Source organism: Onychostruthus taczanowskii, unplaced genomic scaffold (genome assembly GCF_017590055.1).
Source record: "Onychostruthus taczanowskii isolate IOZ18803 unplaced genomic scaffold, ASM1759005v1 scaffold107, whole genome shotgun sequence".
NCBI lineage: Eukaryota > Metazoa > Chordata > Aves > Passeriformes > Passeridae > Onychostruthus > Onychostruthus taczanowskii.
In genome coordinates this window covers 625,597-694,877 of record NW_024497297.1, presented here as the reverse complement: position 1 = coordinate 694,877, position 69,281 = coordinate 625,597, and the positions used below count along the sequence as shown (strand labels likewise).

At 51.1% G+C, this 69,281-nt stretch overlaps 4 protein-coding genes across 6 annotated transcripts in view; 2 read left to right on the top strand and 2 right to left on the bottom strand.

Moving 5' to 3' along the window:
* The window catches only part of ECSCR (endothelial cell surface expressed chemotaxis and apoptosis regulator), an 18,854-nt gene extending 14,700 nt beyond the window's left edge, over nucleotides 1–4,154 (bottom strand). For all 3 annotated transcript variants that reach the window (XM_041418710.1, XM_041418702.1, XM_041418726.1), the window contains exon 1: nucleotides 4,022–4,154. In XM_041418710.1, coding sequence (XP_041274644.1) covers nucleotides 4,022–4,073 — 52 coding nt within the window. In that variant the 5' untranslated portion in view covers nucleotides 4,074–4,154. The remainder of the gene's footprint in view (nucleotides 1–4,021) is intronic.
* A 2,734-nt stretch (nucleotides 4,155–6,888) lies between these two features.
* SMIM33 (small integral membrane protein 33) lies at nucleotides 6,889–7,272 on the top strand. The gene has a single exon (XM_041418738.1). It carries the CDS (start codon nucleotides 6,889–6,891, stop codon nucleotides 7,270–7,272), a length of 384 nt encoding a protein of 127 aa, XP_041274672.1.
* A 7,146-nt stretch (nucleotides 7,273–14,418) lies between these two features.
* On the top strand, nucleotides 14,419–25,462 carry PCDH12 (protocadherin 12). The gene is made up of 4 exons (XM_041417833.1): nucleotides 14,419–17,459; nucleotides 17,882–17,976; nucleotides 19,093–19,268; nucleotides 23,946–25,462. Exons 1-4 carry the CDS (start codon nucleotides 14,556–14,558, stop codon nucleotides 24,308–24,310), a joined length of 3,540 nt encoding a protein of 1,179 aa, XP_041273767.1. The 5' UTR covers nucleotides 14,419–14,555; the 3' UTR covers nucleotides 24,311–25,462.
* A 135-nt stretch (nucleotides 25,463–25,597) lies between these two features.
* On the bottom strand, nucleotides 25,598–43,898 carry DELE1 (DAP3 binding cell death enhancer 1). The gene is made up of 11 exons (XM_041417844.1): nucleotides 43,739–43,898; nucleotides 43,558–43,654; nucleotides 43,332–43,452; nucleotides 42,868–43,011; nucleotides 36,564–36,619; nucleotides 34,723–34,816; nucleotides 33,865–34,007; nucleotides 32,881–33,039; nucleotides 31,950–32,042; nucleotides 28,477–28,633; nucleotides 25,598–27,586 (listed from the first exon to the last, which is right to left on the bottom strand). The coding sequence occupies exons 1-11, from the start codon at nucleotides 43,840–43,842 to the stop codon at nucleotides 27,330–27,332; spliced, it is 1,425 nt and encodes a 474-aa protein (XP_041273778.1). The 5' UTR covers nucleotides 43,843–43,898; the 3' UTR covers nucleotides 25,598–27,329.
* Nucleotides 43,899–69,281: the final 25,383 nt, after the last annotated feature.

The following is a 69,281-nucleotide window of genomic DNA, read 5'->3' as shown; positions in this document are numbered from 1 at the left end:
TTGTGGAGGAGAGAGAGGAAAAGTGTTGTTCTGCAGGGTGGATAACTGACAGCCCAAATCAGGGCCAGATCCACAGAAGTGTTCAAGTGCCTAATACCCAAATGGCATGGGGGGGGGGGGGGTTGGCAACTGGCTGCCAAGATGTTCTGAATTATAATGACTCAGTCAAAGTGTTATGGAAAGTTTAGAGAGCCGGGAATTAATCCCGGATCTCATCAGCAATTAAAATTAATCGTTGCCTTCCTCTGCCTGTCCTCAAGGGCTGGGCCTGGGCATCCTCTCCAAGCACCACATTCCCTGCTCCTCTCTGGTGAGCCAGTCTGGAAGCAGATCTTAGTGGGAGGCAATTAAAACCCGCTTGGATGTAGAAACAACCCGGGAGACAAACAATGTGGGGAAGTTGTGAGCACAGAGAGGCTCTGCTGCACCCCTGTGCTGCCCAGGGCTGGTTTTTCCATGTGAAGGGGTTGTTCCTGGAAGGAAAAGCAGCCTGGTTTTAATCCTGGCTGCACCACCCCTGCTCCACCAGGTTGCTGCTCCATCACCCTCCCAGCTGCTCACTGGTTCAATTTTTCTCCTGTCCTGCTTACTTTAGAGATCTGGGTTTGCTCCTGGTGGTGTGGGTCCTGTCCTCCTGGCCATGCTGCTCCTCAGGTTTGGAGCTGGGTCTGGGATTTTGGAGGGCAAATCACTCCATGCCCAGTGCAATTGAAAAATGGGGGCACCACCAATCCAACCTTGATGGGACCCAGAGCCCAGCCTGTGCTTTTTGCCTACCTACAGTTTTAAAATAATATTACTTATTAGCAGAGCTCAAAGCACTTTACAGAGGAGACTTGCCAAGTTTCTTCCTAAACTGATTATTCTTTCCAGTGATTCTGGGATTCCCCAGGTTTATTTGAGTGCTGCTCTGTGGTGTTTATGAACCACCAAGCAGAAATGTGATCTGCTGGGGCTGGTTCACTAGACAAGGTGTGAAAGTGGCTGGGTTGGTGGCTAAGGGACTTCTCAGAATTCCTGTTCTTTCTACCTGCTTTTCTTGAGTGTCCTGGCTTGAGTACCAGGGGAGCACTTGAAGAATAACCCTGCCTGGAAGAGGTTCCAGTCTCACAGCAGCAACAGCTACAGGCCAGGTAAAGCATCTTGGCCTGACAATTCATCTGAGTCCAGATTTTGGGTGAATGACCCACATTTCCTAACTCTTCATGTATCCCCCACATCTCATATCCCCACAGTGTGGGCAGCAGGGCAGGGGGGATTCTGCCCCTCTGCCCTGCTTGGGTGAGACCCCACCTGCAGAGCTGCCCTCCCTCAGCTTAAGGACATTCCCCCTTGTCCTGCCCCTCCATCCCTTGTCCCCAGTCCCTCTCCAGCTCTCCTGGAGCCCCTTTAGGCCCTGGCAGGGGCTCTGAGCTCTCCCTTGAGCCTTCTCCTCTCCAGGTGAGCACCCCCAGCTCTCCCAGCCTGGCTCCATGGCAGAGGGGCTCCATCCCTCTGACCATCCTGGTGCCTGCTCTGGACTCACATGGGAGCTTCTCCTCTGTTGAGGTGGTTGGGTCATGCTGGGTGGGCTCCTCCGGGAACTGGGGCCAGGAGAGCTCCCAGCTGGGACTTTGCTGGTGCTGCAGAAGCCCCAGCTCCCTTCTCCAGCCTGGCTTCCCAGCAGGAACATTCCTGGCTTTGGGACACCAGCACCACCTTCTGCAAGGACACCTGTTGTTGACTCACCTATTGTAAATGGGACAGAATTCCTGGAAACTGCTGCTTCAGATCTGCAGAGTCACCGAGGGGTTTCATGTTACCGAAGTTTGTTGTGTGAGCAAACATTTCTCCAAACCACCTCCTGCTTTCTCTTCCTTGTTCACCGCCTCAGGGCTGGGCTGGCCTCGCCCTTGGCCGAGAAATCTGCTTTAGGATGCCCTGGTGTGAGGATGCAAGTCTGGAATCCGGGTGCCGGTCCTTTAACTGCACCCCATCTTTTTGATTATATCGAAAATATATCTCAAAACACATCTGCTTTTGAAATACCACATTTCTCGTGGCATTATCCATCCACAGGCTGTGGCACAGATAAGGAGAGCAGTGGATGGAACAACAACAGTGGGAAATCCTGCTGGGTTTTCATCAGCTTTGAGGAGGCATTTTTTCAGTGGAAATCTTTTGTCTGGAAAACGCCTTCCCATTGTAATTGAAAGGGTCTATAGGAAGAGGTTTGTTTGGACAAATTTTCTGCTAAGTGTTTCTAGGACAAGGAAAACCAAATTGGAAATGTGCCAGACCTTCCCAATTCAGCAATTTCAAAATAACAGTTTGAACTTCCCTTATTTGAACCTCCCTTCAGAAATAACCATGAGAATGGAGAAATTTAATTTAGGAAATGATAAAATAACAAAATACTGAATTTGCACCAAGCAAAAGCAAGAAAGGCCTGTGTGGGACCAGGCAGGTGTTAGTGTTCAGCCTAAGTTGATTCTGTGTCTCCTCAAGGTTACATCCATCTCCCCCAGGGCAGGGAGCCTTGTTCCAGAGCGCCTAATTCCCTTTTCCAGCTGCTGGTGTGCCAGCAAACCAGTGGCACCATGAAGCCTGACTGCCTTTCTCCTAAGCTGCTGCTTTGCCTTGTGCAGAAGCTTCCCCCAGGGGCTGCACCACCTTTGGCACTTGCTGTAAAATTGAAAATTAAATTAAAAAGCCATGTTGGGGCTGTTGGATCAGCGCAGAAGAGGGAGGCAGGACATTCCAGGGAAGGCCAGTTTGGTGGGAGAGGTGTGACGGTGCTGTGACCATGGAGCGGGACGGTCCCTGCCCCTGATTTTAGACAGGTGGCTTTGAGAGGACAGTGATGCTGTCGAGACTGAAGGATGGAGGGTGGCATCCCTTCCACCTGTACTGCAGCACTAGGTGCTCCTGGAAGCTGGAATTCTGGGATTCTGGGCAGTGCCTCTGGGATTCCCACTCCGTGGACCTTGGCATGGTACAGCCCAGCCAGGGAAGGAGCCTGACCCCCTCTGTGCCATTGCTGCCCCATAAAAGCCCTTCTGAGCAGTTTTAAAAGGAAAAGCAGCATTCTGGGTGGGCATTAAGGAGTGTCACAGGGTGGCCAAGGCACTCAAAGGCCCTTGGTGTGATCCTGGCTCTTGATCCCAGGCACAAATCCCCCCTCAGCAGTGTTAGCCTCTAATAAAGAGAGAAAATTTCCAATCTGTGTGCTCTTATTTCTTGGAATTATACAGCTACAAACTGAATTGGTTTCTATATTCTACAGAATGAGATGATCTTTCCTTTCCAACACAAACCATTCTATGATTCTCTGCCTTTTAAAAATCCCATTATTACCAGCACAGTGGCTGTAACCCGAGGCAGCTTCTATGGTTTAATGATAAAACCTCGAAGTTGGAGACACATTATTTTATATTCCTTTGAATCTATTCCAGCTCCCAGCTACTACAGCTGTCAGCAAAGGAAGAGGGGCCTGACAATGCAGGGAAAAGCAACCTGTCATCCTTTGGAGCAGGAAACCAGCTCCTTCATCCCACACCTCGGCTCAGATGGGAAAGAGAAGCTAAAGAATAATTACCCCAAAGCAGCAGAATTATTACAGCAAGGACAAGATGTGCTCTGCATGAGCCTTGCATGGGGCTTTGTATTGATACTAATGAGAGCAAAAAGTGCAAATAAAAAGTATTTTTGAGGAAAACAATGTCCTGTACATTGAAACATTCCTCCTTGACTATTTCTTGACAAAAGTCACTTGCTCCAAACACCTCGGCAGAAGCACTCCTTTCATTAACCTGCAAACAAATCTTTGTATTCCAGCAGTGCCAAATAAACCCTGTAAACGTGACAAAACCACGTTTTCCCAGCAGCCCGACTGCTGCCACCCCTGAGCTGCAAGGCTGAGCTGTCCCGTGGCAGCTCCCAGCCTCTGCCCCGTTGCTTTTGGAGCCCCCCGCGGACCCGGGCCCCCCAAATCTCCCCGTCCGGCAGCGCCTGGTGCTCGCCGGGGTGCGGAGCAGCTCACCTGGGAGCAGCAGGAGGAGCCAGAGCAGGGGATGGAGGGACGCGAGCGGCATCTCCGCGCTGCTTTGCGGCTCGCGGAGCCTCTGGCCATCCCGGGAGGGACCGCGAGCAGCGATTCGGCTGCCTGGGCTGACTCTCACACAGCTTCCTGTTAAAGAATAGGAGGAAACGGGCTCAATCCACAGGGGAACTGTGTTTTTCAGCCCATTATGGCCGGGGAGGATGTGAGACATCGCTCACCGGCGGCAGAGGAAACCTCGCCGGGCTTTGCCGGGGTTCGGTCCCGCTCGGAGCGATGCCCTGCTCTGGGCCTCAGCGCCTTCCTTACGGTGCCGGGGTTTTTTGGGAGGTGTTTTGTGTGTGGTGCGATGTGCCCCAGGTCCCATCCCCCCCACATCAGCCTCCCTGGGGTAAGAGCTGCTGGAGGAGCCTCCCCAGCACCTGAGGGGAGGTTTCTTACATATCCATGAGGAATTTAGGATAACTGCTCCTTGTGGGGCCAAGGTGGCTCAGCAGCTGGGCCTGCCTGTACCCTGTGCCTACCTGGGCAGCTCCAGCGAGTCTGGGCAGGGGGACGTGCCAGCTTTGGCATGGTGGCTTTGGGATGGTGGCTTTGGGGGGCTCCTCTTCTGGCAGCACAGCCTCCCTCCCTGCAGGACACACAGCACATGCTAGTCTTGGACCTACTTCATTCCCAGTTCCTGGAGAAGGGCAGGAACTGGAAAACTGGGCTGGTTTTGCCCCCATCCAGACCAAGGGGCTCAGGCATTTTGTTTCTTGGCCCTGACCTTGTGTTGTGCTGCTCTGTGTAGGTCCTGCCTGTCACAGTGTGAACCCCAGAGGTTCTGGTTTATCCTGTGCTGGGTGTCAGTGGTGTTTGCAGGAGGAGAAGCATTTCAGTGTCCTCACCTAGGAAAGGCTCCTGTGTCCTTCTTGGGGGGTCTGTGTGGGTGTTCAGGATGCACAGCCAGAGGATTCTGTCTGCTGGTCTGAGGGGTTTGTCCAGGCGCCTCCCACAGCCCCCAAAAGCCACAGAGCCTCAGCCAAAGGCCAAGGAGATTCTCCTTCACTGCATAGAGAGCATCAAGGGTGTCCTGTGCTGCCAGCAGGATCCTTGCTCCTACAGCTGGCAGACAGCAGCAGCACTGGTGGGAATCATCCCCCATGCATGGCACAGCTCCTCACATTCCATGGGTGTCTTCCAACCCCTCCAAGCCCCCAGGAAAACCACCAGGCCCAAGGCTGGTGGCCTCCACAGCAGCCTTGCTGGGAGAAACCCCCTTCCAGCAGCCCCCCCCCCCCCATCCTTTTGTCCCTTGCACAGATGTGACGCTCAGAGATTATGCTGTAGATTAAGGTTTTACTGGATCCTGAAATGAGTGCAAATACCCAGAAGCTCACACGCAGTTGAATCTCTTCTGGATGCTCTGCTGGACGAGAAAAGGCATTTCCCATCTTGTCCTCCCCAAGTGCAGGAAGGACAGAGCCCAAATATTCACCCCAGCCTGTCTGCTGAGAGCCTGCAGGTAAGAGCAGTGGTGTTTTGGGGTGGAAGGATGGGAAGATTTGTTTTGTAACAGCTGAAACTGTGAGAGATCCATATGTTCTGCTCTGCGATGTGCTCAATGTCACTGCTGGGCAGAGAGTGTGACACACGGCACCCCTGGGCCAGGGGGATGTACCTGTGTGCAGGGTGGGGACACGTGTGAGGGGAGGGATGTGCCAGCCCTGACCTGGCTCTGGCTCCTGCCTGTGACCCCCAGCAGCTCACACAATCCTTTAGGTTGGAAAAGCCTCCAAAATCATTGAGTCCAACAATTGAACTGGGGGCCCAAAGCATCCAGAGCTCCCCATGGACTCACCCCACAGCCGTGCTGGCAAATGGGTAAATTCTGCAGCAGTGGGACCCCCATCATCCCCGGGGGCTGTGCCATGCCTGGGGACAGGGCCCTTCCAGCCTGGAGCACAGCGTGGGTGTGCCGGGCTGTGCAAACAGCTCACAGGCCGAAGGGGATTTTTTACACCCATTCCTTCACCACATTCAATTTTCACGCCCCGCCGGTGGCAGCCAGGAGGCTTCCTGCAGCCGAAGGGGGAAGGGAGGGTGCTTCTCCCCGGACAAAAGGGCCCTTGTCCCGCCGCGGGGGACAGGAGGGTCGCAGGGCGGCAGCGCTGATGTGGCAGCGGCCGGGACGGGAGCGGCGCTGCCCGCGGGATGAGCGGGCGCTCCGCGTGTGCCCCGGGGAGTCCCGGCGGCGGCGGGGCCGGGCCGTGACGTGGCAACTTCCGAGGTGAGTCCGGCTGCACCTTCACCGGAGAACCAGCCCGCGGCTCGTCCTGCTCGCCCCGCCGGCAGCTTCCCAGCCCCGCCGCCGGAGATGATGATTCCCAGGCAGCAAGGACACCCAGGTACCCCGTGGGGCTGGCAGGGCTCTCCTTCCTTCTTTTGCCATTGTTGCCTGCTCCCACCCGTGCTGGCTCCACGGGATCTTGTCTCTTGCGAAAGACGACTGATGGGGTTGGGTCCCCCTGGGAGGTTCCCGTGGGGTTTGTTCCTGGATCAGGTCCGTGGGGCTGGGGGTGGAGAGAGGAGGGCAGAGGGCTCCCCACAAGAGCCAGGTGTAGTGTCCAAAGGCGCCCAGGACAGGAGGATGCAGGGATTGCCTCATCCTGCAAGCCCCAGACTTCACCACCAAAACTTCCCCCGTGCTGCGAGCCCGAGGGAGGGGACGCTCACGGGGTTGTCCCATTCCCTGGCAGCTGCACGTGCAGGCAGGAGCTGCGGGTTCGAGGGCAGAGATGAGGATAGGGACGGGCTCAGCTCGGTGGTCATCGCCTGTGTCCCGTGCCAGGTCACCCCGCTGAGCCATGAACGCCTCGGTGCCCGGCAGCCAGCTGAGACAGCCCGAGCTCCAGGACATGGCTGCCTTCACCCCCGTCTCCATCGTCAAGAGCGTGACCAAGAAATCGGACGCGCTGCCGGTGATCTCGGTGATCGTCGTGCTCTTCGTGCTGCTGGCCGTGTTCATCGTGCTGGTGGTGCACTACGGCCCCCAGCTGCGCACGGTGCAGGTCACGCTGCACCACGAGCCCATGGCCCAGCACATGGACAGCGTGCTCCTCACGGACTGGAGGCGCCTGGATGCCCACGGGAAGATGGGCTCGGCTAGAGTGACCTGCCACTGCTCCTGCAACCACCACCTTCCCCACGGGAGTGCTGAGCCCAATGTCATCGAGATCACCTACCTGTGACACAGCCTGGGGCCACCTGGGCAGGGCTCGAGGGACGTGTCCCACCGGAAAAGCTGGGATGGGATGTTTGGGTATCCCGGGACTCGCTGCTGCCCAGACACAGAGGCTGCACCGCCCCAGACCCGTGTCTGGCCCCAGGAATGCTCAGCCAGGAGGTTCAAGACCCATCTCCAGCCCCCAAAAGTACAGCTCAGGGGTGTCACTGTCCCCAGGCAAGAGCTGGGTCCCAGCCTGGGCTCTGGGGCTGGCTCAGCCTATGTGGGACAGCTTTAGCATCTCTTCTGGTTTTACCTGTCCTGGTTTTACCTGTCCCACACTGCCTGGGAGCGGCCAGCAGAGCTGCCTTGGTCCTTGCCCCAGCTGGGGAGCTCTGCGGCTGTGCTCGTTCCCCTGGCAGTAGCTGGAAGTTGCATCATCTGGAATTGTTTTCCAGTGAAAGATGTTTCCACACTCACGGTGTCCTCATTAGATGTTTATATGACACAGAGGAGCTTCCAGCCCCTCTTTGCCTCATGCCACAGCCCCTTTTCCCACACTGGGGGTTTGGAACATGATCCTGCCCCTGCCAGCCCCCCCAGCCCCTCGGGCAAACAGCCAGAGGAGAGGAGGGCAGAGGATGCAGCTCCTGATTCCGTGCTGGGTGGAGCCAGTGACACGTGTCCTGTCCCCACTGGAAGTGGGTGAGAGAAGAGCGGTGACACAGCAGAGGCAAGAGGTGATAATGGCACATCACAGCTGGCTGGATATCTGGATGTGCTGGCACCAGAGGGGAAGCTCATGTGACTCTGGGCAGAGCCTGCAGCATCTCTGTGCAAAGGGATGGGGAGACCTGAGGTCACCCTCACTGTGGTCATCTCTCTGTCCCCATCCCTGAGTGCTGTCCCAAGGGGGGAGCGATGGTGGGGTTGGCACTGTCACCCTCAGTGGGGTGGTGTTGAGGTGGCTCTGTCACCCTGTGGAGAACCTTGTTGAGGTGGCACAGAGGGATCAGGAGAGGTGAAACCGAAGCCCTGCAGGCTCCTGGGGCTGTCAGAGCACGGTCCCTGTTCAGCCCTGGGGTCTCTGCTGCTGCAGGCACTGGGATCTCTGCAGTCTCAGTTTCTCCTCCCGTGGTGGGTGCAGGACCTCAGTGTCTGCAGTGCCTGGGGAGGGAGCAGCCTCTGAGATTCCCTCGAGGATTCATTCTGCTGGACAGCCCCAGAAATCAGGATACAGATTCCACCTCTCCCATGCTGGAAAAGCCAGGTTTGTGTCTGCCCTCAGATCCCTGGCACAGATCCCTGTGGGCACAGATGGACAAGAGATGGCTTTACCTGTTCCTCCAGGTGCTGGAGGTATTCCCAACATGCCAGATGCTTCAGGATCCCTCCTCTCACTTATTTCCATCTCTTTTCTTGCTTTAAAGCTGGACTTGCTGGAAACCTTTTGTCTCCGCAACAAATATAATTTATATTACTTTTTGGGAGGGTTGTTTTTTGTTTTGAATTTGTTCCTATTTGTTTTCCAGGGCTGATAGGGCATTATCAGCTCTCTCACACCTTGTTAGAGGAGATAAGGACTGTCATTTCCATTGAAAATCTTGGAGTCTTCCTCCACTTTCCATGTCAAAAGAGGACTTTTTTTGCAATGTGTATCCCTAACAGCACCCCTGAGGAGATAATCACCTCTAGGGACTTCTCCTAATTAAGAAATCCTTTCTGGAGGTGGGCAGGCCCTGGCACAGGGTGCCCAGAGCAGCTGTGGCTGCCTCTGGATCCCTGGCAGTGCCCAAGGCCAGGCTGGACAGGGCTGGGAGCAGCCTGGGACAGTGGAAGGTGTCCCTGCCCATGGCATGGGGTGGCACTGGATGGGATTGAAGGTCCTTTCCAACCAAAACCATTCCATGATCTCTTTAAATGACATCTGTAGATTGTGGTCACCCCCACCAAGAGCTGGAGAAAGCCCCTTGTGACCATCACAAGATCTGCACTGTGACACCCAGAGAGGCTGCACCCTCCTCCTGGGGACATCAGCCAGTGTCACCTGCCCTGGCTGAGGCAGCAGGGTTGTCCCCAGCTTTGGTGGCTGTGCCATTCCTGCTCAGGGAGCAGCTCCATCCAGCACAAAGCCTTTAATTAGAGGAACAGGAACTTTTCTGGCAGCTCCCTCTGAAGGACACCCACAGCAGGGAAACGTCATGTTTAGAGAGAAAAGATTAAACACGTCTAAATATTAATAAAGAGAAAGACAAAATGGGTAATTATTGCTGGCACTTATTGATTTGCAGCTGCTGGGGACTCGTAAAGGTCTGATTGATGTCACAGCGTGCCAGGGCCCGGATCCATCACTTACCCTGTGCAGCACAGGGAGCGCACCCTGGGCTGTTGTTCAGGTGTTTTGGGCTGTCAAACTAAAATCAAATCAAGGTGGCAGTGGAAGGTGGTGCTGCTGGGTGCCCCCTGCCCCCATCCTGTCAGCAGCCCCCTGCACTCTGGGAAGATCCAGCCCTGAAGCCCCAGCCTTGGGGAGTTCTTTCATTTGCAAACAGAAATGTAGATACAAGCTTTTGGAGCACAGGAAAGAAATTACTGTAAGACTTAGAATAGCAAATTAAATCATACAAGCGAGCGACAATATGCTGCCAGCTTTCTCCTCCAGAAGGACATCAAGGGTTAGATCTCAACTCATTGCTTTCTCCCACACAATAAAACATCATTTTTACAGCTTCTCCTCGTTTCTCTTTGGCCAGCTCTCCCTCTCTCTGCTCACAGAATTGCTTTTTGTAGCACCAGGCTTTATAAAACACATCAGGGTCCTGGAGCAGCAGAGCCGTGCATGACATTACCATAACATTATTCCTGTCTATTCAAACACCCAGCCTGGCCCAATTTACTTCACTTACAACTTTCTTCCCCTCCTTAATAATAATTCTTTTATGAGCACGGAGCAACAATAACTCTCCTTATCGTCTCCTCAGTGCAGGGCAGCTCCTGGAGCCCGGCAGGCAGGAGCTGCTTTGCTCAAAACCAGGTTTTTGCCTGGAGAAGCTTTCAGGAGCTGCTACATCGGTAATTAACTCTGTCCTCATCAGGGATCACTCGCATCCCCTTTTATTTCCTCCCCTAATTAAGGTGTTGCCCTGCAGGAGGGGAGGCACCTCTACAACCCCCCCAGAGGAGGGTTTGGGGGGGGGGGTACAGCAGAGTTTGGGGGAGACTGCTGTGATGCTGCAGTGTTGCCTAAAATCGTGTAAAACTCAGGGAAACGCCCTAAAATCGTGTGAAAGCGAGGGAAACGCCCTGAAACTCTGCAGAACCAGGGGAAACACCCTAAAATCGTGTGAAACCGAGGGAAGCACCCGAAAACCGTGCCCGACAGAGGGGAGGCAGCTGCAGCATCGCCCAAGCCTCCCTGCAGGGCTGGGGGCGGCGGAGCCCCCCGGGACCGTCCGCCGGGGGAAGGGTGGTGGCAGCCCCGCTGTGGGGGGAGTCTGGGGGGCTCAGCACCCCCAGCCCCTCGGGCGGCGCCGGGGACAGGCGGGGACAGCGGCGGAGCCCAGCGCGGAGCAGCAGTGGGCTCTCGTGGTGGAGGGATCCAACTGCACAGCGCAGGCACCGCCGGGACTGCGCCTTCCCCGGCCTCGGAGGCACCGGGAGCTCCGGGCGGGCAGCGCTGGAGGAGCCCGCAAGGACTCCCGGGTGCTTGGTGATGGTGGTGGAGGATGAGCAGCCCGGGCCAGGCTGGAGCGGGTGGCACGGCGAGGTCACCTTCAGCCGGCGTCACCTGCTGGTTGTATGGGGACGAGCTCAGGGAGAGATGGGCCACCCCAAGGGAAGGTCCCTCCATCTCTTGCAGAGCTCCGTACCTGGTGTGAGAGGGGGATTCACGCCTTTCCTCCAGAGAAAGGGCCCCCAGGAGCCCCGCAGGTCCCTGCAGGCAGCTGGGGACGGGGAAGGCTCTGGGCTCCCTTGTGCAGCTGCACCTCACGCATCTCATGCTCAGGGAGGGATTGTTGGCCCACTGAAAAGGGAGTGACACTTCTAGAGGAGCAAAGGCTGTCTTTGAAAGGCTGAAAATTCATGGAATCACAGAATATCCACAGTTGGAATGGACCCACAAGTATCATCCTGTCCAGCTCCTGGCACTGCACAGACACCCCAACAATCCCACCTGAGGCATGCCTGGGAGCGGTGCCCAAACCCTCCTGGAGCTCTGGAGGCCTTAGACACTGGAAAGGGCTTCAAGTTCTGCCTGGAGCTTCCTCTTGTCCAGGCGAACATCCCCAGCTCTCAGCCTGTCTTCATCAGAGAAAATTATTAGATGTGAAAAAGCCTCTTCACTCTCATTTCGAGCTGCCCTCCGCTCCCTGCTGTGTTGTGGCACAGCTCCTGGTCCCAGGCTAGCACTGTGTCAGCCCAAAATGACAAAGTTTGAAGACCTCCAGCTGTGCAGTGGAGCTTGAAATAACCTGGTGGTGCTGCTCTCTGCCAGGTGATGGACAGGGAGAGTGGTGCCTCCAGCACAGCTCCGCACCCCTGGGAGCTCAGAGTGTGCCTGTGCCCTGCCATGGAGCCTGGAGAGCAGCTGAGCTGCAGAGACCCAGGTTGGCATTCCTGAAAATGGCATTTCCAGCCGCTCTGGGCACTGACAGCATTGGGCAGGAGCTGAAGGAAGCATTGCACACAGTGAATGCATGAAGTGCTGTAAGAATTCAGTGTAGCTGAGGCTCTTCCTGAGATTTAAATGAAAGGGTTCAGGTGCAGTCTGAACCTTAGAGGGGGTATTTTGTGTTTGTAGCCACCACAGCGTCCATGGAGGTCCTGAAGCACATCGGGAGCCTGCTGGGGTGTGAACAGGAAACAGGAGGAGACACGTTTTGTTTTTAGCACCAGATCTCATTTCCGTGCCTGTGCTTCTGGCAAGTCTCAGCTCGACCCCGTTTTTCTTTCCTATTTTCTTGCAGCTTTACTCTGTCCATCTCCCTCCACAGCACTGATTTGCAGCTCAGCCATGCTTTTGCAGCATCCTCCTGCCAGCTAGGAATGTTCTGATGGCTGGGGGTCACAGGCCTGGTCTGTAGGGGTTTATTCCTGAAGAATCATCAATAATTCATGCAGGAGCTCCTCCAGCTCCTCCTGGGCAGGCCAGACCTGTCACTAGTGCTGGGATCTGTACAGCCAGGCTGGGGACAGTGCTCAGGGGGCTCACAGCCTGGTGACAGTGACTTCTCCTCCCAGCCTTTCCCTGAACAAACTGGTACTTAAAATCCCACCTGGTCCCTGTCTTTGGGGAGGAAAATTAGTGGTTTGGAGGTTTGGAATCCTCCCAACTGAGGGGTGGGATGGCAGCAAGTAGGGTCTGGCAGGTGGGTGCTGCCAGGGAGTCAGGGGGAATTCACCTCTTGTGGTGGCAGTGATGGGTTAAACACGGGACACTCAGGGAGAGTGGCTTGTTCTGCAGTGAGATTGGGAGGTGATGGGGAAGGAAACCCCAGGCAGGGCTCCTCGGGGAACCCCCACAGTCCTGGGGCATCATATTTATTTCCTTTCCCTTCCAGCATGGTTCTTCTGTTCTGCTCCATTCCTGAAAAGGAAAAGCATTAAAAAAAACCACGAGGTGGAGAGATAACAGTCCCAGCAGAAGGAAGTGGCCTTCCCACCTCCCCTCCCAAAATCGGGCATGGGCTACTAGACATCCGCTTCTCCACCCGGAGCTCCGTGTGGGCAGCGGGAGCGAGCGGGAGTGAGAGGGAGCATCCCTCCGGGAGAGCCCCGGGCTGTGCAGGAGGAAGTGCGAGCACAAAGCAGGGAAATGACTTGGCAAAGGTCACCTGGAGCTGGGGCTGAGCCCAGGAATAGCACCGGGCTTTGGCCACCCCTCCAGCACCATCCCTTCCTCCTGCTGTGTTCAGGGCACAGCTCGTGGCACCGGCGTGGCTTTGGTTTTGCTGCTCTTTGGGACATCAAAATTCACCACGGCAAAGAAAAGTGAGGACAGCAGAGCCTCACCTGGGAAATCCAGAGCGGTGAGGGGTGCTGGGAGGGATGGGAATAGGCTGGGGGGACAGGGATGTCCATCAAGGCTGGAAAAGCAGGAGGAGAGGGCGAGGTGGGCACAGGACACCAGAGGCTGCTGGATGCTGCCTAGAAGGTGTGGAGACACAAAGATGATGTTGCTGGTGGGGCTCCAACCACACCTTGAGGATGATCCATAACAGCCAAGGAAATTTCCAGACGTACTTCCCTGTCCTGAATGCCTTCTGTCACCTTGAGACCAAAGCAAACCCAGCCTGGGGTCTGGGGGCTCTACAGGCTCAGGAGGAATGCATGGAACACCTTCAGGCTGTGCTACCTGTGCGTGCACAGCTGGCCAGCTGTGGTGATACCGGTGCAACAGCTGGGCAGCCTGAAGGTGGGGGCTCGGGGTGAGGTGCTGAAATAAGGCCAAGAAGGGATTTGATGGTGCAGGAGTGACGCCAGGGAAATCAGTACTGAGCCAAGCTGGGATGGAGCACATGCCAAGAGAGGGAGCAGCCAGGACAGACGGATGCAGGGATGGGGAGAGGCCTGAATGGACACAAGCTGTGTCTGCTAGTGCCTCCGTCCTTCCCTCGTGCCCTCCCGGCTGTGTTTGATGTGGCCATGCTCCTGCTGATTCATCAGCTCATTCTGGTGTGTCCATCTGGAACGGGTGACATCATCACCTTTGTACTGGGAAAGGTGACTTGGGCACATTACCCTCCAAAGGCAGGGTAAGGAGCAGGGATTGCACTTGGATTTAGACAAAATGAGAATATGTCAAAGTCTGAGATGTAAAAGCATGGGGAACAAGGCTTTGGGTCAATGAAGGAGCAGGAGTCCATCACCTCTTCCTGAAGCACAAGAGGTTTGTGGTGGTTCAGGGCCTGCAGGAATCCCACCTTCTGGGCAGTTGTGCTCTGCAGGTGACAGTGGTGACGGTCCCCCCAGGCTGGGATCGGAGGGCATTTCCACACCCTCTCGTGTGTGGAAATCCCTCTCACAGCCGGCCCGTGCCGCCCCACGAGCCCCCACCCCGCCCCGGCATTGTACCAGCCCGGTCCTCCCTTTTCCTGTAGGTGGGGTTTCCATAGGATGTCGGCCGCTCCATCCCCAGCCCGGCCAGCCGGCCGGTGGCTGCTTCGGGGACGGTCCCTCCGCTCCGGGCTGTCCCGGCCCGGGGAGCCCCGGTGATGGCAGTGTGGGGGATAGCCATCAGCCCTGGTCGTGATTTCCCCTCCTTTCCAAGCTCTGGCTGGAGCCCACGGCCCTTGGAGATGGGAGAGGATGCCGAGGCCCTGCGGTGGCCCTGAGGACTCTCCGGGGATGCGGTGGCCGGCGGGACAGCCCATGGCAGCGCGGCGGGGCCGCGGGGGCTCTGCCAGCAGCGTGCTGGGGCTGAGCCGCTCGGCGCTGCGGCTGCCGGCGCTGTGGTGGTGGTACCTGTTCCTGAGCGCCGATGCCCAGGAGGTGGCCACGTTCACGGTGCAGTACCGAGTGCTGGAGGAGGTGCCCCCGGGCACTGTCATAGGGAGCCTGGCCGAGCACTTCGAGGGCGGTGAGAGCGGTGAGGCGGCCGAGACCTTCCAGCTGATGGAGACCCCCGGGAGGTTCCCGCTGCATGTGGGCAGTGGGGATGGGGTGCTCAGCACGGCTGGGCGGGTGGACAGGGAGCAGCTGTGCCGCCACAGTGATCCCTGCTGGGTGTCCTTTGACGTGCTGGCCGCCCAGAACCCGGCCCTGATCCACGTGGAGGTTCAGGTGATGGACATCAACGACAACGCGCCGCGGTTCCCCACGCCCGAGCTGGAGCTGGAGATCTCAGAGAGCGCATCCCTGCGGACACGGATCCCGCTGGATAGAGCCCTGGATGCTGATGCTGGCCCCAACGCCCGCTGCTCCTACGCCCTCTCCCCCAGCGAGCACTTTGCTCTGGAGGTTGTCTCCAGCTCCGATGGGACGAGACATGCGGAGCTCGTCGTGGTTAAGGAGGTGGACCGGGAGCTGCACTCCTCCTTTGACCTTGTGCTGACAGCCACTGATCATGGGGAGCCACCAAAATCAGGTACTGCTGTGATTAAAGTCATTGTCCTTGACTCCAATGACAACAGCCCCGTGTTTGCAGAGAGCTCCCTGACGGTGGAAGTTCGGGAGGACGCCCAGCCCGGGACCCTCCTTGTGACAGTCACAGCCACTGACCCCGACCAGGGTCCCAACGGGGAGATCGAGTACAGCCTGAGCAGGCACGCGCCCCCTGAGGTGCTGAGCACCTTCAGCATTGATGCCCGCACAGGCAGCATCCTCCTGAGGCTCCCTTTGGACTACGAGGAGACCCATGCGTACGAGCTGGATGTGCAGGCGCGGGACCTGGGTGCCAACCCCATCCCGGCGCACTGCAAGGTCCTGGTCAAGGTCCTGGACGTTAATGACAACGCTCCCGACGTCCACGTCACCTGGGCCGCGCGGGAGCCTGTGCTGTCCGAGGCCCTCCCCAAGGACAGCTTTGTGGCCCTGGTGACAGCCAGCGACCCTGACTCGGGAAGCAACGGGCAAGTGCTCTGCTCCCTCAGCCAGGGCTACGAGCACTTCAGGCTGAAGAGGACCAACAGCCACAGCTTCGCGCTGCTGACCAACGCCTCGCTGGACCGCGAGCGGCACGCTGAGTACAACCTGACGCTGGTGGTGCGGGACATGGGGGACCTGTCCCTGGCCGTGCTGAAACACCTCACCATCTGCATCAGCGACGTCAATGACAACGCCCCAGCCTTTGAGAAGGCTGCCTGTGAGGCTGCTGTTGCTGAGAACGGTGAAGCACCTGCCTTCCTGCTCACTGTCCGTGCCACCGACCCCGACCTGGGCACCAATGGGAAAGTCACCTACAGGATCCTGGACCCCTCTGCTTTGGGGCTGATCTCAGTTGACCCCATCACTGGAGATGTTTTTGCCCTCCAAGCTTTTGATTATGAGCAGGTGAGGAGCCTGGAGTTCCTGGTGACAGCAGAGGATGGAGGACATCCCAAGCTGGCATCCAACATCTCCATCAGGCTGGCTGTGCTTGACCGGAACGACAATGCACCCATCATCACCACGCCAGCACTGGTGGGAGGGGTGGCCACGATCTCTGTCCTGGTCAATGTGGACACCGGGTGCTGCTGGGTGGTCCCCGGGAATGGGAGCACCCAGGGGGCTACGGCAGTGACCAATTCCACACTCGTGTCATGCCCTGTCAACCCCTTCCTCTTCACCATCATGGCCAGGGACGTGGACTCTGGCATCAACGGGGCTCTCCGGTATGATCTGGTGGGTGGGGATGATGCCGGGCTCTTCATCCTGGACCCCCTCCTGGGGCAGGTGTCCCTCAACGCCAGCAATGCCAGCAGCCTGGCCGGCAGCCAGCGGGAGCTGCTGGTCCAGGTGAGTGACCAGGGGGACACCCCCCTGCACACTCTGGCCCGGCTCCGCTTGCTGTTCCGGCGGCACGGGGCCTTCTCCAAGATGTCAGCGCGGGATCCCGGCTGGCCCAGTCTCTCCGTGGTGCTGCTGATCTGCCTGGCCGCTCTCTTGGGCGGGTGCGTGCTGCTGCTGGCGCTGACCCTGTCCCTGCGCAAGAAGGACAAGAAGGAAGGCATGGCCTACAACTGCCGGGAGGCAGAGGACGCCCGCAGGCAGCAGCAGCTCAAGAAGCCGCACAGGCAGATCCAGAAGGCCGACATCCACCTGGTGCCGCTGCTCCGCGGCCGCCCCCGGGAGCCCGAGCCCCCCCGGGCCTGCCAGGAGGAGCAGCCCGACACAGCCACCCCTGCGGCCGGGGGATCCCCGCAGGCTCCCCTCCACCTCACCCCCACTCTCTACAGGACCCTGAGGAATCAGAGGACACAAAAAGGCTCGGAGGAGCAGCAGGGCACCTTCGAGCTGCCCGTCCTGCAGCGCCGGCCCTGCCAGCCCCACAGACCCAAACACCCGGTGAAGGAGGCTGCGGGCTCCCCGGAGGCACCGCTGCACGGCAAGAGCTTGGTGAAGCCACCCATGGGAGAGCCCCGAGTGCCAGCCGAGCAGCCCCTGGGTACGGGGGGATCCGGGCAGCCGCAGCCGCACCAGCAGATCCTCAGGAGCCTGGTCCGGCTGTCGCTGGTGGCCCTGGCGGAGCAGAGCCCGACCGGGGAGTTCGCCATGGAGTCGCCCCCAGTGCAGGTAGGAGCTGCTCCGGGCGTTCCCGGAGTTTGGGCGCCCCCAGTCCTTCCTTGCCCGGGCCCTGCCCACCCTGGCGTGGTGGGAATGTGCAGCCTGAGGGTCTTTGCTTGGTCTCTTCCCTCAGGCCTGGGTAGGCTGAACAGCTCCGCCACCCAGCAGGGTCACCCCAGCAGGACAGGCAGGAGCGGGGCTGTCACAGGGGAAGGGGACAATCCCAGGGACAGGGAGCAGCAGGAGGGGTGCAGGGGAAGCTCGGGCCCAGGTGGGCTGCCCAGCGCTTGTTTTTCCCCGATGTGGGGATGCTGAGCCATCTGCAGGAGGAGGAAACGCTATAAAAAGGCCGGGGGGCTCGGAGGGACGTCCTGACAGGAAGCAGCTTGAGTGGCCAGCCCGGGGCTCAACAGGCTTTTCCTGCCTTGCAGCAAATCTCCCAGCTGCTCACCCTGCTGCACCAGGGCCAGTTCCAGCCCAAAACAAACTACAGGGGAAACAAGTACACGGCCAAGAACGGCAGCAGGTAAGGCTGGCTCCCAGCACTTCCCTTCCCCACTCCCCCTTCCCTTGCTCCAGCCCCACCAGTCCAAAACCTCCGAGGGCAGAGACACACAAAGAAAAGCCTCATCTCCTGAGATTGGAGGTTCTCCCTTCAGGGGCAGGTTGTGCTCCTCTGGTCCTGGCTCCCAGTGGTATCCAGCTGCTCTTTGCCTCCTTCCTGGGGTACCTTTGGCAGGTCCCTCCATACTCATCTGAGCTCCTCCGTGGCCATGAACCATCCCTTGCCAAGAACTGCGATGGTTCTGGGTGCTCAGGAGCACAGAGGAGCCCAGCTCTGGAGGCAGCAGCACAAGGATGAATGTTCTCATGGCTCTGGACACTTTCTTAGTGTCTGCCAGCATGAGTTTGGGACACCTGACCCTGTGCCAGGAGGGAGATGAGTGAGGAACTGCAGCAGGGCTGGAGGCACTGAGATATCCCAGCTGTGTGCCAAAGATATCCCCGAACTTCATGGTGATCCTGTTAAATTATGCTGTGTGCTCTGGGTGCACACTCCTGAGGATGCTGAGTCTTTATCACTGCCTTGCCATGTCCCCCTGTGCCCACCTGGCCAGGTCATGGGCAGACACAGCTTTCTCCACCTTTCTCACCTGCAGCTGCAGAGGATGGAGAGGGAGGGAGAGCAGCTCCAGGGTATCTGGGGTGCTCCTCACCTGGTCCTGCAGGGGGAAGCTCCTCTGAATTAATGGGGAAGAGCCAGCAGGTCCCTGTTTGCTCAGGATATGCCCCTAGGTCCCTGGAAATGTTCCAGACCAGGCTGGATGGGGCTTGGAGCAACCTGGGATTATGGAGGGTGTCCCTGCCCATGGCAGGGGATGGAATGAGATGAGCTTTAAGGTCCCTTCTAACCCTGTGGTTCTGTGATTTTGCTGCAGAAGGATAAAAACCCTTTCAGGCAAGAAATGTGGAGCAACCCCCCAAACCTCATTAACTGAGGGGCACTCAAAATGCCTTTGGTTCTATGAGTGGTGCACGGGGAGGGTGCCCAGAGCCCCTCTCCAGGGCATTTTGGGGAGATAGAGACCCTTCCAAGGGCTTCTTGAGGCTGAAGTGACCTGGGTGTTGTGGCCCCTGGCAGGGCTGCAGGGCTGGACACGGGGCTGGACACGGGACTGGACACGGACTGCCTGAGCACCAAGGACAGCGGGCACGGCGAGAGCGAGGCTGGGGACCGCGACTCCGACAGCGCCTTCGAGCTCTCCGTGCAGCAGCTCGTGGGAGAGGAGCTGGAGACCCTCCTGGAGCCTCAGGCAGGCGAGGTGACCTCGCTGCTGGGATGGGGTGGGGCTGGGGGGCTCCAGCAGTGACACCTCCTCAGGTAACCCACACCAACCCCATCCAGGAGGTTCTGCTGGCCTGCAGCAGCCAGGGCACATCACACCTCCCAGAGTGGCTCTGGCAGGGGCAGTACTTGGGGCAGCATGGACCATCCCAGGCTTTTGGTAGCAGGCCAAGGGACTTGCTGAGCTTCACACTGAATTTTTCTGTGTGTTTATGACTGCTCTTCCCTCCCATGGATGTGTCTGCTGAGGTTTAGGGTTTAGTGATGCGTGAGCTTGGCCTCTCATTGCTGGGGGTGAGGGCCAGTAGCACATTGCAGCTGCTGAACTGCTTCCCATGCTGGCCTGAGCCCTCCCTTCGTGGTCTCCTGGTCCATGCAGAGTGAGAAAGGTGGACATGTGTCCTTGTCAACCCCCTCAAGATGTAGTCTACCCTCAGAGCCCCACTGGGTCCTCCTTCCTCTTCATCTCCTGTGACCAACTTGCTGTGAATTTTATATTTTTTGAGAAGTGTGACCACAACTCTGTGCAGTGTTTAGGGTCCACTGGGGGTACAAGGAGGTTTTCTGGTGTATTCCTCATTCCTGTCCTGCCCAAGCTCCACGTTGAGTCCTTTTTATTCTAACTCCCAAATCCCTCCTCTGCGTAGAGGGAGAGCCATCAACACATGACAGGTTGTTGTTCCCTGTGACAATTATCTGACAGTTGGTGACACAGAAATTCACCAGCCATGTTTTGCTCGTGGCACTCAGCATTATCGGGTCCTTCAGCAACCCTCTGCTTTTGGGTGTTTTAGTGGAGTCAACACCAACATTGTCCCCTTGCCATATCATTTATTATTGTGTTGAGCAGATACTCTGGGACTCTGCTTATGACCTCCCTTGGTGAGGAAGATTAATTATTCCTACCCTCACTTCCCAGCTTTTAACACATATTAGTCCCTACAGAACCTGGCTGTAAATTCAGCACAGCTCAGGTCCCCTGCAAGCCTGGCTGGTGCTGTTCCATCAGCTCAGGTGACCCCTGCCTTCACAGAATTGAATTCTGGAACGGTTTGTGTTGAAAGGGACCTTAAAGCCCATCCAGTGCCAGCTCTGCCATGGCAGGGACACTTTCCACTGTCCCAGGCTGCTCCAAGCCCTGTCCAGCCTGGCCTTGGGCACTGCCAGGGATCCAGGGGCAGCCCCAGCTGCTCTGGGCACCCTGTGCCAGGGCCTGCCCACCCTCCCAGGGAACAATTCCTTCCCAATATCCATCCAGCCGTGCCCTCTGGCTCTGGGAAGCTATTTCCTTGTCTTGGCACCCCAGACCCTTGTCCAAAGTCATCCAGGACTCTCCATGCAACCCTTCCAGATTTCCAGAACGCAATTCCCCATGTGACAACGTCAAGTGGTTCCTTTGGGAGCAGCAGTTCCATGGTTCTCTCTGCTGAGCCTTGCACAGAAGGATTTCTCTGAATCTGCCTGGGCTGGATTCACCTTCACATGCTTAAAAACTCCTGTCACCATTTCCACCTCCCCTCCCTTTGATCCCGCATTCATTTGAAGCAGTAGTTAATGAACAGCAGCTAATAAACCAGGCAATTTCATAACTGAGTTCCTCTGGCACTCTGGGGTGAATACCATCTGGGCCTGACATTTTCTACATGTTCCTTTTATTGATTTGTTCTAAAAATCTCCTCTCTTGGCATTTCAATTTGAAAGAGTTGGGCTGACTCATGTCCTGTAGCAGAAATTTCATTGTGGAGCCTCTGTGCTCCTCCATAGAAGAGAAACTCATTGAACTTTGCTGCTGGGGTGGTTTGAATTCCAGAGCTCGGCATTTTTGGTGCTCTTCCTTTGGGACAGAACCTGCTGCTTCTCCCCCTTTGCCTCCCTGCTCTTTTATTCCAGTAAGGAGCAAATGAAGGAAAGGCTGAGACCTAAAAGTTTCCTTGGATTCCAAGGTCCTGCAGCCAAGAGCAGGGAGCAAAGAGGAGCCCAGCTCCATCCCAGGTGCACTGACATGCCCTGATCCCAGAAGAGACTGGAGGAGCTGCCAGCAGCTCTGGATCCAGTCCTGCCCACACAAGGATAGAAAATCAGAGCTATGGTGATCGATGAAGTGCCATTCCCGTGATCCTTGGATCTGTCCAAGGATCCTTTTGGCCAAAGTCCTGGAATTCCACAGGATCATTAGGGGTGGAAAAGCCCTCCCAGACCATTGTTCCCCAGCACTGCCATGTCACCAGTGACCCGTGTCCCCACTGCCACATCCCCATTCCCGGGATGATGATTCCACCACTTCCTGGGCAGCCTGCTCCCTGCCAGCAGGGAATGCTGAGGCTGTGTGGATTCCTGCTGATCTGTGTGGATTCCAGAGGCTGATCTGTTCCAGAGCTGCCAAACCTTCCCCAGGAGCCCAGAGCTGCCCGCAGAGGCGGCCGAGCACAGCTCCCGGAGCTGCCGGGCTCCTTCCTCCCTCTCCCAGACACAAACAGAGCCGTGGACTTGCATCCTGAGAGGGAGGAAGGAAGCACTGCTGGTGCTCAGGAGCATCCTAACAGCTGGCTGAGGCTGGCTGGGCCTTTGTGCTGTTCCCAGTGGGGGACTGCAATCCCGGGCAGCTCTGGGATTGTTGATGTTGTGGGATGAACTCGCAGCACCGTCTGTTAGCTCTGATCTCCCAGCAGCCCAGCACAGCATTCCCAGCAGCAGATGAGAGATAGAACTTTATGGATGATAAAAACAACCCCTGCTCCCCAAACACCATTAAAACAAGGCAGTAAAGAGTTATTGGTCAAATTAAACATACCTAATTATGAGGTTTTCATGGCCATGGGACCGTCAGCCCAGCTCTCCCTGCAGAGAGCAGACCAGTTGTGCCTTGCCCCAGAGCTGAGGCAGCCAAATACTCAGGGAATGGGGTGGCTTCTTGCAGACTGGGGAGAAAACTGCTTATTTTACAGCAAAACCTGCAGCACACTTGGGTGATGTCTCAAGGAACAGTCACTGCAACTCAAATACTGAGATTGCAGAAAGAAACCCTGGATGTGAAGCAACACAAAAGAATTTTGGGGCTCCAGATGAAACAAAAATCTAAGGCATATACCTGCCCTTCTCTCCTTACCAGGCTGGAGTCCCAGCTCTCACCCCCAGCCCATGCCAGGGCAGTTGTTTTCCAGAAAAGAAGGAGCAATTGATTGGCTGGCTGAGGAAGGAGCCTTGTCTCAGTCACTGACTGCAGATCCCAGGTCCCAGTTGTGGCAGGGTATTGCCCACCCTCTGGAATTAGCAGGATAAGAGCATTGGAATGGGGACCCTCCTTTCAGATGCCACTTTTTAGTCAGAGCCACACAATTATTATTACTACAGTGACACCAGCCTTTGCCACTCTGGGACTACTGGGTTTTGTTACCAGTGAGGTTTTGCTGCTCCCAATACCTTTCCTAAACTGGCTTGTTGCTCTGAACTTCCCTGATGTTCTGGGATGTGCTTTGGGAAGGAACAATGAGGGGCTGGAATGCAGCCTCTGTGCACCACAGCACGGACTCTTGTTTACCAGAGACCTCAAAAAACAAGAATCCTTGTTCCCCTTCCTGCTGTCTGACGAGGAAGCTATTCCAGGCTCTCCCTGCTATGGGGTCCTTCCTTTATTTTCCAGGAGATGTTTATTCATGGACATCTATAATCACTTCTTCTCTTGCCAACACTATTTTAAGCATAAAGATTTCCTCTGCTGGCGCATATCTCCTCAAAATAATGACAGGTTGCAGTCAGATCCCTGGAGAGCACTTGCTTCCTTAGGAGCAGCAACCCCCAGCTCTTGGGGTCTCCATTGTGTCAGCCTGGATCACTCCTAGTTTCATCTCCAGAGTTTTCCCTGTTGGTGTCGTTTCAGCTCCCTCTCCCACAGATAGATAATCAGATTTGTGTGTAATTCCCCTAATCAGACCCAGTAACAATCCACCCTGGCTGTGCCTCCCTGCCAGCAGGGAATACCCTGAGTCCTCTGTGTGATTCCAGTTGCCCATTGTGGGCCACAATCAAATTACTGCTGCACTAACGAGCCTGCCCCAGCCCCCAGCCCAGGCTGCCCCTGCTCCTCAGCTGTTTCCAATAGAGGAACAACTACTTTAGAGCTCAATTGTTCGGTCCCAGTCTCCAACCAGCCAGCTGTGCATTTTATAATCCAGAATTTCATTCTGGTATTATTGTTTTCACAGTGACCCATTTCTTTTCGGTCTCAATCTGCCTCCTTAGCAGCAAATTCCCACCCTGGAGTGACCCTGAAGGGAAGTCCACTATCTTTGTGTCCAAAACTTCCCCCTGGAAAGCTTTTCATTGTCTGCTCCCCTTCAGCCAGTCCTACACCCTCCCTCTCTCAGGCTTTGCTAACAATTTAGAGAAGTGCCAATTGAGACTGCAACAAATGAGAATGCACAGTGATTCTAATGGCTATTATATTAAAAACAAAACAAAACCAAACCCCCAATAATTTCAAACCAGTTCTATTTTGTTTGGCTTTTTAAAGCTGCTGGTTTGCGTGGTGTCACTGGTGATCTGTTTACAATCATGCCTCTTAGCTGATTTTAGATATTTTCATTTATCAATATTTTTATCAATTTATTCCCCCTGCCCCCCCCTTTCTCTGCTGTGCTGTCCCTCCCCAGAGCTGGCCCTCAAGAGGCTGACAGCTGCAGACCCAGCGTGGGTGGCCCGGCTGTCCCTGCCCCTCACCAGCAGCTACAAGGACAACGTCTTCTGTCCCGACTCGCCGTGCTCCCCCGAGGATGAGGAAGCTGCAAGGCAGGAGAAACCCAGGACCTTTGAGACCTTTGGCAAAGGTGCTGGGGCTGAGCCTGGTGGCAGTGGGACGAGGCTGGCCAGCACCTTCCTGTCAGAGATGAGCACCCTGTTTGAGATGATCCTGTCCCAGAAGGCGCAGGTGCACAGCGAGGCGGGCGCGGGGCTGCTGCGGCAGCTGTCGGCCCGCAGGCACAGCCTCGGCCTGGGGGACGCTGCTCCAGGGCTGTAGCAGCTCGGTGGCTGTGGCAGGGAGAGAACGGTCAGAGATTTGGGGTGCCCAAGCCTATCCCCAGCCCCAGCAGGGTCACTGTATGACCCATGCCTAGACAGGTGTATTTCTTCCTTTGCCTCACCCCATCGAATTTCTCCACATCTGATTTCACCTTTCACCTGTCTGTCCTTGCCTTCCTCCTCTCCCACCCTGCTCTCCCAGTGCTCTGCCAGCCTCCCATCCCACCCAGCAGCAGGAGGGCCCTTTCCTCCCAGGACAGGCCCAGGCAAGGGGGCTGTGAGAACCACAGCACAGTAAGATACATCCGTGTGATCACAGACTGTGAAAATACCTGTCACGGACACTGCTGCAGCTGGGCTCCAGGGTTTCAGTGATTTAAATAAAACTGGTTTTTTTCTAACACTATCCTCTCCGTCAGCAGTGGAGCTGACATAATATATGTGCAGAAAGCCTGAAGTGGCAACTGGGGAAGGGGAGATGAGCCTGTTGTTTCCCACAGGTCCTTCCAGCTTCTGTGGTTCTGCCACTGGGAAGTTGGCATTTTGTAAAAGCCCCCAAAATCAGCACTGGCATCTCTCCTATGGCTGCTCCAAGTGCCCACCACTTCCTTCTCCATAAGGACTGGATGTGGCACTCAGTGGTCTGGGCTGGGTGACAAGGTGGGGATCAATCACAGGTTGGACTTGATCTCAGAGGCCTGTTCCAACCTTAATGATTCCATTCTATTCTGCTCTCTCCTTGGAGGCCATTGGATTTTGGAGCACAGTCCTCATCCAAAAGCAGACACCAGATGGCTGGAGTCTGCCAAAGGTAACCTGGGAAAAAGGAAGTGTGAAAACACTGTTTTGAAATATTCAGTCACAAGCTTCACCCTTTTTATGGGTTTTCACTTTGATCTGTCTGTCTGGGAGCTGAAAGACAGCTTTGGGATAACAGCATGGGTGGGAAAACCAAGGTATTGGTGGCAAAGGAAGAAGCACACAGGTGTCTGTGCCTCTGCACTCCTGGAGAAGTGAAGGGCAGCGCTGACCCACAGGCTCATGCAGTAGTGTGGGGATAGCAGGTAAGGGCTTCTGGGCTCTCCTGGACCATTCAGGTATCCTGCTCCTGGTCTCTTCCATGTACCTGGAGGTGACAGTTCCCAGCTTCAGGTGTGTACACACCCGAGCCACAGCATCAGACAATCACACAGACCATTTAAAGCAGAGTAAATGAGAAAGTTACCCCTTTCTGTTGCTCTTGGGGCTAAATGACAAGAACAATGGAGTGAGGTTTCCCCAGGTGGACTTTTTAATATCCAAAATGTTGTTTTATTTCGAGTCTCCAAAATGCTTGTACAGATGAGCCCATGTCTGGCATCCATCCACGGATGGGTTTGGCCTGGCCTGCTCGTGCTGCTGCTCTGCTAACACAAATCTCTTGCTGGTTTGTTTTACAAACAAAACAGGTTCTTGCACCAAAACAATGTCAGAGAGCCAGATTCTAACTGAGACGCAGCTGTGCAAACCATGAGGGAGGCATTTGTGACTGAGCCCTGTGGGATTCCTCTGTACCTTGGGAGCACAGGCAGAGGGACAAACAGCCAGCACAACCTTACATCTCCCTCTGTAAAGTTGCTTTGATGTCCCTGTCAGAGGAAAATCCTTACACAAAAATACCTTATAACAAGCAGGTATAAAAGGAGACAAATTCCTCCCTCCTGGTTCAACTTCCTGATTCTGCAAACTGCTTTCAGCCCCCCAGCCCCTCTCCCATCCTGACCAATGCGTAAGCATGCTCTGGATTATCACAGCATAGGAAATCCACCCCAGGAATTTCCTGCTCCTTGTATCCTGCTTGATAAAGGAAATGGTCTAAGAAAGTTTGGTCTGAGCAGAAGGAGAGAGCAGACCAGAAGAACAATCAGATGTGTTGAGGGCTGGCTGTGCCCCTCCCTTGCTGCATGGAGAAGTTCAGGATGCGGCCATTGCCTTTGTTTTGCAGAGCCTGATCTACACAGAGCACCAGGGTCACAGGAAGCTGGGCAGCTTGCACAGATGCCCTTGAACCAGTTTAAACTGGTGTGAACAAATGCCTTTTTCCGGATTCAGCTGCCCCAGTGGAGGAAATTATCACACCAGCTGCCTGCTGCTGCTGCCTGCCAGTGGTGCCTTCCCACTGGGAGCATCCCTTATCCACTCTGCTGAAAATGAGCTGGCGTGCTCAGCAAACAGGGACACGATGGATTTTGAAGCAAACCTTGCTCACTGTGTCTCAGAGAGGTGTGCCTGTGGGAGCAGCTCCCTGCCAGGGCTGCAGGAGTGGGAACAGAAGGACACTGACATGGTGCAGGATGGCTGGGGACAGCTGTCACCTCACTGCTACAGGTGGATCTGTCACATCCCATAAAAAACTGCCCAGTGATGAGAATTCACTCTCTTGCTTGCCCAGCTCTGAAAGCAGATTAAACTGCCATAATGGCAACACAGAGCCAGCCTACACTGTGCTGGTAGCAGGGGCACTGTGGGGACTTGCCTTGGACAGAGGGTGTGGGCCAGAACAGTCCCAGGGTTAGTTGCCAACATCCCCATACGGTAGCTTGTAAACCTCCCTGGGGGATCATGAGCAAGACATGCAGGGCTACTGGAATTAGAACCCCAGATCACACCACTGTGGTGCAGAACACAGAATGGTTTGGGCTGGAAGGACCTTAAAGCTCATCTTATTCCACCCCCTGCCATGGCAGGACACCTTCCACTATCCCAGATTGCTCCAAGCCCTGTCCAACCTGGCCATGGATACTTTTAGAGATGCAGGGGCAGCCACAGCTTGGCTCTAGTACAAAAATGCAGGTGCAGAAGCAACATCCCTGTGTGGAAGGTAGAGTACTTGGTGCTGCAGGAGATCCACAAGGTTTATTCTCAAAGCCCAGGTATTTAAAAATGCCTTCTGTTCCATGAACAGAGAGCTTTCTCTTCCCATTCATTGCCAGCCTGGTTCCAGCCCACACCATGGGCTGCCTTGCCCTCTGCCTGCTCTACTGCCAGCAGTGCTGGGGCTCCCAGCCCTGCAGCTCCAGTGGCACTGTCCTGGCTCCAAAGGCACAGCTCCACCCTGCACTGCTGAGCAGCATGACGTGCAGTGTGCCTGTGCTCCAGGAGTGGGGCAGGGTTAGGCCACACTGTCCTGGCTGGCTGCTGTGGAGACCTGCAGACACAGGCTCAATAGTCCAGAAATTGGGGCTGGAGGAGGAGGCTCTTAATCCTGAAGGGAATGGATGCTTTGTGTGCACATCTGAAAGTACAGAAAAACAAGGTGTTAATGACACTTGCAAAGGCTGGGCTTGATCATACAACCACAGAATCCCAGAATACCCTGAGTTGGAAGGGACCCTTAAGGATCATCAAGACCAGCTCCTGGTCCTCCAGACACCCCAACAATCCCACCCTATGCCTGAGACCATTGTCTAAGTGCTTCTTGAACTCAGACAGGTTTGGTGCTGTTCCCACTGCCCTGGGGAGCTTGTTCCACTGCTCAACCACTCTCTGGGTGAAAAACCTTTTCCTGGTATCCAACCTGAACCTCCCCTGACACAGCTCCAGCCATTCCCTCAGGTCCTGTCCCTGGTCACAGGAAACAGACACTGGAGCCCAGTGCTGCCCCTCAGGAGGACATTGAAAACCACAGTGAGCTCTGCCCTCAGTCTCCTCTTCTCCAGCTGAACAAACCAAGTGTCCTCAGCTGCTCCTCACAAGGCTTCCCCTCCAGACCCTCATTCTCGTGGCCTCCTTTGGACACTCTCTAATGGTTTAATGCCTTTTTTATACTGTGGTGCCTAAAACTGCCTGCAGGACTGGAGGTGAGGCTTCCCCAGTGCAGAGCAGAGCAGAGCAGAGCGGGACAATCCCTTCCTAGCCCAGCTGGTGATGCTGGGCCTGGTGTCCCCCAGGACACAGCTGGTCTTTTCAACAGAAATGATTCTGTGACACATCATACTATGGGAACAGCTTCTCCAGCTGGACTGGAAAGAACTGAGGAGGAGAAGTGGGGCCTTCCCTTCAGCACAAAGAACTCCTTTGTGCCGTGGCCCTGTGCGAGCCCTCCTCTGGCAACACAGGCCCCACTTTCACAGGGCCACCTGCCCATGCAGTCCCCAGCCCCTGGTGGCCTGCTGGCCCTGGTACCTTGCAGCTCCTGCTCCCATGCCCGCAGTCTCTCCCGGGCCTGCCTGTTCCCCGCGGCCGCCGACTGCCGGTAGTGCCTCAGCGCTTCCGCCACGTTCTGCTGCACTCCCAGGCCCTGCTCGTAGCAAATGCCCACGTGGAACCTGCTCTGGGCATCCTGGCACAGCAATCACACAGGAAAGGAAACAGAGAGTCTTTAGCACCTTCTTCAGAATTTACTGCTCTATCTTTGGTCACCTTGCTAAGGTTACTGCTCCATCCCTTAGGCTGTATCTTCAGTAGTTTAGTCCCCTGGAGAGAAGCATCATGTCTGGGCCTGCTCCTTCCTATCCCTTTCCAATTAAATTCACTGATTTCCCTTCAACACCCAGGGCTGTGGCAGGGGAACAAAGGAGCAGCTGGCTCTGCAGAGCAGCTCAGTTGTCTCAGAGGTCAGAGCTGAGGTGTCTTGGGCAGCCCTGACTGCGCCACATCCTGATTCCACCCAAACTCTGAGCACGCCCTGAGACTGCCCTAAGAGAGTTCAAGCCCAAGTCTTGTAAAAACATCACAAATGGCACAGAGGTACTTGCTGCCAAGGGTTGAGAAATTCCCCTTTAACACAAGAGTGCAGCACTCTCCTGCTCAGCCTCACCTCATTCTATTCCAGAAGAAATCTCAGGCAGCAGAAATGAAGTAAATGAAGCAAATATGCACTAGAGAAAAAGCACCTGAACCACTCAGACATATGTAACTGCTGGGAATGAACTGGAAAACAAAGGTTGGCACTGCAGTGAAGCCAAATCCAAACCCATGACATGTTTATGTGTCAGCTGTGCATTTTATCCTTGAGATCCAATGGGAGGAAAAGGGTCTCAGAGAGCAGGAAAGCAGGATGACACTCCTGAAGACATTAAAAAGACTGCACAGACTCATGGTCACACAGACCTTTCCAGCAACAAAGCCAGCAGCACAGCCTAAAGAGTGTGACTGCCAGAAACATGAACTAAACAAGGCTTTGCAAAAAAAAAAAAAAAAAGAAAAAAGAAAAAAAAAGAAAAAAAAGAAAAAAAACCCCAAGTAAGTAGCAAGTTTTAATAGAGCCACTAGAAAAGAACATATTGCAAGTATTGCTGTCTAGGATGTAGCTGGTAGAGGCAAGTGAAGAACTCAGTGAGTGGGTGCTTTGCAAAATGTTGCAAGTCTCAGCTTATGACAGCAATAAACTCCTTTAGAGATGAGATAAACAGGTTGAAGGATTGGCACTTCAGCTGTGACAAGAGATAGGGTTCAATCAGGAGAGCTGCACCACCTTCTCTCACAGGATGAACACCTCAGAGCCAAGACTGCAGCGAGGGGAGATCCCCAAATTAGCATGGCAGAAGTGACTGCAACACCCTTAGAAATCTGCAGTCAGGCCCAGTTCTCCAACAGAACCCTTTATTAGGGGTTTATATTCTGTGGCTGCATGTAGGAAATCAGGGAGGATAAAAAGTGGGAAACAAGAAACAAACTAGAACACAGTTTTTGTGTTGGAAAAACACTTGTCAGAGTTCCCAGCTCAGCTCTAGCAGAGAGAAAAACCAGTGAAACACTGAATCCATGACTTTTTGTGCTGTTTTCCTTTCTCTGGATTTGTACTAAACTATGTTGTCCTTGCTTCATCCATGCCAAGTGTTCTTTCAGCCAACTAAACATCTATTCCAACTGCAGGGTAATGGGAAGTGAACCTGTCCATGGAGTTCTTCTCCCAGGAAAATGGGGACATCCCATCCCAGGGAGCCCACCATCAGCCTGCCCTCAAGGCTGAGGCCCTGAAGCATCCACAGCACCTGCTGAGCAGCAGAGATGGGGAAGGATGCTTGGAGTCTGAAATTCTGACCAAAACGTGCCAGGGGTGCACCTGAGGACCTGCAGTTACCTGACAGATTTTGTGTTGTTAAGGCATTACCAGTAAATGCCAATCATCTGTTTAATGGGATAACTCAATGTGATACTGTTCAGCGGAAGCCTCTGACTCCAGGCTGGAAAAAAGGAGCCAAGGATGAAGCTCAGGAGAGATTTTTAGCAGATTTAGAACTAAATACTGTGTACTGTGATGTCTGAGCTGCTCTGGCAAGTCAGGCCTTGTCTCAGCAGACTGAAAGTGAGTGTCTCCATGCTGGAAAGAGGGTGAAAACCCAAGTGGCAAAGTTTACAAGGATGTAAAAATGACTACTCAAAATGGTCAAACTTACTACAAAGAATTAATTTAAAGAAGATCTCACACACCTAAGGAACAACACAATCACAAAGGAAACAGTATTGCCAAATGCAAAGTAGTGCTGATAGGAAGAAATTTGGGTATCACACTGTGATTGTTCCCTGAGACCATCTCATCACTGCTCAGTGCCAGGCAAAGGGCAAGCAGGGCTAGGGATTATTGGAAGGGAATGAAGAACAAAGCAGAGGAGCTCATTATGTGAGATCCATGGCATACCTCCATCCTGAGTCCACTTTTAGTCCAAGCATCTTAAAATGGTCAAAGGAGCATTAGAAAAATAGACAGAAGACTGACAAGCAAAGCAGAACAGCTTAACTACATGGAGACAGAAACTAAACCAGCACTGCAGCCTGCAAAAGAAATGACTCAGAGAGGACACACTAAAGGGCACCACAACCACAACTATTAGCCAGCAGAACAGGCAACAGCTATTCATTATTTTCCATTGCACAAAAGCTGTGAGAACTGGAGTTAAAATGAACAAGTTCTTCAGGAAAAAAAAAACCAAAAAAAAACCTGGCCATTACAATGCAGCTGAAAACAAGGGGACAATGGCAAGAAACAGAACTGTGGGATGCAGAAACCTGGCTGCAAGACATGGGATCCACACTCGTGCTCCTCTAAATGCTGGTGGGGGTTCAGGAGAGTGCTGTGCCCACACTGTGGCACTGCCCTTCAAGAAAGAGAAACCTGGGCCACTTGGGGAAAGTGCATGCAAGAAGATTCTTGGGGATCTAACATGACCTGTGAAGAGAAACAGCAACAATGGGGAAGGCTGAATGGAGATTCAAGTGTTTCAATATGTTAAAGGTGCCTGAATTTAAAAATAAATCCAGAAACAAGTCTTTCCATCCTCTCTATAAAAGGAGGGAAACAATGGGCCAATTTTGAAGAACAGATTTGAGATAAACAAAATGAAGTTCTCCAAGTGATGCAGTAGTGAAGGATTTTGACTGAAGAGGGTGTAGATGCTCCATAATGGGAAAGCTGTACAATGCTGGAAGATGGATACAGGCACTGGTGCTGCAGGAACTCCTCCAGCCCAAGAGGGCTGTTTCTGCAGGGTCTGTGCCCAGGGCCTGTCTCCTCCCCAAGAGGCACCAAGGCTGTGCTCCGTCCCTTCACACTGGGCAGTAAAATCCTGACACTCGCTCCCGTTTCCAAGAAACCCTGAAATCCTCCACCTGCAGATCCCAAGCTGAGGACAATCCCTGGCAGCAAGACTCCTTACCCCACTGTTTGCTGCCTGCAGCAGGTACTTCAGACCTCTCTTCTCCTGAGGCTGCAGCCCCCTCATGTAGAACACTCCAAGATAAGCCTGTGCCTGCAAGAAAACCACACGGTCCAGATCAGCCAGGATTTTAATTATTCGGGTTTTTTACTGATTTTTTCAAGCTGCTGGGGTTACTGTGGCAGTGTGGTAAGGACCCTGCCTGTGCAGGGGCTCTTGGGAGAGCCAGGGCTGCCCTAAGAAAAATCAGCATGACTTGATAAACACAAAGAATTCACATTTGAGAGCCAGAGTATCATTTCAAACTCCCTGTGGGAGTCAGAGCCAGGGAATGGCTCCCATTCGTGTCCTGTCCCCAAGATGCAGCAGATGCATCCCCTGGCCACTGAGCACCAGGAGGCACAGGCACTGCCAGCCTGGCATTCCCAGGGCGAGATGGCACATGCCTAAATGCATCTCCTGGAGTGGGAAAGGAGGGCAGGAGACAGATCTGCACAGATGAGTCATCTCAGAAAGTCACAGATACAAAATGAGGATCTGTTCTTGCTTCAAGCACTGGAAGTTCCTCCAGTACAGCGACCTGTACTCTTGGAATTGAGAGGAGATAAAAACTGAGCTGTGTTTTCAAGCACAGGTCAGCTCTCCCAGCCAAAGATTTCATGTAAGAGTCCCACTGATAACAGCCAACCAATGTGAGGCACAGTGGCTCCGTCTGCAGGCAGGGCTGTCTCCGAGACACTGTCAGGAATATAAACAGAGAATCAAAGAATGGTTTGGCTCAGAAGGGACCTTAAAGATCTTCTAGTCCCAACCCCTGTGCTGTGAGCAGGGATAAACACACTGGAAGGCTTTCCCTTCCAGTGCTGTCTAGGACGTGGCTCCAACCCTTCAGTCAGGGCTCTCTGCTGGCTCTCTGACTAAAGACACCAACCTCTGTGATGCCAGCCCCTGCTGCTTGCTCCAGGAGTGCCACAGCCTTGTGATGCCTGTCCCAGGGGCTGCCAGGGCCGTGCTGGAGCAGGTACCTGGCGTAGCGGTACTGGGCCATGGGGTGACGGCTGCTGGCTGCCTGGCAGTAATAAAAACCTGCCTGAGAGAGAGAGAAACCCAGCTGATGCATGCCCTGAACATGACATGGCTCCCTTCAAGCTTCACCCCTCTGGCTAGACCCATCACAAGCTGCATCCCTCCCCAGAGCCCTCCTACAGCAGAACATCAGCTGGGTCAGGTGAGACAGTGGACGGTGACTGCCCCAGAGCCCTGGAACCACCCGGCCTGAGCTAAGGGGGTGGCACTGGGCCAACCATGACTCAAACCAATCTGCCTTTGCAGCTCTGCCCAGCTCCAGCAGCTGCTGGCCAGCTTGCACTAGGTGGCAGGCTGGAGTTACAGGAGCCAAACTGGAGATCTGAGAAGCCCTGGGATGTGCAGTGGTGTCTTAAATACAGCAACATGACAGGTTTCTCCTTGGAACCCCGCTGGGTGCTGGTAGCACAGCCTGTGCACCTGGAGAACCTCAGAAGCTGTGGGAAAGGGATCTCAGAACACCTCTCTGAGGGGATTGGTGACACTGAAAGCAGCTCTGCAAAGCCGCAATTTTTATTATTTCCAGCATTTTCTACTGAGTCTTCAGAGCCTAGGGTCTCCCAGGGTCCGCAGGGAATGGGCATGGCCCTGAGGCTGCCAGAGCTCCAGGAGCCTTTGGACAGCAATGCCAGGGATGCACAGGGTGGGATTGTTGGGGTGCCTGTGCAGGACCAGGAGGTGGATCAATGATCCCTGGGGGTTCCCTCCAGCTCAGGACATTCCATGACTTTCCAAGCCATGTAAATGGAACAAAGCTCTAAGCACCCAGCACAGATCCCTCTCCTGATGTGTGCTGCCCACCCTCACCCCCCAGGCAGGCCCTGGATACCTTCTCCAAGTCCTTCTCCGTGCCCCTGCCGTGCTCGTAGCACAACCCCACGTTGAACTGGGCTTTGCTGTAGCCCCGATCTGCTGCCAGCTTGAAGCAGGTGAAGGCCACCCGGCAGTGCCCCGCCCTCATGCTCTCGATCCCTGAGGAAAACAGAGCCTAAACCCACGGAAAACAGGGAAAAGCACACAGCCAGAACCCAGCCTCCAATGCAGCAACCTCCCCCACAGCCACTGGGCCTTCCTTGGCTCACACCAAGTGCTCTGGGCCACTTCCAGCTGGCTCACCAACCCTCCTTCCACAGTTTCCCTAAGAAAAATGGCAACACTGCATTTTAGGGATTTTTCTGGGCTCGTGGCAGAGAGGGATCACAGGCTAACACAACGTATGGCTCACACAGAAACAACTTGCTTTTCAGTGCTGCAACTAGTGGTGTATATAGGGCAGGGACTTTTCTTAGCTCATTGCATCTTCCTTCTGCTTTTCTTAGAGTTGCAATCCTGCAATTGCTTTTTCAGCTTGCCAGGAAAACTGTGAGCTCAGACAATAAAAGAAGGATACAAGAATATGACATCTTGTGTTGCAAAAAAGACAGAGATGGCTTAATTTCCAGCTACAGATGTCAGGACAACAGTGCAGGCTTCAAGCAAGCCTGGATTGAAATATGCTGAGATAAATCAGGTGGCACGATGGGACAAAGGGCAATAAATCTCTCCAAGCACAGTTAAATTGCTGAAAGGAGGCTTCAGCTTGGGTATTTGCCATCCCTGCCTTCTCAGAAGACCTGCAACCATTTGGAGGTCCTCCAAAATGAGAAACCTGTGGTTTAAGGGCAAAACAAAACCAACTCCACATTACCAAGGATATTCAATGCAATGGAAATATCAATTCGGAAAATCTGCTGCAATTGGAAAGCGGCTTCCTCTAAATGCCCTCGCTGAGCTGGGTCACCCTGAGGAGTCAGAGAAAAAAGCTATTAAAGACAGCTAAATCATATCAACACTAGAGGAGATGCTGGCTTGGAAACCAAGCAGTGAGACCTGTTTGTAGGGTAGTTCAGTCATCAGGAGGGTGAGGTCATGTGTACACACAAAACCCTCCTTGTCCTACACAGCCACCTCGCTGGGGAAGCTGTATGGACACTGCTCCCCTGCCCTCTGGCCAGGGAGCTTGGTGCAGCCTCTCAGGCACCAGCAGACCTTTCAGAACTCAGCAAACCCCTCATCCTACCCAGCAGTCTGCAGCTCCTCGGGGGTGGGCAGCACAGGGACAGCTCTGAGCTCTGCTCTGGGACAGGGCCAGCAGCCCTGAAATGGCTGGAGCTGGGCCAGGGAGGGCTCAGGCTGGATTTTGGGAGAAGCTTCTTCCCCCAGAGGGTGCTGGCACTGCCCAGGCTCCCCAGGGAATGGGCACGGCCCGAGGCTGCCAGAGCTCCAGGAGCCTTTGGACAGCGCTGCCAGGGATTGTTGGGGTGTCTGGGCAGGGCTGGGACTGATGATCCTCATGGATCCCTTCCAAATCAGGATATTCCATGATTCTAAGATAACTCCCCCCTCCAAAAATAACATAACCCCTTGTTCCCTCTCCCACACTGTGCTCAGAGCAGAGTCCCTGCCAAAACACCCTCACACCTTTGCTTTACCCAGTTCCAGCTGAGCTGCCCCCTCAGCTGCACTGAGCACTGCCCAGTGCTGCTGAAACCCTGCAGGGCACAGCAAATCCTTCCCTCCTGAGCAATGAACAGCCCGGGACATGGGAGGAGGCTCAGCCCAGCCCAGCTCCACACCCGAGTGCCATCGAGTGGCAGCAGAGCTCAGTGCACAAAGGGAATCAGGAAAATGCCCCCTGGCACCCACAGCTCCACTGCTGAGCTCGGGGCTACTCCCAAAAGGCCAAGACAGGTCCAAGGCCCCTCCCTGAGCTGCTCCATGACCCAGGTGCAGGCTCTTCCTCCAGTCCTGCACAAGGGGCACTTCCCAGGATGGAGAGATCCACGCTCACTCCCTCAGCAGATCAAGCAAATTCCTCCTTGGTGCCTTTTGCAGGAACTCACTCTGCTAAAAGCTGAATTTACCTCACTCTGCTCACAGTGTCCTTGAGCGATTACTCAGATGAGTGATTATCTTAAAAAGGGAATTATTTGCATCTAAGATGTGAATTGCAAAAAATTGGCAGGTTTAATCACAACAAGAACAATAATATAATTTATGGCCTTGTGACTCTCAAGCTGATGCACTCTCTTCAAGCCCCAAGTGCTTCCCTCTTTACCAGACAAGAGCCAGTCCTGATTTGCAGCATTTGGAGTGACACCACCTTCCCCAGTCATGGGTTGTCTGGTAAACACCAAAATAGCAACAGCATGTAATCACCTAGTGAAAGATTGCATCAAAATGCATATACACAGCAACACACTGGTGCTGCTGAATTTATTTTTTTGTTTGGTTGCTTGGTTTGGTGTTTCTCACCCTATTCTTTCAGTGCTTCTCTGCCAGCAGCCCTGTTACACAGACACATCAAAGGATGGGGATAGCAGTCTGTAAATCCTGGAATTTTCTGGCTATAGCAAAGGTCAGTATATCCCATCTCCCTTTTTTTCTCAGTCTTGTGTGTGAGTGTTGCTCACGCTGTGCTTGGGGTAGCTCTGGGATGTGTTCCTGCAGGGAAGGTGCAGACAGAGGGGGTGGAAAATGAAACCTTACCTTTGCACTGTGGAGAACTGGCCCCACCCCAGAGCTCACAGGGATTTGGAACTCCCCTGCATTAAAAAAATACAACAAAAAGCAAAGTTTAGCAGTGCTACATCTCTGCCTCTTCTCATCCCCTCTGCTCTGTAGCTCTTTCCTAAAGACCTGATCTCCCATTCAGTCAGGGACATCAGGAACAGAAGGAATTCCAACCAATCTGACCTTTGGAGCAAAAGCAAGTTCTGGAATCCAGCCCTGTGGCTGCAGCTCCTCCAGAAAGGCCCCTGGTTTTGATCTGAAGACACCAAAAGTAGAGAATCTTCTGCTTCTCCTAAATGTTCCAGTAACTTGTAATCACTGCTTTAAACCCCTGTGCTTCATTTCAAATTAAAGTACTTCTACTCTGGGTTTCTGCTCCCAGGCACTGGCTCTTCTAGGTTTTTTCTTCTTTACTAAAAAGCCAATTCCTCCTTTTGAAAGTTCTGACACGACTAATCAGCCCCTCTTGATTCCTGTCTGTGATTCTAAAAAGGCTGCACCATTCACATATTTCAACTGCAGCACTTTTCTGCCAGCCTTGGTTAATTTTTTGACTTTTTGCTACTATTCCTGAATTTCCAACAGGGTTACTGAGGTGCAGCCCCTCTCAGCAGTGTCACAGGAGGGGTGATGTTGCCTCCTCGTGCCCAGTTTGCCCGGATCAGAACTGCTGCAGCTCCCAGCTCGCCCAGGGCATCACACCCAACCCTCAGCTGAGGTGCTGCCTCCCCATGTCCTTCTCCAGGTAATTTCTCTGCAGGGTACAGCCCTGCTCCGGTGCCAGGGGATGATCAGCCCTCTCAGGCACACTGGGACAGCCACGAGTTCAGCACTTTGTCACCATCTCAAATCACAATTATCTGACAGAGCATCTCCAACCTGAGCTAAGCCACCTTGCTCAGAGCAGGACGGTGCTGGCAGTGGTTACAGTGGCATCACTCCTGCCACTGCAAGAGGACAATGACCTCCACAAAGAGGGGACAGCCTGAGGCCAAGGATTTATAACCTGGATCACCACAAGCAGCTGGATTCCACAGGAAACTGAACTCCAGGTGCTGGAGCCTGGACCACTCTGAGCCAGAGCTGTGCCCTCCCTGTGCCTCCCTCTCAAGCTGTGTGAGAGCCAATGCAAGTGAAACAAAACGTCCTTTTAGGGCCTGATTCCTTGACTCCTGGCCCTGTTTGGCTCCAGGAGCAGCAGCAATGAGGTGTGCAGCAGGGAGGAGTGTTCCTTGCAGTGCCTGTGCTGTACAGCACGCAGGGAGCTGTGGCCTGTGTGCCAGCTGCAGCCTCATTATTCCCAGACAAACAATTCCCCCCTGGCTGTATTCAAATGTGTGTTATCTGAACAGGCCCCACTCACCCAACAAGCAACACCACTGTGGCAAACGTGACTTCTATGCAGCATTCCACCTAAAGTAGTATAATCTGTGAATTTATTAGTTGTGCTTTCTGTTTCTTTGCAGAGCAGGCATCAAATTATCTGATATTTCTCACTGTAAGGCTCTATCGTGTATCTCCCTTGTGATGTAATTTGGGTTTTTGCCACACAAACAACTGCAAATCCCATGGAAAAAAAATTGTCTATATTAAGAATTCTCCCACTACTTGTTTAAACAGCATTAGTACATCCACACTTTAAAGAAACTATACATTTTGCATGGGTGTCTACTCCTAAATCAGAGACTCCTAATTTACTGAGAAAATGTTGTAATTTGGACAAACCACTGAATCATGAAAAATAAACAGCCACTAATTCTGAATTCTGTCAGCCTGCAGAAGCACCTCGTGCCCCTCTACCACAGGAAACCCTTCCTCATTCAAATCTCCACAGATCAGGGTTACCAATCCCAGAGAACATCTGGAAAAAAGCACAGGGACCAACCTATCCTGACACCCAGCCCCAGTCCTGAAGGATCAGAGTCCCAGAATGGTTTGGGCTGGAAGGGAACTTAAAGCTCACCCTGCCATGGCAGGGACAACTCCCACCATCGCAGGCTGCTCCAAACCCTGTCTAACCTGGCTTTGGACACTTCCAGGGATTCAAGGGCAGCCACAGTTGCTCTGGAAGACCTGAATTCCCTCAGAATCACCTTTGAGGCTGGGCAAGCTAAATTATTCTTCAGGTTATGTTTAAAAGATGGGAATATCACAGCTGGAATTTTCTGTGCAACTTTATTTCTACTTCTTCAAACCATGCTATAATGCAACATGACTGCACATTCTTTTTTCCATGCAGTCTTGCAGCTTTCAGTGTTCTGGATGCCCAACGCTCACATCTTCAGCAGTTAATAAATATTTTTGTCTCTCTTTCCTGTTCATCCTGGACTAATCAAGTGTTGCTCACAGCTAGCTCCAAATGAGGAATTAATAATCTTCTCCTAGACAGCCTAGATTGCTCATCCCAAAACATCCACGAGAACGAAGTCACAACAAGAGCTGGCCAAAATCCAGCACTTCTGCCTCATGGAAAATTTCACTGTTTCCAATTGGTTTCATTGTGCTTTGAAATGAAAACACACTTTTGCAATGTCTGTAATCTCAGAATTGAAATAACGAATTTTACAGTTCTGCCAGGGGTAAAATACAACTCCCCAGGGCATCATTCAGCTGCTGTAACACTGAGACTGGCTGTAATCACCTGCTTGCTCACTCTGTGCCTTTAACTTCCAGCAAAAAGCCTCTGAGTGAGGCAGAAATTGCATGGAAAAAAATAAGATGTGAACACAGAGCTGAGGACTTGCTGGTAGCAATATCCAGAATGCTACTTAAAGCAAGTTTTAAGTTAATTTCCTCAAGTTTTCTTTTTAAACAAAGGAATAGATTTTTATCCTATTGTGCGCCAATAAAATGGGAATGGCCCTTGTGGAAAGCTGAGATGTTGGGATCCATCCCACAGATCTTTTCCACAACAACAGCAGATTGTCACTGCACAGGGACACCAGCACCAGCAAGTGTGGAAATGAACTGACACACTGAGAGAAAGGGGAAGGACATGGAATTCTCTGCAGAAGATCCCTTGCATTGCTGGCAGCAGCGAGGGTACATTCTGCTGCACTCTGAGCTCTGCTCTCTCATGGCAAGGCTTTGCTACCAGATTCCCCTGCATCATCTGCCAGGCGTCTGTCCTTCTCTTCCTTCTGCTCTCCCCAGCTCCCTGCTGCATCCTCATTTTGCCAACCTCACCCTCTTTCAGTAGCTAAACACCAGGGGAAAAAACATCCTGTACCTCAGGCAGTTTTTTCTGTAGAAAGCAAAATGTAGTGAAAGAAAGGGATCATCAAGCTTCACTTTCCATGGAAAGATTCCCAGGACTTCTCACACGACAAAACCCTGCATTTTTTCAGGCAGTGCAGATTACCAAATCTCTTCCCCCTGACTTTTCTCCATAAATTCCCACAAAATGGAGGCACAACAAAATGTGGAATGTAACCCGAGGACTTATGCACGGAGCAAAATCAAATTATTTCTGACATATATTATCTCTGACAAGTGACAGTTGGAGATGCTTGGGCAGAAAGGGTGAGGAGCAGGGATTATAAAGTCACGCTCTCCCTGGCAGAACTTTCCAGTAATCAGCTGTTCTGTGATCTGAGCAGGAGGCTTGGCTGGACCAATTAAGTCTCATTTCAATGTGTAATTTTACCTAATCACTTCTTGGAACCCACTTGTATTTCTGGCCTGTAGCAGCGAGTTCCACAATTTACCTGGGCACTGGCCAAATACAAAATACCTTTTGCTTTTTTCCAAACGTGCCACCTGACTCTTCTGTGCTGCCTTTTAATATCAGCATTATGAAAAAGACTGTCCCTATTCTCTTTCTCTCAACACTTTTGGTTTCACAGAGCACCAGCACATTCTCTGCCACTTCTTTTTTTTAAGCCGAAGAGTCAGTCTGTGTTTGGATGTAATTGTCTCCCTGTCATCTTTTCTCTGCAGTTTTGTCCCTGTTTTGCAGGCACTGTCTTTTCCTTAAGTGCTCAAGACGTGGCTGCATCCCAGACTCACATGAACCCACAGCACTGCCTTGTCCTCAGCTCCTTCCTTCACCATAATTAACATTTAATTGGCCTCACTGCTGCCGAGCACTGACTTAACCTTATCAAAAGCACATCCACAGTGACTTTAAATGTTCCCTCTGCAAGACAATTATTAATTTGACACTCCTCACTCTGTGTGTGTATCTACAGCCACGCTCCCCTGTGCACACTCGTTTAACCCACCTGGGGATTACCCTGCCTTTGGTTCTGTGCAACCTTTGCCTGTCCTGAAGAATTCTGTACCATTTGCTGCTTCTGCTGCCTCATTCATCACCTCTTTTCCTCAAATCACTGCTGACTGTGCTGAACAGAATAGGTTTAACAAAGGACGGGGGAATCCTGCAGTAATGGCTCTCCACCCTGAAAACTTTCTTGTGCTTTAAGGAGTTACCAGCCCAAGAGTAACCCCTCCATGTTCCTTCACATCAGCCTTAATTCTTTAGATAGCTTTGGTTTAGGTCCTGTCTGGATGATCTTCAGAAAGCTAAAAGCTGGATTATCTTGCTCCACATGCCTGTTGACTTCTCCAAAGAAGTCTTAGTAGATTTACAACTCTCTCAAGTCTCTGCAAGGGAGCAAGCTGGCCTGAGAAATGGCTTCCTAAATCCTTCCAAGAGCTTTGATACAGCCCAGCATCTGACACCTCTATCCTCTAACAGAATTTCTATCAAATCAGAATCACCCTTTTTGCAGTTCTGTGCCTCAAACCAACAGCCACCCACCCATTTTTAAAAGCCAAGCTGTGCAATCTGTCAGTGCTCACTCCCCTGGCCACAGAGCAGGCTTGAGCATGGCATTACAGATCATCCTTGGAGGTTCAGTGATCTCCCAGCTTCTGAAGAACACCTGAACAAAGACCACGTGGCCTTAGTGACTTGTCACGGTTCAATTTATCAGTTTGCCCAAAAGCTCTTCCTGTTGACTCTCAGCAGGAGCTGTTTGTCAGACACACAAGCACTCCAGGACGTTCAGCTGTGCCAACTGCAGGCACTGCTGTCTCCACTTCTTCCCACCACTCTTCCCAGAGGTCCATGTCCAGTCACCTGCCAGTGCTGGAGTGCTTCTTAATATGCTCCTGGCTAAAGCAGATGGGTTAAACAGTCTAATTGGCAGTTTAGGTAAATTAACCTGGCTGTTTTCCTGGAGTTAATTAGGAGACATGGAAACAAAATGCTCCATTTGCCAACTGATGGGAATGGTAACCTCTGGCAGGAGAAGGTTTGATAAGCAGTGATGGGCAGTAGCTGAAATCAGCACAGAAGGAAGCCAAAATTCTGAAAAGCAGAAAATGGGAAACAGCTCCGACCTTTTCTGCAGCACCTTCATTATTTAAATTCTCCCTTGTGAGGGTGTGCTGAAGCCCTGGCACAGAGAAGCTGTGGCTGCCCCTGGACCCCTGCAAGTGTCCAAGGCCAGGCTGGACAGGGCTTGGAGAAGCCTGGGATAATGAAAGGTGTCTCTGCCCATGGCAGGGAACAAGAAGAGCTTTCAGGTCCCTCTCAACCCAAACCAGTCTGTGATCCTGTGATTTAGCCAACATTGTGGTTGGTTTCCTGATGTGCCTCTTCTACACCACTACTGAATGTCGTCCCCTTGCCACCCGTTCCAGCAGGCTTCCTGCTTCCAACAACTTTCCTGAGGCCATTATCAGTGTTTCTATATCTAGTGAGCTGTAGGCCTCATCTGATCTTCCTTGGTGTGACTTTAAATTCCCTATGTAGGACACGCTTTCCTGGGCGAGACTTCAATTTTGTTGGAGTCTATCTTTCTATTTTTATAAAACTCATTTTAATAATGTCTTTGATACCTCCTTCCACTGTCTTATCTATGGCATAGGAGCTCAGAAATGCATCCTCATCTTGCAGGAAGAGAATAATTCCTCCAGTTTCACACCACATACACCAGTCTCCCAGATCAATGGTGCATCATCCTCCTGAATCCTTCCGGCTGCAAACATCTGTCCACAATAAAAGAACAGGACTGGATGCTGCAATCAGTCTGCTAAGGCAGAGCACTGTTGGGAAAGCTGTTGTCACCTGCAGTTACAGCACAGCCTTGTCTCTGCCTTCAGGAGGTTTTTTCCTCCTGTCTCTGGACTCTGATTCATCTCTCTGAAATTCCACCTTTCCACTCTCACCTGCCTCCTCTAATGTCAATAAATAGCTACACACTCTGTGGCTCCGAGCCTGCCTTGGAGGAACTCCCAGGTCCTTCCCTGCCCTGCGACACATGGCACGTACCTGCTTCTGCCCAGGGCTGCCTCTCTCCTTGCCCCGAAGGGATGCCTGAGGAAGAATTCTCTGGTACAGCCTCTGGACTTGCTTTCTGCAGGAACTGGGACCCCAGCTGCTCACCAGGACTGCAGGTTGAGGCTTCAGTCGCCACTGTAACACAGAGCACAAAGGCTGTGTCTGCTCCAGGTGACAACACCGGGCTGTGCATGTATGTACTCAGTGTCTCTGACCACACAGACAAGCAGGAGGAAAAGTTCGTGCAGCAGAATCCAGAATGGAAAACAAAGGTAAGGGCACGCAGAGTGGGATTGCACCGAACAGTTAAGAATCAGAGATTCTTCTGACACACTCCCCAGGGCCCGAGAGCGGCCCTCAGCCTCTCCCGGCTCTCTCCCAGCCTCATTCAGCACAGCACGAGTCAGAATCCCAGCCGGCAGCCCCCGCCGCCCTCCCAGGCCCCAGCCGCTGACCTGCGGGCTGGGGGGGCAGCGAGGAGCGCCAGGGAAGCCTTCGCTCTGTCCGGGCGTCCTGCAGCGAGCGGAGCCCCGCGATCTGCCGGAGCAGCTGCAGCAGCAGCGCGCCCACAGCTCCCTGCGGAGAGCGAACACGGTCAGGGAACGGCCCCGCTCCCGCCCGGCCCCTTCTCCCCGGCTCTGCTCGGGGACCCCCCGAGGTATCCCCGGAGCTGCTCCTCACCCAGGTGACGGCCTCCCGCACGGAGTAGCGGGGCACCAGGCCGGGCAGCGGCTGCCGCCGTCCTCCTCGCTCTGGGCCATCCTGACACGCGGGCGCCCTGCAACAACCGCACACACACGGGCGCCGTGAGGCCGGGCCGCGCCGCCAACCCCGGGGCGGGGGACACCCGAGCCGCACTCACCGCTCCGGGCTGTGGCCGCGGCCGTCGCCCAGCCCGGGGACACAGGCGGGGCGGGCGGGGGTGGGCGCGCAGCGGCCCCGGCCCAGCAGCAGCAGCCGCCACATCCCGCCCGCCCCGCCGGAACGCGCGGGCTATAGAGACGGGCGGGCGGGAGGGCACGGCGGGGGCACAGCGGGCCGGGGCTGCGGGCACGGCGGCCAGGCAGGGGACAGCGGGGACAAGGGCGGCTACAGAGCGGGCGGGTGGAGCGGCAGCATCGCCACGGAGACGGGATAGAGCGGCATGGGCCCCACGGAGTGAGGACAGAGCGGCAGCAGCACCATAGAGCGCGGGTAGAGCGGCCCCGCCGCCATGGAGCGCGCGCAGAGCGCCGCCCGGCCGGGAGGTCCCGTGTGGGCTCTGAGGGCGCCGGGGGTCCTGTTGTGCAAAATGTGGAATACGTAAAACATTTCTGAACAAAATGCGTTCACCGGGGTTTGATCTCTGTCTGTTTTCCAGTCGATTCAGCAAGAAGATTGTGTCCGTGAAACAGCAGCTCACAAGCTCTAAGTGATGTCCAGGTGTTCCGAAGACCAATTACTTGTTGGTAGAGTGACCTTGCAAATGACGCTGACATTTCAAGAGTCAAAAATAGTTAACAGTTTGTCCAGAGTGTAACACGGAATGAGAAGGGGGTTGTGAAACAGGGTGCTGCCTTTTTGTTGCAGAATGTGAAATAAATTAAAATTAAGGAAGGGTTTTCTTTGGTGCTTGATCTTTGTATGCTTTCAAGCCACATCAACAAGCAGGGAGATTTAATCCCTGGAACAAATAGCACCTAACAAGCTCTAAGTGATGTCTAAGTGTTAGAAGGACAAATTGCTTTGAATTGCCTTGCTAAGGTTTAGGGCTGGACACATTTTAATGACCTCAGGCCCCAGGGAGGCTGAGGAAGCTTGTAAAGAAGGATGCACCACTGATGGTGGACACAAGGCAGAATTTATAGACACAAGGACATTTGGCAGAACCCACAAGATAAGGAAGAATGTGATAAAGCCAACTCAGCAGCTGGGCTGAAATCAGCTGCGATTGGGTAGAAGGTAATTCCATCAGGGGCAGGTCGCAACCACTGACCCATGGCCCAAGAAACCACTGACCCAAAAGAGGAGAAGGACTGAGCCTGGGACTAATTAGCATGAGAAGCGAGAGACTCATCAACCAATAGAAGATAGAATACTAATTAATAGGAGAACTAGGTGACATGTAGCCAGTGAACACTGATGCCTTTGTTTGCTAAAATGTAAACTAAATAAATCAAATACCTTGGCTCCGTGTGGATCAGCCCCTTCACACAGGAAAGAACCTGTTTTGGGCTAACAGGGGGAGTCCCTTGGGGTCTGCTGTTGTGTGGTATGGGGAGCAACTCCTAGGAAAGCATGGATAGGGACACACCCCAGGCTTGTAATACCCAGGTTGTTCCTGCGGCTTTGGGGTGTCTGTGAGTGCTGCCTGAGCTCAGGGGGTGACAAAATATAGGAACCACCTCAATAGTGGGGAGCGCTGAAGGATTCCTGTTATTGCACTATAAACTTGAATAAACTTGAATAAAGTGCCCTTTCCTTACCCAGAGCTGCACCCGACAGAGACCATACCATGCCAGCCTGAGAAAAAACCAGCTTCATGTCCTCCTCCCCCTGGGTTTCCACCAGGAGTAAGAATATTGCCCTGCTCATTCCAGCCATACACTTTAGTTTATTTCTTTGTTCCGTAGGCACAGAAATTCTTGGTCATTCCAGCTTGGTCTCTCTTTCTGGAATGTGGTGTTTTCTGTGCTGGTAATTCCTGTTATGAGCTCAGAATTCTTGTTCAGTATTAGCTGTGGTTTATGCTTGAATGGCCGCAGGTTTAATTCCAGCTGTGGAAGATCCATAATTGCTCTCCTTCATCAGCCTAAACACTTGCTTTAAATTACCAAATTTCTCTCGGTGTTCCACAGCTTCTTTTTTTTTTTTTTTTTGGGTAGTGTCATATGGGACACAAATCCTTTATCCTTTTCACCCCAGATTTGGCTTAATAGTGTAATTACAAAGTCATTTAGTTGCCTGTTTCACTAAATGTGTCTGTAATTGTCTCATGTTAGTAGACTGGTGTTTGCTAAGCTACTACAGTTTGTTTGGGGATGAAAATTACATGCAAAATAGAAATATCAGCATCTCCACTCTATAATCTTGCCTTAATTTTCTTGCTCATCAGGTTGATACCACTAATTAATGCTCCAGAAACTGAACCTGCACTTGTTGGTATTGGTTCATCCACAATCTTCTCAGCTGATCACTGAATTTTTAATGCTTTGGTCCTGGTTTCCTTTCAAGTCTCCAGCCAGGTGGTGAGGGATACTCTGACTTTTCTGTACCTGGCAAGGCATGAGCAGAGCTGGTCTGTTTGGATTCCTGTAGTGGGGATTCCCCAGGAGATGCAGTGCTCATGATGCATTTGTGGGTTGGTGTCTGACCCTGGAGAAGGAAAATCACCAGCTGAAGGTGAGGGGATGGAGGAGAGGAGATGCTGAGAAACGAGGAAGCAGCTGTGCAGGGAAGGACCAAGTGGCCAAGGAGGCCAGTGGGATCCTGGGTGCTTTTCCAGCAGGTCAGGCAGTGATCCTGCCCCTGTGCCCAGCCCTGGGGGCACCCAAGGCTGAGGGAGCTGGGGCTGCTCAGCCTGGAGAGGAGCCCCAGCTGAGAGGGGCCTCGGCCATGGCTGTCCCTGGCTGTCCCAGTCTGTCCCAGTGTGCCCCAGTCTGTCCCAGTCTGTCCCTGTGTGCAGGGTCAGGGCAGGCCCAGGCTCTGCTCCAGGCCCAGCCATGGCCCCAGAGCCACGGGCAGGGCTGAGCCCAGGAGCTGCCCCTGCCCAGGAGGCAGAACTGCTGCCCTGGCAGTGCCAGCCCTGAGCAGATGGTGCAGAGGCTGTGGGGTGTCCCTGCCTGGGGACACTGCAGAGCTGTGAGCACAGCCTGCTGTGCCCTGAGCTCTGGGATGGCCCTGCTGGAGCAGGGAGGTGGCACCAGGTGAGCCCCTGTGGCCCCTCAGCCTGACCCAGCCTGGGACTCTCTGAAGGGACCTGTCCAGAGCAAGGCAAGGCTGAGCTGGCAAAGCTCAGAGTTGGGGGCTGCTGTGCAGGAACGTGGCTGAAGGAGGAAATGTCTCTAAAGGAGAGAGTGGCCCAGGCTGAGGCAGGAGAATGTTCAGACTCTTGCACCTGAGGTTCTGCTGCTGGGCTTGCCCAGCTCAGCCAGTCTGTGTCCTTGAAGGCAGAGTGGAAAGGACATTGAGGAGCAGGAGGTGACCAGCCCTGAGGAGCTGCTGCAGGTGCAATGTCTTGCTGCAGCTTTTCTGTCTGCTGCTGCTGGGATTTTGTTCTGTGCACCCAGGGGCGGTGGGGGACGTGGCCAATGTCATTGCAGGGCCCCTTGGCAAGGTCACAGCAATCAGGAGAGCATTCTGCTGACTGAGAAAGGGCAAGCAGCATACACTCAATGAAGAATTCTTCCCTGGGAGGGGAGAGAGGCCCTGGAGAAACTGTGGCTGCCCCTGGATCCCTGGAAGTGTCCAAGGCCAGCTTGGACATTGGGGCTTGGAGCAGCCTGGGACAGTGGGAGGTGTTCCTGCCCATGGCAGGGGATGGGATTAAGGAGCTTTAAGGTCCCTTCCCACCCAAACCATTCTGGGATTTTATAGGAAGGGTAAGAAGAAGGATTGGACAATTCTAAAACATTTGATTTAACCTGACTCTTGAGAAGGTGATGGGGAGTTTTCTCCTGGAAACTGTTTTAAGCAAGATGGTGATGGGGAGCAGGCAGGATGGATTTAAGGACAATGATGCCAAAGGAATCTCATTGCCTCAGTGATGAGATTGGCTCAGAGCATAAGGGGAGAGCAATGGGTGTTGTTTACTGGACTCTACCACAAAGGTGTCATTTTACCCGCCTGGTGGGTGAGGTGGAGCATAAGGGAAGAGCAATGGGTGTTTACTGGACTCTACCACAAAGGTGTCATTTTACCCGCCTGGTGGGTGAGGTGTGGATGGGGTAAATGCACTATAAATTGGATTGAAAACAGCCTGGATTGCTTGGCTCAGCTGCTGGTCAGCAGTGGGTTAGCAGCACACAGAGCATACCAGAAGGGGCTGAGAAAACTCTGCTTGTTATCATGATAATTTTAGGAAAATAAATGCTTTGCTCCTGAGGGAAATAAATACTGTGCTCCTTCAGAAATATATTTATTTTGGTTGGAAGAGGGAACCAGGCTGGTTGTGGAAAGCAAGCTAAAAATAGACATGGAAGTTCTAAAAGGTTAAAAATAGACATGGAAGTTCTAGAAGGTTATACACATTGTGAGTTCTTTTAGAAACATTTGCAGTTGAAATCACTCTTTCAGTCACTGGTTCGGACACTCGTTAATCCCCATTCCTCCCCAAAGTACAGAAAAAAAGAATGTATTTCTAAGGTTTTGATTATTTTTTTGAGGCACATTTGGCACTGGAACTTTATTCTCTGGAGCTGGTTCCTCTTGTCTTACAGTCGCCTCCTGCTAACTTATGGTTTCATCTGCATTTTTATTTTTCTGCATCTTGAGCAAAGTAGCTTAGTGGACCATGTAAGCTTTGATAGATAACAGTTGTTATTTTAAACTAAACCCAGAAATTTATGACCAAAAATCTCACTGTCCCCCTTTGACCAAATATACTTCAAACAGTGTAATTACAGGGGATATCTCGTTTCACAGCTCACAAACAAAGCAAATGTGTTTGTTTTACTTTATTAAATTTCTTATAATATGTTCATACAAATCCGAATGTGCATATACACACTCTGTCAATACTGCCAACTGCAATTTATTAAGTTTTATAATTTTTTTCCACTAGGTCACTATGTTGTTAAACAGAGAGTGAAGGCAGGATCAATGCTAAAGATGGGAAGGCAAAATTTCCAAGTAAACAATCTCAGCTTTCTCTTAATAAGTTTATAAGGGATATTTTTGAGGAAGGCTAATTAATCACACGCCTGAGGCCTCTCTTAAGCAGTTGTACAATAAGAAAAGAGAAGAGAATTAGAAAATAAAGGTGTTTGGGCATAAGCTGTGGCTCTTTCTGCTGCTTCCCTGTTCCCGGCATGCTGCAAAGCCCCTCAGTCAGTCACTGTAATCCAGAGCTGGGACTGGGAGCAGCTTTGGGCATAGATCTCGTTGCTTTGTGATGAACTCAGAGGCCCTGGGAGAATCTCTTGGTGTTGACAGCCCCTGACAGTAAATGTCACATGGATTCGGAGGGAGCTCAGAGCCTTCTGGTGACTGCTATGAGAAGAGACACGGTGACAGCAAACCTGATTGATGAGCCGTGCCACGAGGACAGGGAGCTCTGGGTGGTGATTGTCTGTAATTGAATGGTCCATGGAAGTTATTTCTGGGTTTCCACAAACACTCCAGGAGAGTTTGCACAGGGGAGGGGTGTGAATTCAGATTGAGGTGCTCAGCAAGTCCTTGTTAAGTCAGCCCTAACAGACTTTAAAACTTAACGGGCTGCTTTAGCTGCGTTCCCAGAGCTATAATGAAACAAACGGCACATGGAGATGGTCAGTCCTGCAATTACCCATAGGAACATTCCTTGTCAGCTTCTGCCTCCTCTTTTTAGTGCCCTCTCCTCGTGGCTGGGCTGTGTGATGTTGGTGATGGAGGTTGTCCCTGGCTGTGACACGGCTGTGCTGTGACACCGGCTCGTCCAGTGACGCTCCGGGCGTTCACCGCGAGTGTGAGACCTCAGAGCCCCTCACCCAGCCAAGCACTGCTGGCCCTGACCAATTAAATTGACCTCTCTCTCATTAAAACCCCTGTGCAGGCTCTGGTGTGTCACAGATCTTTAAAATCTCCATTATGAATTCCACTTTCTTGTGGGTATTTTTAGTTTCTACTTGAAGAAATGATTATTGTCTCTTGCACTTAAACATATCAGTTTCGGCTCCGCAGACATCTCCTCTGGGCCACAGTCAAAGACCTGATCTGACTTGAACTGCTGAATCCTCAGGGAGGATTTCAACACAGCTCCAAGCACTCGGACATTGGAACTGTGCAGGGAGGAAGAGGGAAAGAAATCCAAGCCCTCCCCCCTTCCCTTTGGTTAGGCAGGAGCACATCCCTTACAGATTTACTTGGTTGTGCCAATTTAATGTGATTGCTTCTGAGGGCCTGGAACCACTCAAGGAAGGCTGACAGGTTTTATCAACAGAATGGAAACTGAAGTGATAAGGTGAGAGTTGTTGACCTGATAACTAACAAACAGAAAACTCCAGTGTCCCTCCAGCTAAATATTGCACTCCTCAGGTAAGTAAACCATGGCAGCAGCTGTGGTCTTGTCACTGAGCGAGAGTGTGTTTGAGTGCAGAGGAGCAGGAGGTGAACTGTGAAAACAAACACATTCACTTTGCCACAGACTATTTCCCTCTATTACTTTTAATGAGTGCTAAACTCCAAAATGCACAATGGGACAATAATATTGTGGGGAGAAGGAACTCTGTGTGCAGCTCCAAAATTCCAGACACCCGGCTGCAATTAAAGTGATTACTGGTGTATTATTAATGGCTCACCAGGAGTTTGAGGCTGTTACCAGGTTTGTGACCAACAGGTACCAGTCAGTGCACAAGTGACTGAAAGGCAGAGCTGAGTTAACAGCCTGAACCCACAGTGCTCAGAGGAGCTGGGAAAAGAGGGAAGTGTGAAAAGGTGAGAGGAGCCATGTTAAAACACATCCCTGAAGGGACTGCCAAGAAACAGCTTGGCCACCATAGGTAGACGTTAGTAAACACAGCCTAAGTGTGTGTGTGGGGCTTATTACTTTTATTTATTTTAATTCTGAAATTGTGGTGCAGGAGGACAGCTGTGAAAGGAAGTGGAGACCTCTAATGAGCAACGATTTCGAGGTAAGGGGCACAAAAAGCACTGCAAGCCTCCTTTCCCCTCACATCTCTCTGAAAGCACGCCGGGATTATGTAGGAAACGGAGCTGTCACAGTCCTCGCAGAGCCCTCGGAATTGTTGCCTGACAGGATATGAAGGCTTCAGCAGCTGAACAAAGCGGCACACGACAGAGCTCGTGTTCGGTGTCCGTCTCCCCTTGCTGGCACCTGCCCTGCTCGGCACAATTGGCAACGACAAATGCCAAGCCATCCCTTCCTGCTCAGCCTCTCATCCGAGCTAACTCTGTGTCTCACATGAAAGCACTTTGGTACTCCCCATGTTTGTCATCCTGCCATGTAGCTTTTCTTTCTGCTGTTACAGTTTCTTTTTGTCTCAGGTGAGGGTACCAGAGACGCTGGCTGTTGGAGAAGCAGAGCTGCCATGAATGTAAACAGGGGCAGGGCTGTACTTTTCTCTCCTAGAAATTCGAAACTTTGGGATTTTTTTTTTTTTTTAGGGGGAACTTTGAGGATTGAATTCGAAACTTTGGGATTTATTTTTTTTTTTGCATGCTCTTGAGCAATGGGGTCATATATTCATAGAACAGCTGTTATAATGTTGAGATGTATTTCCTAAATTGTGCAAACTAGCTCAGAGCCCATCACTCTGCATGTAAAGTGTTGCCTTTTGTGGATAACCAGATTATAGTTGTCAGGGCTGAAATTTATCTTCCACTCTGTCATGAGGCTTGCACAATGCCATGGCATCTTGAACTTTTTGCAGTAAATATTATCCTAATTAATTTAGTTTTTATCAGAAAACTTCTTCACTTTTCCCCCAACTTTTCAAATAATTTCTGAGCACATTGAACAGCGTGGACCTTAATCCCCATGGGACTCCACTGCTGATCATCTTCCACTATGAAAACTCATCCTTTAGGATAATCTTCTTTTTCCAATGCTAAATTGTAACTCTGTGAGGTCCTTACCTGTAGTCCCTGGCTGTTTTAGTTTATTTAAAAGCCTTTGATGAGACCTTCTATACATGAGGTTTCTGGAAGCTTGGGGTGAGTTGGAAATGCAGGGAAAAATTCTCAGCTGGAGCTCTGCTATTTACATGCTTTTGACTCCTTCAAAGAATTCCAGCAGATTCAGAAGGCTTGAATTCCTTTTACAAAAGTCATGTTTACTTTTCCTTAACATGTTACTTTTATTCATGTATTCACTAATTCTGTTCTTTACTGGAGCTTCAGCCAACATGACCCATATGGACATTGGGCTTAGTGGTCTGAGGCTTCTTGAATCACCACTGGATTTATTTTAAAAACCTGATTTCTTATTAGTTACCTTCTAGTCCTTTGATAATCACAGCAATTTTCAGCAAAAGGTTACATACTCAGGGTATTAGCTCAGTGATGATTCATATTTAACGTTCTATAATAACCTTGGGTGAATTCCATTGGGTGCCCAGTGAAAAGTTGTTATTCTTTTTATCTGCTTTGTAATCTCCATTTAACACCCTTAAATTAAGACAAGCCTTCTGTGAAGGCCTTATAAACAAGATCCTGGTTCTAGAGTTTCCAGGATTCTCCAGGTGAACAGAGGTTTGAAAAAATCCCGAAGAATTTTTTGGGATTTTTTGTGATTGCATCGTGTTTTCTGAGTGCTCCTTCCACACCTGTGTGACTCTTGCAAGCTCCTTGCTCCTGACATGTTCAAGAAGGATTTATAACATTCTTTTCTATTTCTTTAGCAAACTGCTCCTAAACTCTTTCTTCCGTCTATGTTATTGAGCTTTTACATTTAGTCTGCCAGAATTTATGTTCTTTTTAGATTTCCTTTTTCAGACACAACTTCAGCTTTTTGCAGGATACCTTTTAACTTCCAAGAGCCTCCCTGATCCTGCTGTTTTATGATGCAAGCTTTTTGTTTTCCTCTCAAGTCTTTTTTTTTTTGACAGGTTATATGCATTTGCTTTGAGCCTCCAATATAAAATCCTAAAATAGTCTACCTGCCATCTGAAAACATTTTACCTTTCTGGCTGCCACTCTGTTTTCTGTAACAAATTTCCTCATTTTCCAATTTTCCTTTTGCTGGAATCAGGCACAACCACTTCATTTGCCAGCACTGCTTCATTTCAGAGGATGCAGTCCTGAGTCAGATAAAAGGATTAAGGGTTTAGCCTAACCCAGTCTCTGGGAAGGCTGGAAATACCAGTCATTAACATTTCACTAATGGTAATTTCCCTGATTTCATTACCTGAGGAGCAGGCAAGGAAGCAGCTTGCCAAAGCTGGTGATGGTGAAAATTCCTGCCCTGGAACATCCACTTCTGTCTGCGGCCTACAAGAGACCAAATGGCAGAAAACTGGGGAAATACAACCAATCTGAGCTGATTTATCACCATGTCACTGAAGTTTGATACTGACTGGGGGGAGTGATTTGGGGCAGGGTGTTGATGGGAGGCAGAGTAAGGAGCAGAGGCACAATGACAATGTCCAGCTGTCACATCAGCAGATCAGGAATGATCCAGGGTGAGGGACAAGGTGTGAGAGCAAGAGGTTCTTCACACCAGAGAATCACAGAACCATGGAATCCCAAACTGCTTTGGGTTGAAGGGACCCTAAAGCCCATCCAGTACCACCCCCTGCTATGGCAGGGACACCTCCCACTGTCCCAGGCTGCTCCAAGCCCTGTCCAGCCTGGCCTTGGGCACTGCCAGGGATCCAGGGGCAGCCACAGCTGCTCTGGGCACCCTGTGCCAGGGCCTGCCCACCCTCCCAGGGAGCAATTACTCATTCCCAATATCCCATCCATCCCTGCCCTCTGGCAGTGGGAGCCATTCCCTGTGTCCTGTCCCTCCATCCCTTGTCAATTGTCTCTCTCCATGTTTCCTGGGGCTCCTTCAGGCCCTGCAAGGCCACAGTGAGCTCACCCCAAAGCTTCTCCTCTCCAGGTGAACATTCCCTCAGGCTTTCCTCATGGGAGAAGTGCTCCATTCCTCTTCTGACAATCCTTTTGACTATGCCAAAAGCTTCACAGAAGTCCAAATAATCAAGAGTTTAGACTTCATCTAACACAGCCTTGGGTATGCTCAGACCCACAAGCTGCTACAGGATGATTCGGAATCCAGTTCTTTTTGTCTCTGCAGTGACTTCTCCTTCCAGAAAGCTGGAGCTGCTCGTGGACAGCTCCAGAACTGTTTGGGCTCAGCAGCAGTGTCAGGCAGTGAGGAAAGCCTTCTCCCAGGTGAGGAACCTCTGTGAGGGGGAAAGGCAGCACTCCCCAGGGACTGCAGAGCACCTTGAGCCACCCCATACCATGACAGTGGCACTGCTGAGTGGCACTGAGTGCTTAGCAACGGTGAGAGTGATGGGGATACAGATGAATTGACTGTTTTCTGAGCAAGCTGGGTAGGAACAGAAGTAATTAGCTGCTAGCTGATGAAAAGGCATGCTTAATTATTAGTATAATTATAGATATAATAGACCAGGAATTATTCAGTAAAAGTAAGAAGGCCAATATGTTACAAAGAAGGTAATGGGAATGGAGGAGAGAATGACAGCACTGTGAATTCTTGAGAGGAGATGTAAAGAATTAAGATGATAAATCAGGAATCTTTTGGGTTTCTACTCTCTGACATATCAACTCAATTTAGCAGTGGTAGAAGGGTACACAGAGCTAACGAGGTCTGTGACTTGCATGATTTCTTTTATATAAGAACCCCTATATATAAGGGTTTATATAATGTTGATTTAACTGATGGAATGCCAATGAAATCGAGCTGTGCTTTCATAAATCTCAGAACCTGCACAATTTCACAGGGATCTTTTCTCGTCTTCCAGCACAGCCATTTAATTCAATGGATCCTGCAGGAATCTCAGCTGTAGCTGCTTCTGATCAATATTGGTAATTGATTATAATTGTTTGATAAAGCAGGACTGCTTTCCCTGACACCCTGAAGAATTCATCTAGCTTAGAAGGTGTCATGTTAGTCAGCCTGGTCACTGCAGATAAAACTGCTCTCCATGGGAAAATGACTGGAGAAAACAGGCTGAACTGCACTAACAACAGGGATACGTGGTTGATATAGGGTGTAGGATCACTGAAATGGGTAATCTGGGGAAGATTAAAGTGCTTGAAGATTTTTTTCTGATGTCAGAATGGACACAGGGAGAGCTGGTCCTGCCTTTGTGCCAGGGATTGGACTGGGTGCTCGAGGCCGCAGCAGTGACCTGGTGTCTCTGTGACAATATGCAGCTGAGACACCCAAGTGTCTACAATGTCTGCTAAAACTGTAGTTGTTTCTAAAATGCTGTCAGTGGGATGGGAGGCTGGCACCAGCTCTGATCTGCATCCTGTGAGTCTGAGAGAAGCAGTGCCAAGGATGACAAGCCCTTTTGCTCATTGCACTGCTTGGGAAGGAAAATCAAGGTCCAAAGATTTTATTGAATTAGTATTTGAGGACTAATTATTAAAATGGCTTTTGATGGATGAGCTGTGAGTCATGCTGGTCTGGCAAATAGCATTTTGATACGGTGTTTGTGAGACAGGGAGTCCTAAGATGGTAAAATGAGCATAAACCACTAACCTTAATGATGATGTTAATGCCGAAATGATACAAATGCTGTATGAAGCTGCTGGGGTACATCTAGGCAAACTGGGGACAAACTCTGATCAGCCTCAGCTGGGCACAAAACACTTGAAAAGTGAAGCTGGATGAGCTCTCAGCTGATCACTCAGACCATCTCCTCCTTCCACAGCAGATCAGAGCTGCTTGTGCTGAGCAGTTGTTTCAGTTGCATTTTTAGCAGACTGACCTGGCACAGAGCTGTTCCTGCACCAACCCTGCACTGTCAGGGCTGTTCCTGCACCAACCCTGCACTGTCAGGGCTGTTCCTGCACCAACCCTGCACTGTCAGGGCTGTTCCTGCACCAACCCTGCTCTGTCAGGGCTGTTCCTGCCCCTCTCCATGCTCTGCTCTCGGTTGAGCACCTCCTGTTCACAGTGTCTGGATTCAGGTCGTGTTTTCCTTGTCCTGCTGCTTTGCCTGTCAGTCTTTCCCGAGGAGCAGCACCCAAACCTGGCCGTGCCTCTGCACTCAGGTGTTTCAGAGGACAGCAGAGAACCTGTGAGATGTCTGGCAGGTAATTCTGCTAATAGACCTGCTCAGGATAATAACCTCTCTCTCTGCTCAGGATAATAACCCTGGACAGCCTGTGATCCAGCAGAACCTTCAGCTTGTTTGTTTTTCCAGACTGCTTTCTGCCAGCTGGTGTCTGTCCTGTATTTGTGCACTTCAGTCCTGCCCAAGTGAAACCACTCTGTTTTTTTACCAGAGAGATGCCTTCTGTATTTATAGACTTGTCCAAGTTGTCAAAAGTTTTTAATACTGCTCTCCCCCATGTATTTGCAGCCGCTCTTCACAGATTTAATCTTGGCAGATTTAATAAACACACAGTCCATTCCCTCATCCAGGCTATCAATAAAATATTGAATGGATCTTCTGAGCAGCTGAGTAACCATTCAATTTGTCCTTTGCATTTCACAGTGAGCCATTGGAAACGGCTCTCAGACTGCAGATTCCAACCAGATTTGTGTCAGGACTTCAGCCAAGGCATTCATCACTTATGGATGTCACGTGGGACCATGTCAGGATCCTCAGGTGTGTGGGACCTGCTGCTTCTTCCTTATCCACAAAGTCTCATCCACTGGAGAGCAGAATTGGATTGCATCAGCTTGTTTTGTTCCTGAGGGATTCATGTAGACAAGGACTCATCTTCTGTAATTTCTGTACACTTAGAAAACATTCTGATTATTCTGCTGTTTTACTTTTCCCGGGTATTAAATCTTTTGATATCTTACTTGTCCTGTTTGATTTGTGGACAGCTCCCAGTGTTTGAAAGTGTGAGAACTTTGTGGACAGTTGGGAAGGCAACAGATCCAAACCTCTCACTGGGAGAAATGCTGTGCCAAATGTGAAATTCCTGTGATAATTCACAGAGTCACAAGTGGTTTTCAAGAGAGTGGTGGAAGGAATGTTTTGACAAAAAGAAATTATTTCATTTCAGTCTGAGAAATGATGATGCAAATCAGCATGACTTAAAAAAGAGATTTCAAGGGAGTCTTGAGAGAATTCTGAACAGTTTGAACTGCAAGTCTGAGCAGCCTTGTAGAAATTGTCTGGTAGATTAGAAATTGAGAAGAAATTCTTCCCTGTGAGGGTGGTGAGACCCTGGAATGGATTTCCCAGAGCAGCTGTGGCTGCCACTGGATCCCTGGAAGTGTCCAAGGCCAGGTTGGACAGGGCTTGGAGCAGCCTGGGCTATTGGAAAGTGTCCCTGCCCATGGCAGGGGATGGAATTAGGTGATTTTTAAGGTTTCTTCAACCCAGACTAGTCTGGGATTCTGCAATAAATATGGCCAGGGTCATGTAAAAGAAGAATCTGTGAAAGAAGAAGTTGTGAAACCCAGTTTTGGGGTGCACTGAATTTTTTGCTATAATAGATTGGTAGTGAACATCTAAGAAAACAGAACTAGAGATTAGACTAAATTTCATAACCTTTTAACCCAGAGAGCCTGGCTCTTGTTTGCAGAGTGTTTTCTGAACTCTTCTACAGGCTCAGTGTTGACAGGAGCTTAATCACAGCACAGGGTGACCTTTGCACAGCTCAGTGAGAAGTGCCCCTGTGCTGGGCTTTAGAATCTCCTGCTCACTGCACACACGTGGCTGCAGGTTTGATCCCTCCAAAACAACGGATTATCCTGGGCTCTGGAGCACTTGTGGAGTGTTTGATACTGTGTGGGTGGGAAGTGCATGCATATTTATGTGAACACTCCAGCAGATGAGTGGAGGAAGAAAGAATAACCATTGCAGTTGGGATGAATGATTTACTGTTAACCAGAAACACTGATTTTTGCCTGAATTCGGTATTTTACAAAAAAAATATCACCCAACAAACTCTTAGCTATGTGTGCATTAACAAGCCTTTGGGTCAGTGCCTTTTCTTCTCTGCATTTTTGTTATGTGGAATTATTACCATGGGAATGCCTTGATTTGTTTGGAATAACCCCAGAATGCCAGACTGCTTTGGGGTGGAAGGGACCTCACCCAGTGCCACCCGTGCCTTGGCAGGGACACTTTCCACTGTCCCAGGCTGCTCCAAGCCCTGTCCAACCTGGCCTGGGACACTGCCAGGGATCCATGGGCAGCCACAGCTGCTCTGGGCACCCTCAGTGCCTCCCACCCTCACAGGGAAGGTGGAACTGCTGGTGGAGGAGAAAACTAAAAAATGTCATCAAATTCCCCAGACAGAGGCAGATATACTCCATGCAGGAATACTGAAATGTGAGCAGGGGCTCTGTTATGATGCTTCCTTTTGTATCCCCCATCTTCTGCAATAGAGATCTCCTTCTGCTTCCTCAGCTTCACAGCTTAAGGAGCTGCAGAACTATTTTAGATGCCATTTGTGTGTGGAGAAGTGTTCTTGCTTGCTGGTATTCTTTTTTTTTTAATGTCCCCTGCACAGGCAGGGTCGGGAATGTTCCTGGTGACGAGGTAGATCCATGTGAATGTTCTGAGGAGAGGGGTACAAGGCAGTGTAGAATAGATTTATAACACTGAGGTGAGTCAGTCCTTACCAGAGAGGGCTCGGGAGTATTAACTCCCAGTGACTTCCACTACAAGGCAGCTGTTAACATATTACTGTGAATTGGTTTAGGGGGGGAAAAAAAAGGATTAAAATTGCATAAGTAGATAAATTTTAAAGCGACAGAAATAATAATGACATGAAAATTGGCTGCAAGACCTGAGCGACAGTAACAATGGAACATTTTAAAAATAAATGGGTAGCCAGGAAAGGGTGCAGGGAGAGAGGCTGCCTGCAGATCACAGAGGCACCTGAGCTTGACAGTTTCTATGACTGCATGAAACAGAGCCACAGCCAAGCCCCCACTCTCAGCAGCACATTCTCCTGCACAGCAATCAGCCTCAGCACCAGGCTGCTGAGGAGAAGCCTCCCACTATTTAGTATTCATTAGAGATGGCATTTTTCAGATTGCAGTGCAGAGTGTAAACAAGCCACGCTGGAGGGAGAGTGGAGAGCAGCCTTTCTCCCAGCTCTGATTTATTCCTTGTTGATGTTTGCTCACTCCACAAACCTGTGGTAGCACCAATTTTGAGGAGCTGTCAAGCCAGCCCTGTTTTCCAGCGTTCTTTGCAAGGAGCCAACCCACCAGGAGGCACAGCACAGTCCCTGCAGCAGGACAGGAGAGTAGCTCCCTTGTGGGGCTGAACATCTGGCAGGTTTGTTTGTGGGATCTGCCAGCTGCCTGCTTGCTATTCCATGGCCACTGCAGCTTGGAACCTTGTCTGCAGGAGGGGGGAGCCTGTCCCCAGGTCTGGGCACCTGCAGCTTTGAGAAAAACTGCCTGGACACATCTCTTATTATATTTCCATTAAATATACACATGCTTCCTCCCTACACGGTATCAAACACTCCAGAAGTGCCAAGATCCCGAGTACTCCGAGTGTGGCCAGCTGCTGTCACATCCAGGCAGGGACAAGCCACCAGGAGAGCAGGGCATGGCCCACACTGCATCCCCTCTTTTGCTGCTGGGAGACTGGTTTTCTCCAGGGGAGCTGGATGCCAATCACTCAGAAGAGATCCAGGGGTGCTTTTGCAGCAGCTCTGAGTTCCTGTAAACCACAATTCCTGGGCACTGAGGTGGGGGGTGCATACAGGCTCTCATCCCAGGGTTCCCACAGCCCCCCCAGATCCTGCTGTTAAAGACAGACCTGGAATGCTGAGGGAAAGCCACATGTGACAGCTCTCCCCCCACACCCTCTCTGTGAGTGTAGGGAGCCTGGAACTACAGGAGATCCTTCCAGCTGAACGCTGAGCTCACATCATCCTGCTGGCATCCTGCTTTTGAACAGGAATTTTCCTTTGGGAATTGCTTCTCTGAATTCCCTTCCTGTCTTTCACCAGGCCCTTTTGGATGTTGGTTCTGGGAGTTTCTTTGCCCACCTCTCCCAGCACCCAGATCCCTGCTCCCTGCAGTGCCAGGGCAGAGTCCTCCCCATCCTTCCCTTTCCAGCTGGAGCTGCTGCACATCCTTTCCTCCCCAGCTCCCTCCTTTGGAAGCCTTGGGGAATGCCCCTCTCTTTTTCCAGAGGGATTTGTGAGTTATCTGAGGAATATTTGATTTCCCCCCACAACTCCCTCAGAGTACCACCTAACTTAAAAATGAGACCTATTCAAAAGTGCAGGAGCTTCCTAAAAGGAAATTAAAAGCAGCTGCTCTAAGGATGCAGGAGATGAGAAAGGAGATAAACCCACCCCATCTGAAGCTCAGAGCAATATATCACTAAGTGAAATAATTCTACCAGGGACCAAAAAGGCAATATTCTAACAGCAGAGTGGAAAGAGAGTATTCAAAACCAGGCGTTTCTGAGCAAATAAAGAAACTACGGAAAAAAAGACCCAACAAAACCCATTAACTGTGAAGCTAAACCTGTAGGGCAGGCAAGTGAAAATTTCAAGGTGCAAACTCACTAAAGGAATCATAAAAATATTGTAAATATATATTCAAAATTGCCAGAATCCTATTTTTTCCAGCAGTTTGGTAAACAGATGAGCAGTCTCTAATAGGATTTCGTGTAGGAGAGGAAAGTAAAGTGAGCTTTGTGTTGGTGCTGTCTGTAGTTGAGGGAGGTTGTTCTCCCATGAGAACCAAACTTATGGGGACAAGTGTAAGGAACCGTCGCAAATTAAATGACAATAAAATTCATTTTAGGACTAATTGATAAGATGAAGAGTCAGAAATTACCAAGACCATCTGGTAATCACTCAAGAGCTCTGGAGGAAAACAAATATGCAATTATAGAGCTACAATAGTGTGTAACCTGTCACTTAAATCAGTTTCCCTGCAGGAGGGATGGAAGTTGGGAGATGTCACAACAATCCTGGAGAAGGTCCCCAGGAGTGAATGCAGAACTGCAGATGGGCACGGTGGAGGCTGTGCTGAGCAAGGGAGGAGAAATGATAAGGAAACAACAGAAAAAATGGATAAGCCCCAATGTATTTGGGAAATTTTTTGAGTAACCACAATTCACAAGTTTGGAGCTTGTGAAAGGGTTCTGAAAGGGCGCTAAAGGACCTACTCAGAACTACACAAGAAATGATCTCATGGGTGAGACCATGGTTCCTCTGCCTGCACTGTCCACCAGTCCCAGATATGACAAGAGAATCCCAGAATCCCAGAACTGTTGAGGTTGGAAGAGACCTACCACTGAGTCCAAGCTGTGCCTGATCCTTGTCCCCAGCCCAGAGCACTCAGTGCCACCTCCAGGGATGGGCACTCCAAACCTCCCTGGGCAGCCCCTCCCAATCCCTGAGCACCCTTTCCATGGGGAAATTCCTGCTGGTGTCCACCCTGAGCCTGTCCTGGCCCAGCCTGAGGCCGTTCCCTCTCCTCCTGTCCCTGTTCCCTGGAGCACAGCCCAACCCCCCCGGCTGTCCCCTCCTGTCAGGAGCTGTGCAGAGCCACAAGGTCCCCCCTGAGCCTCCTTTTCTCCAGGCTGAGCCCCTTTCCAGCCCCCTCAGCCTCTCCTGGTGCTCCAGCCCCTTCCCAGCTCCGTTCCCTGCCCAGGACACGCTCCAGCCCCTGCAGGGCTCTCTCACAGGTTGGTGCCCAGACCTGGACACGGGCCAGGAGTGGTGGCCTCACCATAATTTTACAAGTTTCACCCACATCCTCCTCACTCTCTCCAAACGGAGGAGCCCCTTTAGTGTCTCTTGCAAAGCAACTACTGAAAATCAGCATAATGTGGTTGATGGTTCTTGACAAACCTTGTGATGGAGCTGTAAAATCCCTTGCCACAGGATATTATGGATGCTCGGAGTTTACTTGTGCTCCAGGGGTAGCGGGAGAAGTTAATGGAGGGGAGTTAAAGCAGAACCTGTTCAACAGTAAAACCAAGGATTGTGACTCGCAAAGTCCCAAGACACACATTGTTGGGAAACACAATAAGATTCCAGGAAAGCTCTGCTGCATTCCTGGTGTGTTCTTAACCCCTTCCCTGAGCAGCTGGATTGGAAAGCTGCTGCTGGAGCAGGGGAACCTTCCCTGACCCAGCGCAGCCTTTGCTGTGCTTTGTTGTGTTCTGTCAGGAGCAAATGGAACGCGGCTCGGAATGTAAACACTTGTGATGGCTCCTCTCCCCACTACCCAGGCAAACAATGAATTTTTATTTGAATGCTAATGAAGATCTCACCACGAGGCTGCTGGGGCTCGGCGAGCACTAGAAAGAGGAAAGCTACATGGTAGAAATAACGAGAGGGCCTTTAGAAAGGGATGAATATTTACTGGAGAGATTGATGTCATTAACCACTCACGGGTCAAAAATACACTTGAAGCTACTGATGTAATTTGAAGTAGGTAAACAAGTCGAGGGAAGAAAGTTTTCTTACAATTGGTGCATCTGTTGTGATCTGAAAAGGAGAAATTTGTACTTCTTGCATCGCTTTAACTCCAAATGATCTGGGCTTTGTAGTCAAAAAGCAGCTCTTTCCACAGGCATCTAATCTGGATCTCTTTTGGTTTTTGGATCAGAGCTGAGACAAGCTCCTTTTACAAATTTGTGCTGCAGTCTACTAAAAGAGCTGTTCCTTGCCAGGAGAATATTACACACAGTTCTGAGAAAAATGAACAGAGTCAGCTCATTTGAGAGCTAACTGATGCTTACTCACAACGCTGATAAGCCTGACATTTACTGAGGAGTGCCACAATTCTCAGGCCAATAAAAAATCCCCAGAGGATGCGGGTTCTTTTTTTTTTTTTTTTTTTTTTTTCTTTCAGTGATGCTTCACATCCTATTGATTCAGGATGAGCTTCACTCTTCTGAAGTATTTGACTAAAAAAACTCCAAGGATGTGGAGCCCAACTCCTGAATTCCACACAGCTGTACCAGCCTGCCTCGGTGCATTTGTTAATGGCTGTGGTGTGCTTAATGATGCTCCACAACTTGTCAGCGCCTCATGTGTCATTTTTCATTCCTGTAGTGTATTAAAAGCACTTGTGCAAGAGTTCTTGGTGCCTTGATTGCAATTAAAAATGATCCTTGGAACGATGCCACTTAACACCTTCGCAGAGGAGCCGGGCTGGGAGGAAATTCCAGTTTGTGACATCAGGGCTCTGCCTGGTGCCCTGTCTGTGCTTTGCACTTGGGAGCATTCACAATCTCAGGATTCCTCGGGATTAGCCCTGCCTGAAAAACACTATCTGAAGGCTCTCGAGTGCTCAAGTAGATTATGTCAAGCAGTTCCCTTTTGATCATGATTATAAAGAAATGTTCAAATAGTTCTGGAATATTAGTGATGCAAAATTTTCATTACAGTCACTGTAATAATTAACTCCTGCCATATCATACTCCTTATCTAGGAATTCCATTATTCTGCTTTTATTATCATTTTGACCAACTTTCAACATACAAAGCTGTTTCTCTGTCTCATCTTTTATCTTTTTTAAGTAGACAAGAAACCCGAACAGTGGCGAATTTTCTGACAAAATTATTTTTCAGGGAAGAAAAAAATCCTTATTTATCAAAACTTGAACTTTTCACAGGAACATATGTTCCAGATGTCAAGAGTTGAAAAATCCATCACTTCAGGTGGTAGTTTGTTCCCAAATTTAATCATCACTGCTGTTAAAAAATGTGGGTTTCATTTCTGCTTTGAATCACTTTCATTTTTCAGTCCTCAGTCTTTCTTCTGTCTCGGCAAGATTAAAAAGCCTTGGCTGATATTTCCCCCTTGTGAAAGTTCTTATGGAATTGCCCCACAATTGAGCTGTTTAAGCTTCCCAGCTACACATTCTCCTCTCCTCATATCCTTTTTATGGCTCCTTTCTGCCCCCAATCCAATCTTCCCACAGTGTTCGATAGGAACACCAGAATTGGATGTACTGGGGCTTTCATTGCTGGACTCAATGGACTCAAAGGTTTTTTCCAGCCCAGTGTATTTTCTGATTCTGTGGGATTCTGTTTCAGTGCTGCTGGGGGGAGTGAGTTCCTTATTTCTGACCCCTCCTCCCATTTCATCTCGTTTCACCTTGAATTGTGGGGAGCTCTGTGCCTGCTGAGACCTCTGAGGTCTGCACTCCAAGAGGAGTTTTGTGCTCCAAGAGCAGCCCAAGTTCTCTGCTGCTTCATCCCCTGCCTCTTGTTGAACTCGCTCTTGTTGCAGCTCACAGGAGATGAAGCAGGAGCAGCCCCTCAGTGCCTGCTCAGGCTCTGCACAGCAGACTCTGCTCCTCGAAATTGCTTCTCTAACCTTTTTTCCCCTTTGTGCCATTATATCCATTTATTTTATGAATAATAGAGGGGCCCGCATTTGGTATTTCACCTCTCAGCATTAAGCACTCAGTCTCCTTTCTCTGGTGACTGATGGGGTAGCTCTGCTCATATATTTACATTCTCACTGCCAGACACTTTCAGTGTATGGTCTTTTCCAGTAAGAATTTCAGTCTGACTCGATTCCTTAAAACATTCTCTTCGATATAAAAAAAGAATCTTTCACTTTTATGACTTATACTCACTTTTCTGTAGTTTATGGCCATATATTTTAGCACTCTGTTGGGTTCGTCACTGGGATTTGCTGTTTGCTGCTGATTTTATTACCTGTGTTTTATTTCATCTAGCTTTTTTTTCCCCTGTAATTTAACACTGCCCCATTTTTATACACATGTATTTATAATTCTTAATTAAGGGGGCAGCTTTGTTTAGTTCCTTAGTCCATTTTGAGATATAAAATTTCACCTATTATCTGTACTAAGCTCTTTCTCTGCACTGGCTCGATACACTGAGTACTTGTGTTGCACCAACCCTCAGCAATCTGTTTACCCTTAGCTCATGACAGATTTCCCCCAGCTCCCACTTAATTAAACACATCCTATACATTTTCCTGAGCCTGATTTCCCAAAGTCTGATTTCTGTGGAGTTCTGATGGAGCCCATCACCTCTGCAGAGCATCTCCTCCCCCTGTGCCTAATTGGAGCTGCGTGCGGAACTGGGAGCGTTTCAGAGAAACTGCCAACGGCACCCTGGGGCTAAATCTTCAGCCAGCAGCCTGACTCTGCCTCCCAGGATCCTTCACTTGCATTTCCCTGTAGGATCTGTGCCATGCAGCAAGACCTGGTGCTCCTCCCCAGCATTTCCCACCCAGGTGTCCCAGGAGAGGCCCCTTTGTGCTGTCCCTGGAAGTCAGCAGATCTGTCAGCGCTCGTGCAGCTGCTCCCTGCTCCTGCTGTTTGAATCCCCGGCAGCACAGTTGACCAGAAATTCTCAACATCAAATGGATTTTCAGCCAGAGCCTTCCTGGAGCTGGCAGCCTGCTTCTCCTCAGCTGGAAGGCAGCTTCCTGCTAATTTAACACCGTGTGCCGTGCCTGCCCCGTCCCTGGGAGTGCCTGGGGTTGGACAGGGCTTGGAGCAGCCTGGAAGGGTTGGATCCTTGGCAGGGAGTGGAACAAGATGAACTTTAGGGTCCTCCCACCCCAACCATTGTACGATTGTGCACTGGGCTAAACTATTTATTGTGAGAGGAGAGCAGAGGGTGAGCGAGGCCTCGTCCCTCTTGTCCTTTTTCTCCGGGTTTGTGCTTTAGATTTGTTCTCTCTTTGTCTTCCCAGATGAGCAGCTCTGGCCTCACACTGCTCTGGGGCTGTGCTGGCAGAGCCACGTGGGCAGGGCAGGCAGGAGCTGAAGCAATTATTGAAGCATTAGTGGCTGCCCTGGAAGCTCCTGCAAGGCAGGTGAGATCACTGAGCTCTGTCCAAAGGCAAACATAGTTCACTCCTTTGAAAAAGACAAACCATGGAATGAAGGACCACTCTTCCCAAAAACAAAGGTCTGACAAAAAAATATTACATGATCAATTTAAAGGAAATAGGAGATGGAAAGGCAAAGACATAGATTTAGCAAGAATTAATCATGCGAGCTTGCTGTAATTTCTTTCCTTGAGAAAATAATGTCTAGGAGATGAAGAGGAGGCAGCAGATGGGACATATTTTGCTTTAGGAAAGCTTTTGAAACTGTTCCACATGATTCTCTGAGAAGCAGACTAAAGAAATATGGTCTGGATCAGTGTGCCCAGCATTTCTGGCTGGGCCAGCCACTTACCTTGTTTCTGTGTGAGGCAGAGCCCATCTGCTGCAGTCCCTGCTCTGATGGATGTCAGTGCCTCGTGCAGGCACAGGAACGGGCCTGGGGCACAGATTTATTGCTTTTGGGAGGGCAGGTCCGTGAGCGGAGGCACTGGGTGGGCTCCCAGCAAGGCTGGCCTGCCCTTGCCCACAGCAGCCCCTTTGGCAGCCCTGGATCCAGCCAAATTCCCTGTCCTGGCAGCTCAGAGCTGGCAGTTCCTCATGCAGAGGTTTTTATTGTAATGTGGGTGCCCTGTCAGGCTGGAGTTTGGGCTGGGATCCTGCTGCTGTGCCCTGGTGTTCTGTTCAGTTGTTTAATTAATCATCGATGTGATTTTACAAAGAGCTTGCTCAAAGGCTGTGGTAAAAGCAGGATGCACTTTGAAGGTCAGGATCAGATTTTATAACCTGGAGAAGAAAGTGATCAAAAAATCAACAGATAAATAGAAACAAGTGCTTTGTACCACATTTATGAAAGAGGAAACAGATACCAAAATATATAAAAAAAGATCCAACTGCCTGCCTGAAGCATGCCAGGAACAGACATGGGAATTAGAGAAAATAAAAAATTTAACAAGAGTGAGCAATCACCAAAGTCTCAAACCAGGAGGTGTAAATGAAATGTATTACTGAAACATGGGGGAAAAAAAAAGCTTCATTTTCTGCAGTGCTTTGAGCTCTGCTGGACTTTTGTGTCCACACTTGGTGCTAGAGGGAGCTGGTGGTGTGAGTGATGAGGGTTCCAACGTCAGCAGTGAGTAGGAAAGAGACTTGGAAGTGAAATCACTGAGTTATAAATTGTCACAGCAGCAGACAGGCAGATTCTGAGTCGTTGGTGAGGTAGTTTTTACAGTGGAGATAAGCTATATAAATCAACATTGCAAACTAGGTTTTAACATTCTGGAACAAGAAGGGATTTTTATAGCTGGCAGTTGTGGAAACTCACCAAATAAACAACTGCACATGGCTCCAGATCACAGCTCCTCTTCAAGAGAAAGAAGAAAATTCATGTGATTTAGAAAAATGGAGGGAGCTGAAATCAATAACATCAAGGAAGGAAATAGCAAAGAATGGACCCAGCAATTAAAGTCCCAGCTAAGCAGGTCCCATGAAAAATGGGCAATGAGATCAATAAAAAATGTAAAAATATATCTATACAAATGCTGTAACTCTTGAGCCCCAAAGAGGTGAACTAGACTGACTTTAAAGGAAATAATTGACATAATAAATGCCTCAGAAACTTGGCAGAAGGGTAGGAAACTGTAATAATAGGGAACAAATTACAGAGGAAGGCTGGGAAGGGGTGCATTAGTGGTGAAGCAGTGGAGGGCATGAGGAATTGTCCCTAAATGAAGTTCCAGCAGAGGACATTTTGGAACAAATCAATAAAAGGAGCAGTCAGAAAGCAACAAGATAAGATGATACTCAATCAGGAGCTCTGAAAGACCTCAAACAGTAGATTAAGAGAAAGCTAAATGTAGCATGAAAAGTGTCACTCGAGTTGACCACACTGCAAGAGGGATGGACAGTGGCAAATGCGTCTTCAGCCTTGAGGAAAAGGTCTCCAGGACAAATGGGGAAAAGCAGGGATCAGTAAATCTCCCTTCAGCCTGAATAAGTGGGTAAAAACTACAATAATAAAGAAGAGAACCAGGAGGCAATTTCATAAATGTGATTTATTTGGAAGAAGTCATTACAGTTCTTGCAGAAGGAGGCCGTGTCTCATCAATCTCTTGGAGCTCTTTGGAGATGTCACCCAGCTCGTAGGTAAGGCTGGTGCAGCTGATGAAGTGCACATGGACTCCCAAACAAATGCCAATAAGTCTTTCTCTAAAGACTCTTCAAGTGGTGAAGCTGAGGTAATCAGATGTCCTCTGTAAGGAAATAAGATTGAGATAAAATGGGACAAAAAGTGGGAGGAAAGCTTGGTTTTCCCAGAGAAAGGAGCTCTGCATCTTGGCCATGGTTAGGAACTCATCAGTGATTTGGGAGGAGGGTGAAGGTGGCACTGGCAGGGCTTGGGGGTGACACAGAATCAGCTGGGATAGTCCAGTATAACCCTGGGAAGGGCAGCAGATGGTTCCTGTGACTGTCAGGCGCAGCAGGTGGAAGTCAGAGCTAAGAAATGCAGAATAGTTTGTCTATTCAATTCTATTTTATACTTAATTTAAGAGCATTATTATCACTCAGAAATAGAGCTGCTGTAGAAAAACTCCATGAAAACATTGGAGCAGTGGCCCCAGCACTAAAATATTCCAGCTGAATGAGAAGGAAAATTTCAGCAAAGGGGAAAAAAAGGAAAACACGATTATGTGATCATGTCACTGTATAAATGTTTGGCAAACCCACCTATTGATTAATATCTGCAGTTCTCTTCATCCTGTCTCCATAAAGAATAAAACAGAGCTAAAAAGGATGGGTGGGAGTTCTTTAGCTCAGAGATTGAGACTCCTAAATTTAGGTTTCTACCTGGAGGTGTCAATCTATGAGGTAGAGCAACTCCAAGAGGAAATCAAAGCTTTTTAATCTGAATTCCACCCACAGAAAGTAGGTGAGGACAGAATGGTTTTGGGAAGAGGACGGGAAATAGTCAGGCATGGGACAGAAACCTTGAGACCTCCTAGCTAGGACAAAATAAGAGGGAATGGGAGGAGTTAAAATAAGAATAGGAAAAGTTCAGGAAACCCCATGAAATTACGAGGCATCAGGTGTAAATCAGAAAGTCAGATGTTCTCATATAACTGATTAATAAATTGTACTGCCTTGGGCTGGTGTGTAGGTCAAAAGTGGAAATTAATTAGGAATTCCTAGGAGGCTGATGGGGACTCACTGCCCTGACAAATAGAATTAGGGAGGCTCCTTCAGCTGTCAAAAACCAAGCAGAGGGATCTGGGAAGGGCCTGGAGCAGGTGAGGAGGACAATAAAGGCAATTTTTTGGGTAGAACAGACACTGTGAGTGAGGAGCTGGGGAGCATCCCACCAGCAGTGGACCACCAGGATGAGAGAAACAGAGCTGGGATCTCGGGAGCGGTAAGTGTGGGATGCTCCAGCATGGACTTTGGGAAAAGTAGAGAGAGGAGTCCTGTGGAGAGGTTTTAGAAAAGGAGGGAAGACCACTGACAGCCATAAACCAGCATTCCTTGCAGAGGGAATGTCCAGAACAGGAATCAGGAGTGTTTGCAGCCATGATTTCAGCACCTCGGGGCTGCCTGGACTGAGACCATCCAGGAGAAGCGCAGCTCTTCCCAGGGATTCCCAGCCTGCAGCTGGGATTGCAGGCCCTAGAATTCACCTGCTAACTCTGGGCTTTGGCAGGTGCCTTTTGAGGACTGAAATTGCTCAAACCCTTGTTCAGCCCAGTTTATCTCTTTCTCTCCAAACTCCCAGGTTTCTCTGGAGAGCGGTGTTTCATTATCAG

Excerpts from the sequence above, each read along its gene's own strand:
- SMIM33 (XM_041418738.1), top strand. The coding sequence starts at position 6,889 with ATGAACGCCTCGGTGCCCGGCAGCCAGCTGAGACAGCCCGAGCTCCAG.
- PCDH12 (XM_041417833.1), top strand. The coding sequence starts at position 14,556 with ATGCCGAGGCCCTGCGGTGGCCCTGAGGACTCTCCGGGGATGCGGTGG. Across the intron at positions 17,460-17,881 it reads TGGAGTCGCCCCCAGTGCAG|CAAATCTCCCAGCTGCTCAC; the intron begins GTAGGAGCTGCT and ends CCTGCCTTGCAG. Across the intron at positions 19,269-23,945 it reads CCTCCTGGAGCCTCAGGCAG|AGCTGGCCCTCAAGAGGCTG; the intron begins GCGAGGTGACCT and ends GTCCCTCCCCAG.
- DELE1 (XM_041417844.1), bottom strand. The coding sequence starts at position 43,842 with ATGTGGCGGCTGCTGCTGCTGGGCCGGGGCCGCTGCGCGCCCACCCCC. Across the intron at positions 33,040-33,864 it reads CGGAGAAGGACTTGGAGAAG|GCAGGTTTTTATTACTGCCA; the intron begins GTATCCAGGGCC and ends TCTCTCTCTCAG. Across the intron at positions 27,587-28,476 it reads ATGGGAGCAGGAGCTGCAAG|ATGTGCACACAAAGCATCCA; the intron begins GTACCAGGGCCA and ends CTGTACTTTCAG.